The sequence below is a fragment of the Protopterus annectens genome, chromosome 4.part1, assembly GCF_019279795.1.
Source record: "Protopterus annectens isolate FY-2018-M chromosome 4.part1, PAN1.0, whole genome shotgun sequence".
NCBI lineage: Eukaryota > Metazoa > Chordata > Ceratodontiformes > Protopteridae > Protopterus > Protopterus annectens.
In genome coordinates this window covers 270,342,467-270,414,555 of record NC_056734.1, presented here as the reverse complement: position 1 = coordinate 270,414,555, position 72,089 = coordinate 270,342,467, and positions in this window count along the sequence as shown.

Here is a 72,089-nt window from a genome sequence, read left to right as displayed (position 1 = left end):
GCTTGTGATACTGTACCCCACCATCACCTGCTATTGTATATGTTCTGAGATTGCTGGTGTTGTGTGTGTCTGCTTTAGGGAGGAGTCTATTTTTGTGTGTGTGCATGTGTGCATGTGCATATGTGTGCATGTGTGCATGTGCGCATGTGCACATGTGTGTATGTGTGCATGTGCACATTGTGCATGTGCACGTGTGTGCATGTGCACATGTGCACTTGTGCATGTGTGCATGTGCGCATGTGTGCATGTGTGCATGTGTGCATGTGGTCTGACATCATGTTCAGGTCTAAAAGTGTGATTCCTGTTTTCCTCTCACAGGTGCCGAGGTGGTGCTGGTTCAGTACAGCAGGGAACCTGATGTCACTGAGACAGACAGTGATCATGAGGATAGGTGTGTTGATGCACAGGCAGGTTTGTCAGGGTCTGTTGTTGGGCTACCAATTGACAGTACACAAGTCTCTACCCCATCCATGCACACAGTCATACTGCCTGTACATCCATCATCACCATTGCCCTTAGCTGAGGGACAGTGTATGGTTGGCACTGGCCAGGACAGTGTGGTATCTATGGCACATGTCTCAGGACACAGCAGCCATAGCCAGATGTCTGGAATGGTACCACATAGGCAGATGCCCAGGGGTTCCCGTCAGAGTACTGCTGGTCATCATGCCCTGGCAGATGTGACACACTTCTTTCTACCACATGCATGCTCCAGGCTGTCATGGAGGCACAGACACGAATGGAGCGGTACACCAGACAGGGACTAAGGGCACAGAGGGCTCATAACACCTCTGTAAATGATAGTATCCATCACCTAGCAGGTGCCATATGTAATTACACTGAAGTCATTAATAGACATTGGGGTGAGACATTGGATGTCCTCCGCAATGTCATGTCCATGTGTCAGGGCAGTGTGGGATGGTTGAGACGTCGACGTGGACGTATGCCAGCAACATCAGCAGCTGGAGGTTGCCGTGGATGTCCAGCAAGTCACAGCCACTCCCGTAGTGCCAGTACCAGCCCAGCAATGTTGGGGGGCTGTCCATAGACTGTCCTAGAAGACCACGTGCACATGGCTCTGGCCAGTCCCAGCAGGGACCTGGATCCAGTGGACATATGTCAACTTCTTTGGATAGTACCCAGTCTGGATTGATACCTGATACTGTCTGTAGCACCCCTGCCAGGCACAGGTTCTGTATCCATGGCCAGAGACGGTGATCTGTAAAGCCTGCCAGGTACAGTCTGTAGCTGTCTCACAAATCCCCGTATATGGTAGCCACATGGTTGAACTGTGTGGATGCAGACACCACACATAAAGCAGAAACCTAGGACAAACACATACCACACACATTACATCAACATTGGCCCATAACAGTACTCATGGCCCTCACACACACACTCACACACATGTCGATTGTATGGCTCAGTGTAGGCCACTGGCAAACCAACAACACACCCTGTGCATATGATGAAACCTGTGCCACCTCCTGTCATCTGTAATATTGATGCAGGAACAGGCTAACATGGTGCTGATGCACAGGGTGACTTTAATAAAGTATAGCAATGGTTGAATGTGTAGCATGTTGTCAGCAGTAAAGTGTAATGATATCCTTGAAGGTGTAGCTGAGCTGGCATGATGCATTAAAGCTGTAATTAGCAATGTTGTATTGTTTCCACCAGTGTTTATTCCATGTTTGCCCATGTGCCACTTGGCTGATGTGTGTAGTTGTGTCAGCATGTGTTATACAGTGGAGAGTAAGTGTGGAGTGTGTGCAGCACAGGTCTGCAGGTGTACATTTGTGAACATGGTGAAGGTGCGTAGTCTGCATGTACATGCATATTGGACACATGGGCAGGGTGACATGCCCTGTATTAGCCAGTGTTAACACTCCATAGTTTCTATTGGTGGCCAGTATGCATTGTACTACACACATTTTGGAACTTGAGTACACATGTGCATGTATGACACGGGCTGACACTGTGCTGTGAGTGATGCTGTTTTTGCTATCTGTCATTGGTTTGCATTACTAAGGTTAACACTGTCCCAGCTGCATAATCCTTTATTAATGCACACTGTTCACCTACAGGGTTGCATGGACTGTGCTATTAAAAACACATGACATTCTCACTTATACAGTAAAAGTGCATTAGTCTCATGGACCCCTGCCATAAACTAAATATATAATAGAAGGTGTGAAGTTGTACCAAAAGAGTTACATACCAAGAAGGGATAACCTCTCTGGCCAGTATCATTGGGAAAATACAATCCCTCAATAAACATACAAGGCAAGCTTCAAAATACAAAATGGCAAGGATTCCAAAGACAACACTGAAGGTTTCTTCAGTGTTGTTCATAATCTACAGGGGAAATCTCAGATCGGGTCACAGTTAATGTAAATGGTCACAAAGTACACTTATCTGACTGACATTACCAATTTCTTGTCAGGCAGTTTGAATGTGGATTTCACCACCCTGTCATTACACAAGGGCCACATTTCCAGACCTGAAGAATGTAAAACCTGATGATTCACAGACACTCTATTTAAAACATCACTTTAACAAAGTACACACCACAGTGGCAATGGTACTGGACAGTGTCCCTGGCTGTATCTTACACAAGCTAACATATGAAGTCACCACTCACCTAAATGCTCTGTACAGATGTAGAATCTATACAGGTTGCATACTTGTGGAATGACATATGGTAATGGTGTTCACAGTCCACAAGGGTTGAGCTACAACGTCTTCTTCTTCTTCTCCTTTCATATGCTCCCATTAGGGCTCACTGCAGTACATAATTTCTTCCTGTCCTCTGCATCTTGCACTATCTCACCATCCACCTGCATGTCCTCTCTCACCACAGCCATAAACCTCATCTTAGGCATTCCTCTTTTCCTGTTACCTGGTGGCTTCATCCTTAGCATCTATTTCACAATATACTCTGCATCCCTCCTCAGCACATGTACAAACCAACTTAATCCTGCCTATCTGGCATGGTTTACTAATCTTCAAACCTGGCCTGACCCTCTAATAAACTTATTCTTAAACCTGTCCACCCTTGTCACACCCAGTGTACATGTTAACATAAATTGATTAAGGGTAGAACTACAACAGGTCCTGGAAACTCTCTCCCTATAAGCTAGACCAATGTTATCTGGAAGGCTATGGAGCACAGCATTATGGAACTCATTAACAGAGACATTATGAACTTGCAAACACTGCACCATATCCACTTAGGTTCTCTAAAGGCCAAATCATGGCTCCTACACCTAGTAGACTTCAAGCCAGTCAACAAGGCTATAGGTGAGGGAGGGGAGGTCAACACAGCCAAGCTATAGCTCACCAGCAATTCATATCCATCCCACATACTGGTATGATACATAACCTCAACAGACTGTCCATAAATGATTGCTAGATGATGGCTTGACAACTGACGCACAGATGTAGGACACACAGTAACATTTGCAGCCTCCATGTACTATTCTATGCCAGTAACAAGTGGTATTTACCTGCACTCAGTCCTGGAACCACTCCTGTTTGGCATATAGCTTTCTTAGGTCCTAGCAAACACAGTAGGGATATGTCTGCCCACGTTTGATGACAATACATACTGTGGGTTATACTTTATTCTCCAGATGACACACATATCCTCCAAAAGGGTATCATACAGACAGATACCTGGTGTCAAACTCATGTTGTAAAGCTATAAGCCTAAGAAAGCATAGTTATCCACTTTTAGAAAACAAAGTATCCCCAGAGTACCACATAGGTAATAGCCCCCAAAAATGTGAAACAGGTACCAATGTATACATAGTGCCATGTGTTAAGTCATCTCTCCTTTGATAATCACATTACCAAAGGGTTTTGGAAATCCCTCTGTGGAACACATAAACAATAAAGGGTTTGCATGCAGATCCACAGAGGTTGTTGCACACCTATATTGATTAGTCATCTTTGCCAGACTTTGCTTGCTTTGGAACAGGTTTCAAATATACCTCATGCATAAACCCTCACTCACACTCTTCAATAGAAACCGTGATGAGTGGATGTGAAATGGAAGATGTAGCCCAGGGATCACTGCAGTGGCTAAGCTTGTCATAAGCATACAGAAGTGACCTAAGGTCTGGAAAGCGCCAGCACGCTCTGGCAAAGATAACGCATGCATTCATGGAAAAAGCAGAGTACCCAACTATGAAATACTTGAGGTCACATGTATGTATATGGATTTGCCCCACAGCTACCTTACATGTGTAATGCACATACAGTTGTCATTGTGATATGTCATACACTAGAAAAATCAAAACCCACTTCATATTGGCCAATGGTGTCACACACCTGGAGCACAGACACACAGTCAGCAAGTGCAAGATTCAAACTAGTTCCTAACTACATTATGATACTACAACAGTATGCATTTACATGATGGGCTATACACATTACTGGGATTTCATCTTTCCACAGGTATATTTGTAGGTTGGTGACATCATCAGACTTGACAAAGATGAGTATACCACTTTTAAGGGGTGTGAGTAGTCTCCAAAATGGTTGCTCTTCTCCAGGGAGAGACACACACTCACAGTTGGCAAGTGCAGAATTCAAAACCCTACCTAACTACATTATAATATTACAGCAGTACACATTTACATGATGTGCTATACACATTACTGGGATTTCATTTTTCCACAGGTATATTTGTAGGATGGTGACAACATCAGACTTGACAAAGATGAGTATACCACGTTTAAGGTGTGTGAGTAGTCTCCAAAATGTTACTCTTCCTTAGTGGGGCACATACACTCACACACAGTTGGTAAGTGTAGGATTCAAACCCCTACTTAACTACATTATAATACAACTACAGTATGCATTTACATGATGCACTATACACATTAGTGGAGTTTTATGTTTTCACAGGTATATTTGTAGGATGGTGACATCATCAGACTTGACAAAGATGAGTATACCACTTTTAAGGTGTGTGAGTGATCTCCTAAAAGATTGCTCCTCCCCAGGGACTCACACAGGTGGGCAGTGCAGGATTCAAACCCTTATCTAACTACCTCATGATACTACAGCAGTATGCATTTACAAGATGCGTGATAAACCTTACGAGTATGTCAACTTTCCACAGGTATACCACTTTTAAGGTGTATGAGTAGTCTCCAAAAAGGCTGCTCCTCTCTAGGGCAACACACACACAGACAGTTAAATGCAAAATTCAAACCTTTACCTAACTACATTATGATACTGCAGGAGTGTGCATTTACATGATGCACTATATGCATTACTGGGATTTCACTTTTCCACAGGTATATTTGTAGGATGATGACATCATCAGACTTAACAAAGATGAGTATACCACTTTTAAGGTGAGTGAGTAGTCTCCAAAAAGGTTGCTCCTTCCCAGGGAGACACTCACACACAGTTAGCAAGTGCAGGATTCAACCCCCCATCTAACTACATTATGATATTACAGCAGTACGCATTTACATGATGCACTATACATATTACTAGGATTGCACTTTTACACAGGTATATTTGTAGGATGGTGACATCATCAGACTTGACAAAGATGAGTATACCACTTTTAAGGTGTGTGAGTAGTCTCCAAAAAGGTTGTTCTCTTCCCAGGGAGAGACAGACACACACACACACACACACACACACACACACACACACACACACACACACACACACACACACACACACACACACACACACACACAGTTGGCAAGTGTGGTGTTCTTAATCCAAACTAAGTACATCTTTACACTTCAGCAAGCAATATGGAGTTACAGGGTGCAATACAGACATTACTTGCTGACAGTCTGCACAGAGTTTTTTTTCACATTTGCTAACCTCAGTAGGCTTATCATCCTAGGAGTATTGTGAGTGTATTGTATGCATAGGCCATGACCATATCATATATGGGTTGATGCACCACATGCTGGCACACACAGGGTCAAACCTTGAGTAGCATCTTACCTTCACCTGCATGATACTGCAATATAACAGAAAGATGATAAACTTCAACAATTGGTTGAGCTTCTGGTGTCATTCAAAGGGGATCCAGTCTCTGTCTGCCTGTGATGACATGGTAGACAAGCCTTGCTGCTTCACTACAGATGGTTTGCACCTGTCACCCCTATGCTTCTGAATACTGGCCAAGGCTCTTGCTGTCCCCATATTACTTTTTTTAGGCAAGGCTCAAAGGTTCATAGGTTCATAGGTAGGTACTAGGCTATCGGCCCTGAGGCCTATATAAGCCCAGCCAAAAAGGTACCCTGGCGTTTGCCACCCAAGAAATTTATTTTCCTGTGCCACTGTTGAGTAGAGACACAGACGTGATCCCCAGGGTGAATTTCCTATTTCCCATCCAGTCATCAAGATTTTTCTTGAAGAGTGCTAATGAGGAGCTTTGTTTGATATAGATAGGTAGTTTATTCTGGAGTATGTGAAGTCTCTGGGACCGGAATCTATCCCTCCGACATGTTCTGTTTATTGTGGTGACAAGGTTTAGGTCCTTAGAGTGTGTAGGTTCATAGGTTCATAGGTAGGTACTAGGCTATCTGCCCAAGGGCATTTATAAGCCTAGCCAGAATGTGTTGGCTTTCACCTCCCTTTTAAATTATTTTCCTGGGCCTCTGTCTAGCAGGGCCACTGAAGTGATCCCAGGGGTAAATTTACAATTTCCCATCCACTCGTCAAGATTCCTCTTGAAGAGAGTCTGCGAGGGGCTCTGCCTAACATCAACTGGGATTCTATTTCAGAGTAAGGGAAGTCTCTGGGACAGGAATCTGTCCCTCCAGCACATTCTGTTTATTGCTTTGCTGAGGTTTAATTCACTGGAGTGTGTGGCTCTAAGAGATTTGTTTTTCTTGAGGTGGAGCATGTCCATTAATTCTGGGTTGGATATGGCCTTATACATCAGGCATAGATCACCTCTGAGCAGGCAGTAAGCAACCAAGTAGAGCTGGAGTTTCTTTAGTCGAGCTGCATAGGGCATCTCTTTGAGGCCCATGATCCTCTTGGTGAGGTACTTCTGTGGTCTTACCAGCTGTTGCATGTGCCAATTAAGGTACATACCAAATGGAGCATTGTACTCTATTATGGGCCTAATGAGTGATGAGTAGAGGGGCACAATGACCTCTCTTGATCTAGAGGTGAACCCTTTTGTGATTAGGTGGGCTACATAGAAGGAATATCTAACCACTGTGGCAATGTGATTATCAAAGGAGAGGTTACTATCTACCTGGGTCCTCAGGTCCCTAATTACATTTTCAATACCTAGTGGATTACCACCTATGTGGTAATTCGTGGGCACTTTGTTTTTTCCAAAGGGGATGACTATGCATTTTTTGGCATTCAGCTTGAGGCCATGGTTTTGACACCAGGTGTCTGTCTCTGTAAGACCCTTCTGGAAGATGTTTGTGTTAGCAAGAGAGTCAATTATGGCTCCCAGTTTGCAGTCATCTGCGAACTTGGTCAGCCATAGACCTCCTGTGCTTGCCTGTACCTTAGAGAAGTATATACACTGAACAGGAGGGGTAGCAGGATCGAGACCTGTGTGATGCCACTTGTGACTGGTTTAGAGTCGGACATGGCACCCGCAACTCTGACCATGTGTGTTCTATCCGTGAGCCAGTTGGCCACCCATCTCCTGACATAGGGGTTAATGTTCAAGCTGATAAGCTTGTCTATGATGCCAGAGTAGGGAATGGTGTTGAAGGCCTTAGTGAGGTCCAGGTAGGCTGTGTGGACTACCTTCCCTTCATCTATGGCCTTGGTAACTGTTTCAAAGAAGTCAACTAGATTTAGGAGGCAGGATCTGCCTTTAACAAAGCTGAATTGGGTAGGGTCCAGTGTCTGGAGGTTCCCAATGTCTCTGTTTATGAGTTCCATGATAATTTGCTCCATAGCTTTGCAGGCCAGGCTGGTCAGGCTTATAGGGAGATAGTTCCCAGGTTCTGTTGTGCCACCACCTTTGTGGAGTGGGATAACTGTTGCTGTATGCCATTCTTTGGGTACATGGCCTGTGGTAAGGCTGAGTCTGAACAGTGAATTTAGGTGAGGGTTTAGTTCCTTTTGGAGCTCGTGTAAGATTCAGCCTGGGACACCATCCGGTTCCATTGATGCTGTATTCTTAGCTTTGGAGAGGGCTGTTTTTACCTGCATGCCCATGATGGCCGGGGCTCTGCATTCTTCTGGGATGGACACAAGCCTTTTTGGGGGTGAGGGGGGGGGTGAAGTTTGCACTAAACTTGTCCACCAGGATGTTGGCAATGTTAGTTGGTTCAGTGTATTTTTTGCCATTTTTGCAGTAGCTCAAAGCATATCTGAGAGTTGCCACCTAAATGTTTGATATAGATAAAGAAGGCTTTGTAGTTATCTTTACACTCCTTGACAATTTTTCTTTAGAAACTGGCCTTGGATGATTTTATGAGTGATTGTAGTTTCTTGGTAATAATGATCAGTGATGCCTTTCCTTTTTGGGATTTTGTTCTATCATGTAGTAGTTTCCTCCTTCTGTTGTATAGCTTATTTATGGCCAAGGACCACCAGACTGGTTTCCTCTTTTGGGAGGAGTGAGTCTTGGTTTTACTCGGGATGGCTCGATCTATGCATCCCCGTAGATGCTTGTATAATGCACTTGTAAAGGATTCTGCAGATTGGATAGCATTATCCTGTTGCAAGGGGGCTTTGAAACTTTCCACTTCAGTCTTGAGAAGTGTGAAGTTTGCTTTTAAAAAGTTTTTCACAGTGGTTTTCTTGACTGGGGGTGGGATTGAGATGGGGATGTCCAGTGTGATTACTTTATGATCTGATCTTACCAGCGAGGGGTTTACCTCTGGTATGGAACACTGATCCCCCATGTTGGTGATGATCAGGTCCAGTATGTTGTCACCTCTAGTGGGCATGGTGACCAGCTGTTCCAGGGTGTTTGAGTTTATAAACTCTAGGAAGCATTGGGCAAAGGAGTTTGTACTTGAGTAATTCTCCCAGTCAGTGTTTGGGTAGTTGAAATCTCCTAATATCATGGTGTTTGGTAGGACCTTTATATTTTCCAGTGTTCTCAGGAATGCTGAGTGAGGGTCCTGAGACAAGGTAGGTGATCTGTAGCAGGCTATGATCTGATAAGCAGCTTTTCCCACTGTTAGTTGCACTTGGATGGTCTCCGAGGCCTCGTGCTGTGCCACTAACCTGGAGGTGTGGGTATCCTTTATGAAAATGGATACATCCCCTCCTTTTGTATTTCGGTCTGGGTTTTGGGACCGAAGCTCAGAGAGATTGGGATTTCTTTAAGTGGAGCATGTCCAACCGCTCTGTGTTTGACATAGCTTTGTATGTTAGGCAGAGATCACCTCTGAGTAGGCGATATGCGACAGAGTAAAGCTGGAGTGTTTTGAGACAGTCTGTGTAGGGCATGTATTTGAGGCTGCTAATACTCTTTGTGAGGTATTTCTGCGGGCTTTCCAGTTGTTGTAGATGTCTTGTGCGGTACATACCAAAAGGAGCATTGTACTCTATAATGGATCTAATGAGTGATGAGTAGAGGGGAACAATGACCTCTTTTTTTCTGCATAAGAAACCTTTTGTGATGAGGTGTGCCATGTAGAAGGATTTCCTGACTACTGTTGTGATGTGATTATCAAAGGAGAGTCTACTGACCACCTGTGTCCCAAGGTCTCTTATCACACTTTCAGTGTTGAGTATACTACCACCTATGTTGCAGTTCATGGGTACAGAGTTTTTACCAAAGGGGATGACAATGCACTTTTTTGCATTGAGCTTGAGGCCATGGCTTTGACACCAGGCATCTGTCTCAGTGAGGCCCTTTTGTAGGATGTCCACATCGTTAGTAGTTTCAATTATGGCTCCTAGTTTGCAGTCACCTGGGAACTTCATTAGCCAAAAACCTTCTGTGTTAGCCTGTACTTCAGGGAAATAGATACCAAACAGGACAGGACACAGGACTGAACCTCATGGTACTCCACTTGTCACTGGTCTGAAGTCGGACTTGGAGTCTGCTACTTTCACAGTGTGGGTTCTGTCAGTGAGCCAGTTGGCAACCCATCTTGTGACATATGGGATTTATACCTAGTTTAGTGAGTTTATCTATAATTCCAGAGTGGGGGATGGTGTCAAAAGCCTTGGCAAGATCTAGATAGGCTGTGTGAACCACCTTACCCTTGTCTACGGCTTTGGTGGCTACTTTGAAGAAGTTTATCAGGTTTAGGAGACATGATCTGCCTTTTACAAACCCGAAATGGTTATGGTCCAGAGTTTGGAGATTGCCAATGTTTTTGTTTATAAGTTCCATGATGATATGTTCCATGGCCTTGCAGACCAGGCTCATCAGGCTAATGGGGTGCTAGTTCCCGGGGTCCGTGGTGGCTCCCCCCTTGTGTAGTGGGATAACCATCGCTGTGCGCCATTCAGCAGGCACAAAGCAAGAGGTGAGGCTATGACTGAACATATTACTTAGGTGTGGTGCCAGTTCATTCTGTAGTTCATGTAGAATGCAGCCTGGGATGTTATCTGGTCCCATGGATGCTGTGTTCCTGGCTTTGGAGAGTGGTTTTTACCTGTGCAGCTGTGATGACAGCAACTTTGCATTCTTCCGGTATAGAGATGGGATCTTTCATGGGTGAGAGGAGGGTAAAGTTAGCACTGATCCTATCTGCCAGGATGTTGGCAATATCGGTTGGGTCTGTATATTTAGTGCCATTGTGCTGTAACTCAGAGCAGATCTGAGTGTTGCCATTGTGATTCTTGACATAGCTATAGAATGCTTTGTGGTTCTCTTTAGAATCAGTGGTGATTTTCTTTTCATAACTAGCTTTGGAGGATTTTATCAGGGATCGCAGCTTCTTGCTGAGGCTGACCAGGCAGCTCCTCCACTCATGGGTTTTACCCTCTTTTGCAACAGTTTCTTCCTTCTGTTGTGCAGTTTGTTTATGGCAGGGGACCACCAGATTCGCTTCCTTTTCTTGGAGGATAGCGTCTTGGTTCTGTTTGGGATAGCATGATCCATGCACTCATGTAAGTGCTTATAAAGTGCAATTGCATAGGATTCAGTAATTGTAACTGTATTGTCCATCTACATGGGTGTCCTGAAGTTCACCACTTCTGTCTTAAGAATCATGAAGTTGTCTTTGGAGATATTTTTTAACATGGTTTCCTTAATGGGGGGTGGGGGCAAAATGTGGATATGTAGGGTAATTAGCTTATGGTCAGATTGGACCAATGAGGCTTTGACTTCAGGTGTGGAACACCGGTCACTCAGGACAAACCAAACCCCGTAACCAACACATATAACCACAAAGTGAGCTAAATGCTTCTCACTGCCAGAAGAGCCAGCCTCCAGATGCACACACTCGAGGCACTTAGTATGGAGAATAGTAATATCTGTGCAGTAACAGAAATCTAGTTCAAGGCTCCAGAGAGCACACCAGCACTACCAGGATACTACTCATTTCATACCTTGCAGCATCAGAACCTGGATCATAGCACATAGGGATGTATCCATATTCATCAAGGATACCTACACCTCTCTCTACATGCTCTCTACAAGATATGTACCCATAGAATGTTGCACAGCAACGTTCTTCCCACACCACAGGGGTGGGGCCACAAAATACCCTTGGCATTCATGATCTATGAACCTGACGAGTCTGATCTGCAAGGCAATAGAGCCAATCATAATGGAAGTCAACAATAAAGACATTGGGAACCTTCACATAGTTGAGCACACCCAGTATGGCTTCGTCAAATGCAGATCATACCTCCTGAACTAGGTGGATTTCTTTGAGACAGTTACCCAGGCTACAGATGATTGAAATGAGCTCCACACAGCCTACCTATACCTCACTAAGGCCTTTGACACTATTCTCCAGTCAGGTATCATAGATGAACTCTCCAACCTGGGCATGAATCCGTAAATCACAAGATGGATTACAAACTGGCTCACAGATAGATCCCACAAGTTAAGAGTTGCTGGTTACATGTCAGACTCTACACCAGTAACAACTGGTGTCCCCCAGGGTTCAGTCCTGGGGTCCCTCCTGTTTGGTATAGACTTCTCGAAAGTAAATGCCAACACAGGAGGGTTGTGGTTGACTAAGTTTGCTGGGAACTGTTTGCCATAATAGATTCCCCGGATGACACAAATATTCTCCAGAAGGGACTCTATGAGACAGATGTGTGGTGTCAGAATCATGGCCTCAAGCTCAATGTGGAAGAATGCATAGTAATCCCCTTTGGTGAAAACAAAGTACCCACAAACTACCACATAGGTGTTACCACCTTAAAACTGACAAGGTAATAAGGGATCTGGGGACACAAGTAGATAGTCATCTTTCCTTTGACAACCATGTTGCCAAAGTGATTGGGAAATCCTATGTGGCCCATCTAATCAACAAAGGGTTTACATCAGGCTCAAAAGAGGTAGTGGTGGCCCTCTACTCTTAAGTCATCAGACCCATCATTGAGTACAATGCACCATTTTGGATGTACTCAACTAAGCATATCCAGCAGCTGTAGAGACCAGAGAGGTACCTCACCAAGAGGATTACTGGCCTCAAACAGTTGTGTTTTGCAACACAAGTGGTAAAACTAAATCTGTTCTCCATCGCGTACCACCTACTCAGGGGCACACTCTGCCTAACATACAGAGCCATGTCCAACACATAACTGTTGAACTTGCTCCATCTACGGATAACAAAATTGAGTTGCACTACACACTCCAGGGATATGAACCTCATCACAAAAAATGAATACAATATGCTGGTGGGATAGAGTACCATCCCAGACACTTGCCTTACTGTGGAACAGAGTCCCAATGTACATCAGACAGAACCCCTAGCTGACATTCTTCAATAGGAACCTTGATGAGTGGATGGGAAAAAGGCAATTCATGCCAGGCATCACATCAGCAGCCCCACTAGAAAGGGGCTTAGGGTACTAACTATTAGAACTAGGGCTTAGGAGACTACCCAATGGGGTGGTGAAAGCTGCACAACTTGCCTAGGATAATATATGCCTTCGTGAAGATAGTCTACTACATACCTATGAACCTATGTGACAGGTACATGTCTACAGATAGTAGATGTGTACTTCATTGTATAGTCTTGTTGTACAGCAGGAACATGGACCACATACACTGAAATGCTTACAGATACTGGTGGCTGCTATGTACAGTGGGTGAGATGTGCACCTCATGTCTTTTGTGCCATTGGGATGTGTGTTGGGTGGGACAGTCCTGGATGGCTCCCTGTCATGGTCACCCTCTTGCACACATCTCTGCCCATCCATCTTTGGCTTATTATACTGTGTTCCCCCTAGATATATATATATAGGTACATAGGTGGGTAATAGGCTATCTGCCTGAAGGCATCTATTAGTATGGCCAGAGTGTGCAGCTATCACCACACATGGGGTTAGTTCCCTAGACCTCTGTGTAGTAGCGCTGATGAAGTGATCCATGGTGTGACAGTTCAGTTTCACATACACTCATCAAGGCTCCTCTGGAAGAGTGTCAGTTAGGGACTCAGGTTAATGTAGGTTGGGAGCCTGTTCCAAAGCAAGGGAAGTCTGTGAGTTAGTAATATATCCCTCCAACATGTTCTATTTATTGTTGTGATGATGATATCCCTAGAGCATGTGGCACAGTGAGCTTGGGTTTACTTCAGATAGTGCATGTACATCAGTTCTGCATTGGACATGGACCTGTCTGTTGGACAGAGATCGCCTGAGTAGACAGTATGCAACAGAGCAAAGATTGAGTTAAATTCAGTCTTGTTGCATGGGGCAACTGTTTGAGGCCAGTAATCCACTTGTTGAAGTATTTCAGTGGTCTTTCCAGCTGCTGAAGGTGCCTAGTCAGATTTATCACAAGTGTGCCATGATACTCTGATGTGTCTGATGACTGATGAGTAGAGGGGACCTCTTTTGACCTACATGCAAAGACCTTGGCAATTTGTGGGAACACATAGCATGATTTTATAACCACTTTGTGAATGTGTTTCTAGAAGTAGAGATGACTATCCACATGTGTCCATAGATCCCTTATTATTACCTCCATATTTAGGGTGTTAGCACCAATGTGGTATTTGTATGACTGTAGCTTGAGGCCATAATTTTGACAGCACATCTGTCTGACTGAGACCCTTTTTAAGGATGTCTCTGTTGTCCCAAACATCAATTATGACAACCTTTTTGCAGTCATCCACAAACTTTGCTAACCATAGCCCCCGTGTGTTTGACTGTATTTCTTAAAAGTATACACCAGACAGGAGGGGTCCCAGGACTCAGCCATGGGGGACAGCAGTTGTTACCAGCTTGAACAGGAGACCACAATTCTTACCTTGTGGGATCTATCTGTGCCCCAGTTGGCAATCCATCAGATGACATACGTGTTTATGCACAGGTTGTTGATTTTGTGGATACGACATGTGTGTGGGATGTTGGAAAAGGGCTTTTCAAGTCTATGTAGGCCATGTGGAGCTCAATTCATTGATGTATGTCCTGGGTGACTGCCTTGAAAACTGTCTAGCAGGTTTAGGAACCATGATCTGCCCCTGACCAAACCACAAATGGGTAGGGTTGGGTGTTTGTAGGCTCCCAATAGCTCTTTTTATGAGTTCCATAATGATGGACTCCATGACCTTACAGATCAGGCTTATTAGGCTTATAAGACTATAGTTCCCATGGTCTGTTGTGCACCGACACTTGTGGAGTGTGCCAAACATTGCTGTAACCCATTCAACAGTTTCATATCCTGTACAGAGGGTGAGTCTCAACAGACTGTTCAGGTACAGGGTCTGTTTGTTTTGGAGTTCACATATGACACAGCCAGGGAAACCATGTCATCCCACAGACGCCGTGTTTTTAGGTTTGGATAGAGATGTTTAACCATTGTATATGTGATTTCTGGGTTTTCACAATCTCCAGGCATGGTAATAGGCCCTTTTGCCAGTGAGAGGGGGTAAATATGTATGAACCTGTCTGACAAGATGTTGGCAATGTCAGTCATGTACATGTATTCATTTACACTTTGCACTGACTCAGAACATATATGAGTTTACATTGATATTTATGACATAGCAAAAGAAAGCTTCATGGTTCTCTATGGACTCTTTGGCAATATTTTTGCCAGAACATGGCTTGGATAATGTTAGGAGTGCTCAATGTTTCTTGATGATACTGATCAGAGATTTATTGATCTTCTTTGCATTTTCATTTTCATTGAACAATTTAAGTACTCGTAGTACATAGTTTGATTATGACAGGGGTCCAATATATTATATGGGTCTGTTTTCATATCACTGTGTATGCAAGGCAGGATTGGTGAATAGTGACAAGTGTCTGGACTAAGAACTGCAACTGCCAGATATGTGTGGCCCACTGCTGTACTCAGACATGCCCTGTGTGTGAGCATGCCCAGTATGACCTTTCAGTATTTTGTTGACTGATATTTGCTTTGTTTATTTGTATGTGAGCAAGCCCAGTATGACCTTTCAGTATGCTGCTGACTGAAATTTGCTAAATTTGTTTAGGTGTGTGAGCATGTCCACTATGGGCATATATACTATATGTGTGTGAAAAATCAAGTTGGTTTTTACTTTAGGGCTCACCTTTGTGTTGTACATCGACAGGAAGCATGCTGTGCCTGCAGGGCTTCCATGAGTCAATTTTCATAGACTTATCAACATTTCTACATACAGGGGCGACAGCTATTATATGTACATTTCTACCAAGGGGGGCACACTTGATTGTTACTGTGGGAGTACATAGGATGAGGGGTACACCTGACACTTATACACATTTGCTAGGCCTACACTGCTATGTCAAGTACTCCATTTCAGTCTGTACTGTTGCCTATCATACTGGCTTGAGGCATACCACTGTACTACAGACCTTAGCTTCCAATTACACGCATATTAGTTTATGACTTCATAGCCTACCCAACCCACATCATACTGCCTGGCCTGCTGTTATCTGTCTGCATAGGCCTTTGGGGATGTTACTCATATGCTTGTTCAGAGGGCAGGATACAACATTTGTTTGTGTTTGCATTTGTCTACAATTGTCCTGCTGGCTGTGACTGTTAGGTATGTGACCCCCCCCCCCAACTGGTATGTGTGAGTGACTTAAGCTGTGTCTGTGCCAGTGAAATGCTGTCATGGCTTAGTGGTTCAGTACTGTGACTATAGTGCTCAGTAACCTGAGTTCGAGCCCTGTCACTGCTTTTTATTTTCCTGCTGGGCAGACCTGACTGGTTAAGGAACAGTAAAGCAGGTGTGAGCATGTTTACCTGACTTTGCTTGACTTTGCCAGACTCTGCCCAACATTGCCCAACATTGCCCGACGTTGCGCTAGTTAGCACGGTGCGCAGCTACACGCAATTGTATTTAAATATGCTCAATACTTGTAAAATTTGCTTAGCAGTGCTTTACATTGCTTAAAATAGGGACTCATGCCTCAGGTGGTGCTGCAGGGCTGCCTATGTTGGATGCACATATTACACTCTCTATACATGTTTGAAAACAGGTAGTGTCAAGTTTGGCATCCTTTTTAGTGTATGTGCGAGTCAGAGAAAGGTGTCATTTCCAGGGTTCCTACTGAGTCAGTGTATGTGTTATGCGTTGCTTCTTTGCCAAGGTCTGTGTAGGCCTTGGCAATGGTGGGCGGCTGTTTGGCCCTGACCCATGTTGTTCCTGCTGCAGCTGTTTCTGCAGGATCATATTGTGTAGCATGGCACATACCATGACAACTTGGGTACATGTAGTTGGTGAGTACTGCAAGGCTCTACCAGATGTGTCCAGGCACTGGAACCATGACTTGAGCATCTGAAACGTACGCTCAATTATGTTTCTTGTTTGTGCGTGTGCCTCATTATGGAGTTCTTGTTTGGGTGTGTGTGCATTTCTGATGGGTGTCATCAGCCACTGCTCCAGTGTGTATCCAGCATCCCCCACTAGTTGACCATCAGGGATGTCCCCATTGGCAAATCTCTGGTACAGCTGTGTCAGATGCCAGATGTGAGAATCGTGATAACTTCCAGGGCAGCCAGCACACACATTCATTATTATGCCCTGGGCATCACACATGACCTGGCAGTTGATGGAGTGGAAGCCCTTGTGGTTGATGTAGACCCTACCCCGCTAACCGTGTGGTGCTTTGATGTGTATGTGCATGCAGTCTATTGCACCCACTACCTCAGGGTATTCTGCTATTTGGTGGAAAAGACGCATATTGCTGGCCAATACCTCACAGGAATTGGGGAAATATACATGCTCACCGACATGTGCTTACATGGCATCCAGGAACTGGTGCAGTACCCTGGATGCTGATGCCTGTGAAATCCCCATCATATCACCAGTTGGTCTCTGGAAGGTACCTGTAGCTAGTATTCTTAGGCCAACACATACCTTGGTATCCACTGGGATGGGTTCCCCTCTGTTGGTTCTTTGTGTGAGGCGTGGCCGGCACAGCTCAACAATTTGCTGCAGGAGGTCTCTGTCCACCCTATAGTGCTCCACTATCTCAAGCTAATGTAGCCTCTGGTAGGTTACCCTGGGTCTGTACACTCTTCTCTGTCTCCTCACTGTGGGTTGCTCAGCAGCATTCACAACATCACCACCCTCAGCACCTTGCACATGTTGGTTTATGATAGCAAGAGCAGCCCCTAACATTTTGTCTGACTTTAAAGTTTTTAAGCTTTCCTTCTTTGTATATTGCAGTGTTGCAGAATTCTTTGGAAAAACAGAGAAGAATACTGTTTGCAGAGTTTAAAGTGCTGGGCTGGGCTAGTCTTCTATCTGTGTAATTGGCAGATTCTGATATATTTCATCTTGGTTAACTTCCTACTACTTCCTTTCCTTCCTTTTCCCTTTCTGTTTCTGCCCAGGGCAGCACCGCGCAAACGAGTGCACACGAGCACACACGCTTTGTGCACGTTTGCAAGAAACTTCAGATATATTCACGGCGTACACCTTTGGTTTCTGGTTTTCTAAAAGGACAACTGTAGACATGCCTCTTGCAATCCTGAGCAACTCAGGGCAAACACAAGACACTGTGCTCCAATAAGCTTACAGCCTTTCTGACACACCCACTCATGATGTTACCTATATTCTACTCTACTACTCACCTATTCCTACACTTACACTCTTGGGACATGGCTCACATGCTGGGGCAAATTGGGATTCACTATCCTTATCCTCATTTGCATAGGATTGCCTACTAATGCATGGTTACATCTCTCACACTGAGCTTCCCCCCCTTAGCAACCACTACTCAGTGGTCATGTTGTCTTCAGCCTGCCATTCACCTGCATGACAGGATAAGCTTTTTAGTGAAAATGGCTATTTTTAAATTATTGTCTTGTTTTTTAAAGCGCCGCATGTTTGCGCGGTGCTGCGCTACACTTAAACATCAGAGATCGGGGGTAAAAAAGTTAGATTTTAATCATTTTAAACATTTATAAATGCCAATGGCCTTATATTTGGCCATTGGCATGCTTCTTCAACTGTATGCATCCTTCATTTGGAGCTGTCATAGCTTCGTTTAGCTATTTGCAGAACGGTACTCCGTTAGCAACGAAGTACATTTCTGCAGATAACACTAATCTTCCACGGACAGGTTAGTGTTTCCTGGATTGCAAATTTCCCTCATTTGCATAGCTTTCAGCAGCAAATGAGGTAATTTGCATACCATGACGCTGTCCGTGCAAGAGTAGCTTTAGCAGCTGTCGTGCATGCCCCTGCTGGCTGTACCTGGATCGCACGGCAGACATATTGCCTCTGTTAGCTCCTACACTCTTCTTGCACTCCATGCAAGCTTTCGTAAATCCGGCCCTATATCTATAGATGTATGGATTTGTATGTATATATGTTTATATTTATATATATATATATATATATATATATATATATATATATATATATATATATATATATATATATATATTTATATATATCTGCATATATAGATATGTTATATTTGTTTAGATATTATATATATCTGCATATATAGATATGTTATATTTGTTTAGATATTATATATATAAATATATATATATATATATATATATATATATATATATATATATATATATATACACACACACACACACACATACATCTACATTTTGGAATACATTCCCTGTACTGTTAAATGACTAGGCTGGATGATATGTTTGTATAAACATCAGGGTTATGTATATCTGACATGGCTTAGTGGTAAATCCGTTTGGCTATGGTGTGCAGGGTGCTGGCTTCGAGCCTTGCAGCGGTTGTTTATTTTGTTGCTGGGCAGAACAAGGGCAGTTGGATACAAAGTGATTAAGGCACTTTTGAGCAGTTGTAAGCGGGTTTGCGCAGGTTTGTGTGGAGGTAAGCATTGCTAACTTCCGGTTACAGTTTCTTATACTTATTTAGCTTCTAAATTGCTTAACCTGTGTAGGCATTGCTTACCCCTGTGCAAATAGGCTTCAACCTGCTTACTGCTGCTTAAAAGTGCTTAGTCCCGCTTACCCCCGTGCTAATTTCTTTAAAAGAAAAGAAGAAGGGTTGACAGGAAAGTGGTAAAAATGGGGCACAAAGAGGGAAAGACAGTAGGGAAAATAGCTAGGGATGTGCAGGAAGGGTGTGGGGAAGGTCCATAGCTAGCTACCCATTTCTTCTACAGCAACAGCTGTGCATATACACTGAATTTGGAGGTAGATTTGGACACTCAAACCCATGGGAGAGGGCTGAGGACAACGATAATAAGTTGTGATGACAATTAGACCTGATTACATGTGGCCATTGGACACGTGTGCAAAATGGACAGCTATGTATGGAGCGAGTTTTTTTTGTTTGGGAACAGATTGCCCTTTTTTTCTTTTGTTTCTCAGGTGAGAGTGGGATGTTGGGGAGGGATAGTATGTATATTTGGGGAGATAAGTTGGGTAGGTTAACAGACAAGACAAACAAGACGCATACAGTGGCAGTATGTGACACATGTGGGGAGTAAACACCTTGATGGGGAGGGGTGTTGTGAAAGTGGAAGCTCATGAGCCCCTTAGTGAAAACAGTGGGACTGTGATCCCCATCCATGGGCAGGCACCACTGCAACTTCACAGCCCCGAGGGTGGCTGTGCTAAGGGCTGAGTCGCAGAGCCAGCCTGACCCTCTAGTCATGACACATGGCCCTCGAGCTGGTGTAGTAGATCACCAACCTGCTGGTTGAGCTCACTATGCACCACGACCCAGACCTGGCAATGGGTGACAGGTTCCTGTCTGCGCCTGCTCCTGGGGGTGGTGAGCCCCATCCCCTGTGGCAGTTCCACCCGAAGGTGGTGCAGGACCAAGAGACAGGGAGGTCCTGGGTTGGGCCCCAGATATGCTGCTGCCCAGTGCCACGCCAGCTGAGGTGGGACAGGTGGGTCCGCTGGGACCAGTCTTCCCAAATGTGCTATAGTGTTTAGAGTTTATCATCATATCTGGGTTAGTAATAGTCAACACATTCCAGGGTTAAGTATAACAGTATGCATAGATATTCCCATTAACCCAGACACCAGATACGGAACAGTTGCATAGCAAACGGAACATATGCATATATAGGACCACAATGGTATTAAGAAAAGCATGCAGGTACATTGATGGCACCATGCCACCAATGTTGGAATAATTCAATATAGCACATGCATGGGAACAATGAAAATATTTGTTAAACAATAGGGCATTGTCAGAACACTGGAGTCATTACATAAAGGTTGGGGTGGGTATGTTGTTTATTGTTGGAGATATGATGGAGGTAGAGAAAGATGTCATTTAACAACTAGTATATTCCTGTAGTCCACATTACTTTCCTAGTCAGTGCTGTTATCTGTACCTTACATGTCTTACTACACTACCCTATAGCCTTAGTTTGGACAGTGATATGGCTGTCATCATTGTTATACATTAACTGGTTTTACCTACAGTATACACCTCTTACCTGGTATACCTGTGGAGGGAAAGTATGTTACCACTAATTAACTGTTTCTGAGATTCCGGATTGATGTTGTGCATATAGCTATCGAACTCTTTCTGCACAGACTCTGGCTATGTGGTGACCACATGCAGGTGTATCTAGAATATTGCCCTCTTCAACCTTTAGTGACTTGACACACACACATATGCATGCTTTCCTACACAGTTATATTATGTAGCACAGTGTGGGTGACAGTGATTAGTGATACTTTATTATTCAGGGAAAAAGCAACACTCACAATTCCCTACAATACCAGAGTAAACAGTACCAGTACAGGGTATAATGTTGTTTATTTCTCAGCACAGTGTTTGTATCCGACGTACCTGTGGGAACAATGTATGTTAGCACTAGATGGATGTTGCCACACAAAGTTCCAGATTACACATTAGTATTATGCACATACATCTCACTCTGTTACTGTACACACTCTGGTCACAGCTTGACAACATGGGGGTGTAGATAGGACATACTTGGCTTATTGCTCTCCTAACAGTTTCGGGAGTTGCTACAGTGACAGGTCTGTTCACATTAATGTTGGACAATCACTTGTATTCCCTGTTTGCTGGCTAAACATCTGGGATCATTCCACATACTTACCAGGGGGACAGGGGGACATGCAGCAGATATGTACATTCTGGTCTCATCTGCACAGTTGTGGGGAATGATTCTGTATGTAGCCTACTTCCACTCCCAGGATTCAGGCCATGGCTGTGTCTGTTACAACTTAAACACTGTCCATCAGAGTTGTGTGTGCTATATAGATATTGCTGTATTTCTCCTATCTGCTTTCTGTCGTATAATTCTCCTGTGCCTTTGCATTCTGACCTTGTATTACAACACTCTTATATAGATTTCCTAGACAGTTATATTTTGTAGGACAGTGTGGGCAACAGTGATGCGTAATACCTCATTATTCAGAGCAATTGCATCACTCACAATGCCATACACTACCAATGTAAACAGTACCAGTGCAGGGTATCATTCTTGTATTTCTGGGCACAGTGTTGGTATCTGACAGACTTGTGGGAGAAATGTTTGTTAGCACTACCTGATTGTTGCCACACACAGTACCAGATTCCACATTACTATTATGCACATACATCTCACTCTCTTACTGTACGCACTCTGACCACTGCTTGACAATATGGGGGTGTAAATGGGACATACCTGGCTTCTTAGTCTCATAAGGTTTTGGGGAGTTGCTAGTGTGCCAGCTTTGTTCTCATATATGTGTGTCAATCAGTTGTATTTCCTGTTTGCTGCCTATACATCTTTGATTATCCCACTAATTTCCCAGGGGGACAGGTTGACAGGCAATAGATAGGGACCACTTTATTGGACATTCTGGACATATCTGTAAAGTTGTGGGGTATGATTCTGTATGCAGACTACTACCACTGGCAGAATTCGAACCATGGCTGTGTTTGCTCAAAAACAACAGTTCACATCCCAGTTGCATGTGCTATTCGGGTTTTGTTGTCTGCATTTTCCCTGTTTTCTGTCTCTGTGTCTCTCAGTTGTACTAAATGGTCTCTGGGGATTACACCAGTCATATACAGGCATTCCTGCACATTCTATTTATGGTGCACGGTGTGGGTAATGCTTAATACAACAGTACTATTACATGATTTCAAATCTACATTACCATATTATACCAGAGTGTACACATGCAGTCCAGTAGGTAGACTTTTATCGTCAGGCTATTACACTTGTATTTACATACACACTATATGAGACTCTTCCTGCCATATTTTCTGGTGTATGCAGTACTTGCCTTAAACAATACAGGTTTTATACAGGCAATTAATTTACTAATAGTTTTAGATTTATTTCCTATGACAGTAAATGCAAGAGTATTACTGACCTGCCTTGCATTACAACATCTCCAGGCGACTTCCATGGGCCTCCTGGTTAGTGGCCAACTCACTTGCAGCTGTGGAGGACATAAGAGGAATATTTAGTCATACCTATCCATGATATACATGAGCTGGCAATTAATACACACATAGTAGGGTGATACACACAGCTGGTACAGCCCCTGTCATTCTAGCCTCTTGGATCCACTGGTCCAAGAGGTCCCCCTTATGCTGCTTCCGGTCGACATAGTGATGCCTGACCTTCTCACCAGTATGGGGTATGCCAGTGGCACTGGTGAGGTCACGGGTGAGATGGTCCCAGGCTTCCGGCTTATATTGGGAACCCTGGTACTGTCCCTGCAGCAGTCTCTGGTCATGGCCTTTAACAAGGAGTCCTACCATGACTCTGGACTCCTGGATGTACCAGCACTGCACCCGAAAGTGCAATCCCTCTCCCTTCCTGACATAGTGCCTGCAAGGGAAGCTACATCCAATTATGATGCGTATTCCTGCCTCCTTGGTTTAAGTAGGGCTGATTTCCCACACTTTTTCATGACTGGCCAGTTTTGAAAAGTCTAGGCTATGGATAAACCTGCTTACCTATGGTTTGCATTGTTTAAAGGGATATAACACTGGGGATTTTGAGTTAGCTGGCCTACACATTGCCTACACCTCCTAAGCTGGCCTGTGCAATGCTTAGCATTGCTTACATTTGACTTTGCACTATATTTCCTTTTTGGCATTGATTTATTATTCATTACATCTTATATGTATGCCTGGTATCCATGATTTATGTGTACGTACACTGCATGGAGTTCTTGTGTTTTATTGGGGACTTCAACACTCTTTTACAATTACACCTGACTCCTGGGCTTACTGCTGTACTCCAGTTCACATTTTTATGTTATGTAGTGGGCTATGGTACATATCTCTGTATACTGATTCCTTTCACAGGTTCAATTTGAATTTACTATAGTGTAGACATGTTTGCTGATACCTTATTTTTCTGTACTGCTGTGATGGCTTGGTGGTTAACTACTGTGACTACATTGTATAGGCTCCTGGGTTCAAGACCTGCAATGCTGTTTATTTTGTTGATGGGCAGAACAAGGGCAGTTGGATACAGAGTGATTAAGGCACTTCTGAGCATTTGTAAGTGGGTTTGCACAGGTTTGCGTGAGGGTAAGCAATGCTAACCTCCAGTTACATATGCTTACAGAGAGTTAGCTTCAGAATTGCTTAACCTGTGTGCACATTGCTTACCCCCATGCAAACAAGCTTAAACTCACTTGCTAGTGCTTAAATATGCTTACTACTGCTTATTGGTGCGTAAACCTGCTTACTAGTGCTTTATTCATTGTGACACTGACACTTGACATATGCATTTCCTGCATTACTCCACTTCATAAATATATGCTTTTTAGTGGGTTATGCAATGAAAATATTGGTCATAATGTGCTTTGCCATGGAAAATGGTATGTGCTGCATTGGGACTCGAACCAGGAATGCCTGCTCATCAGGCAAATGCTCTGCCAACCACACTATTGCTTTGCTGCTTCATTTGCATAAATATTCCTTGTTATCCTCTTCAGCCATTTAAGATTCATTAACCATAGCTAAGCAATGGGCACACCCACGCACCTACGGTTAGCTTTAATTGGATTAAAAAAAAAAAAAAAAAAAGGTTTGTTCATTTTTTTTGTATTTACTTGGTATTGTACACCAGGGGAAATGTTGGTGGGGATATGGGGACACCTATGAGCAGTCTCGCTCATTTCTTAGCCCTTTCTGCTGTTCTTCATTGTGGGGGCATGAATAATCTGAGAGCTCTGCTCTCAGACATGCCCCCTGCACTCATACATGCTTCATGTAAGATTAGGAGCTCAGGCAGCGTGCCTCATTAATATGCATGGTACGCTGCCATCCTGCTCCTATACGGCCGCCTCCATGCAGGACTAAGCTAGTCCTGCACGGAAGAATAGTAAATCCGGGGGATACATTAGCTATATATATATATATATATATATATATATATATATTAGCAAATGCAACTTTTTTCTGCATGCAATTCTTAGAAGTATACTGATGGCATAGGGATTTTTGTCAGGGTATTTTACTTTTTTAGATACACAGCCTTATTAACTTTCATCACAAGTGTTACTGCTACAATTGTTTCTCCTTACACTCTTCTAGGTTATTTCAGTGAAATATAAATATCCTACATTGTTACTGACACAGGGATGTTAGCCTCCTAGGATGGCCCATAGACACCTCTAGGGGAGTGCTGTGCACAGATAAAGGTGACTGGCATTTGCATAAATATTACTTTTCTGTGGTAAATGTGTGCACATTTTTGTGGCTGTTTGAAAGAAATTATAACAATCAACTGATATTTTATTCCTTGTTTGGTAAAACATTGTCATTTGCTTGTTGTTTTAGGGGTGGGGAAGCCAAATTCTATTTCTGTGTTGCCATAATCAAAAAATGCTTTTACAGAGATTTGCTTTGCTCTTATTAGTCCTTATCTTGGATCAAACCTTGGTTTGTGTGTGACTGTGATATGTTACAACAACATAACCCTTTTTTATATTTTAATAACTGAAGTTTTGTGTTTCTCCAGTGGGTAATATCAAAAACTAACAATAAGTGTTATATCTAAGCAGGACTTTTATTTATCTGATATTTATGTGTAGTATCCTTCTTTTGTGTTTTATGTCATCTAGGACTATGGCACCTAAACCTGCCATTCCCCACAACCCCCCCCTTCAGTGATTCTGAGAATGATGTGATTGTCCAAGAATTTTGTCAACTTAGTGCTTTTCTGCTTGAGATATTTCTGGAAGAATGCAGATTTGGAACCAGATAATGAACAATGTCAATGCCATTGGGGTGTAAAACAGGACATATGATCAGGTGTGTCATAGGGCCACTGATATAATTTCATTGGGCCAAAATTTACCAGCTGCAGTGGCCTCTTTCAGCTGGCTACCAGGGGGCCCTGCTACAAAGCCACCACTGACACCAAACAAAGAGTTCCTGTCCACTATCAGGGATCCAAATAGCTCAGTGTCTGAGACCATATGATCGACTTTCAAAAAGCCAACCATGTAACATAAAAACATAACACACACCAAACGCTTACCTTTCAACTGTCCCAGGAGGAGCTTCCAGGTAAGCTTACATATGTCAATTTTTAACAGTTTCTTGTATAGTAAAATATTGAAAGCAATAGTTAAATTGGCTTAATACATTTTTTTGTTGGGGTTTATTTATAGACTGATACACTTAACAACACATTCTAGTTCATTACACATGAGCTTAGGCTGGATGTGTCATCCAAATTTCAGTTAAATTTATTGTTCATGGACATATAAAACCAATAAATTGCTCCCCCTGTGCTATTGTCATTGTGATGATGGCGTATTTACATTTTGCTTAACTTTTTCCAAGACCATCCTCCATAGCAAGTGTGGAGTCATCTGCACATGGTAAGCCAAACATGTTAATTTCATAACTGATGAGAATTTGACAGAAATATGCATTCCATATGTGTGAGGTGGGTGTCAGGACTGTATGTGTATTGGTGTATTATCTGTGATAGTTGCACCAGCATTAGTTTGTTAGCATATATTCATTTGTAGTAGTTTGCCATTAATTTTTTTCCTGTTTTTGTTGCTTTTTATCACAGGTGATCCTGACAGTGGAAGAGTAGGACTATTGGCATACACTAATGTGGAATGTGGCCAAACACAGGCACAGTCAGGGTGTGGGGAGGTTGAATCTGACACTGAGGTTGACATTCAGCCATCCCCTGTATTTCCATCATACACAGCCAGTAGGCCTACATAAACTGATTCTAGTGATCCCTCTGATATTGGACAGGTTGAGGGTGAGACACTTGATAAGGGTAGTGTGGTTACTGTGGCTTCAGTGCCTGTTGACTGTGACCATAGCAAAGTGTGGATGAGGTGCAATGCAGGACAGTTTTTAGGAATGCTCAGAGGAGGCTTGCTGTTCATCTTCCACAGGATCCTGGTATGTCTTTCCGTACCACTCGAAGTATGTTTAGGGCCATCATGAAGGTGCAGACATGTTCCAATAGGGCCTCTGAGGAAATGCTTAGGGTTGCAGATGTGGCACAGTCTGACATGTGTGATTGCCTCTAGCTGCAGTAACCACAATACCCTGATTCAATGGATCAGATGAATGACACATTGGAATGGGTAGTTTCTGTGATGAAATGTCTGCTGGGAGGGGGGCAACATCCACATGGAAGTAGGTCAGCCACATCAGCTGATGTTAGCTGATGTGGCCATGCCTGATCACTCTTCCCTAGTGACATTACTTCCACTGATCCATCAGTGGTTGTGTTGTCCACACCCAGATATGGCAGGCCATGGAGTCATGATCCTTGGCATACCTGTGAAGAGAGCTCATCCAGCACAGCGTACATCAGTCATTTTCAGGTAGCAGCAGTGCATCTCACCCCATTAGCATGGACGTGCCAGTGTATCTCCTAGCAGAGTCAGTTCTCAGAGTCTGGGAAGATGACAATGAGCTGTCACCTCTACCATGCACAGCTCACACCTGTCCAATATACCAGGGCATGGAGCTAGCACAGAGCTTGGCTGTGTTCTTGCAGACACACTTATTTCACCTGGAGTGCCCATACAGACAGACACCCATAACAGTTACATGGGACAGTCGTGAGGCTTAATGCTCATTCTGACTCACTGGCCATTTGATACTTTATCCAAATGTCTGCCTGCTTCTCTTTCTTATTCACACACACTCACTACCTTTTGTGTCAGCCTAGGCCTCCTGCCCCCCCCCCCCCCAACACAACACCCTGTGCAAATGATGATAACTGTGCCATATCCTTGTTTTCTATCTTTTGGATTCAGAGATACATATGACTTTTGTCTAATGCTCTGGCTTCATAGCTGACTTAGTGCTTAGTATATGTTTGTGATGCTGTTTTGCAAAACTATACTGATTTCTTACAGGTTTTTTTTTTTTAATGTGTACATCCCTCCCAACCTCTTAGACCAATAAAGCTGGACCAAGACATAAATAAAAGTGGGACAAAAGCCCAACAATAGGGACACTTTTTAAAAAATTTAGTCTACAGACTTAGTTGATAGAATAACATGTTTTGCATTACTATTTTTATGATTTTTCTGAGGGATATGAAATCTGAAACTGAAATGTGTGTCATTATTTTCTAACTTCACTATTTAATGATTTGCCAGTACAAACGTATGAGGCCAAACTGTGGACATTCTGTGAACATCTATACATTTGAGAGGTATGAATGTGTAAATCTTTGATACATGAGGCCTGTTAGTTGATAGAGAACACATATATTCACATAAGTCATTGCTGTCACATATTGATGTCATTACTGTCTAAATCACCTGCCTTATACTTACTTACATTAGCAAGTAACAGTATGCCAGGATATGCCATTCATTTGTATTCTTAGACATTTATTTTTCTATTCCAGGTTCAACCCTTACCTTGAAAATCCAGCAGTTGCAAGAGCTTTAGTTCAGGGCTGACTCTGTCTGAAGCTAGAAGTATACAGCCATTACATGGCGAGGTAAAGGTTGTGAGCATTGTCTGTCATCAGTGTTACTGCATATATGTATATGCATAAGATGAAGGTTTTAGTCCCTTAGGTGGTGAGTGAGTATGCTATCCATTGCCTCTTGGCTAGTGCGAGGACATATTGTGCACTTCTACATCTGCCTGCATTCACAGCAGTTGCTGGTTCCCCCTCTGACTCTTCACCTGTGTGCAGCTGTTGTGACCTTGCCAGTGGTGATGGGATGTGTGATCCTTCCCCTTGGTGTTCCTTCTGAAGCTGTTTTCAAAGGATGATGTTGTGAAGCATGGCACAGACAGAGAATATTTCAGCACATGTACGAGGATTGTACTGCAGGGCTCCTCCAGATATATCTAGGCACTGGAAAAGCAACTTCAGCAGCCGAACACATAGTCTATGATATTTCTTGTTTGAGCACGTGTCTCATTATAGCATTCTTCAGTTAGTATGTGTGCATTTCTGATGAGCATTTTCAGCCATGGTTCCAGTGCATAATCTACATCCCCCAGTAAATGATCCTCTGGGGTATCCCCCCCTAGAAAACATCTCATATAGTTGTCAGCTGTCTCATATATGTGAGTTGTGTTAACTGTCTGGGTTGCCAGCATACACATTCATGATGATTCCCTTAGCATGATATGTGACCTGGCAGCTAATGGAGTGAAAACCCTACACCCTTCCCTGTTCCTGGGTCATGTCTTGATTTCTGCTTGTGTACTGTCTATGTCACCCTGAACTTCAGGGTAGTGTGTTACAGGGTAGAACTCTTGCATAGTTGTGGATTTGCCCTCAGATTTATGGGGAAAATATATGCAGTCACTGGCATTCTGTAGCATAGCATTCAGGAACTGATGTAGGATCCTGGATGCTGATACTTTTGACACCCCCAGCATGTCCCTTGTTGGTCTATCTGGAAGGTTTCTATAGCTAATATTCTAAGTGCTACACATACCTTAGTCTCCACAGGTACTGGTTCCCCTCAATTTGCTCTTGCTCTCAGTTGAGGATGACAGAGGTTGCAGAGTTTCTGTAGTCTGTCTGTATCCATCCTGTAGTGCTCTACAATTTCCACCTCATGCAGATTGTGAAAAGGTAAATGGAGTCTGAACACCCATATCCTTCTTGGCTGTGGTCTTTTAGCAGCAGCATAGACTTGGGCATGATACACATATACATGAATAAGGGCAACAGTAGCCTCTAACATTCTTTCCTTGTAGACTAGTTTCTGTGGCTGTATTCCAATAAGTTTTGAAATTTGCAGGGAAAACCAGCACTGATTCTACACAGTTGCTTTATAGCTTTCTGAATAGCTCTACATCTTGGATTGGCTGATTAGCATATAGTTCAACTTCTTATGCTGCAATTAGCATGCCATGATTACTGTGTTTGCACTGCTTTATACATGGTGTAGAGCCACTTACTGAATACAAAATGCTGCACTATGCGCAATGTGCACACAGTTTTAGTGGACTGTGTAGGCTTTATTGAATCTGCACCACCATTTATATCATCAGGGCCTGCAACTGAACTATTTTTAATAATCTTCAATAAATCATTAGAACCTACGAAAATGACAAAGGACATTCACCAACAACTTCAAATTAACTCTCACTCTTAAAAAAAGTTTCTATTCAAACCTACAAAATGATTCAAAAATGCATTAGACAATAAACTTTAATCAGTAATTGACTCACAGGCAACTATAACGGCCTCATCTGAACACATCCTTCTTATATTGATTCAAGTGTCCATAAAAGGCCTTTTTATTCAATGTTACATTACTTGCTAACCTGACCACTCTCTTGAATTTATTCATTACCCTAAATTTATTTAGAGTTCATTACCCTAAATTTATTTAGAGTTTTCTTCCCAGACCTTTTCTTTAGTCTTTTTCATAAATTCTAAACCTTTCTTATTTTTTTTCCAGGGAAGCATTCCGCCATGGAGATTTATATCCCTTAGGTTTCATAGAGATCAGTAGACTAAAATCATCAATTAATTCCTATAGAAAGTTATATAATTTCTCCCAGCTTTCCTTAATATCAACAAAACTAATTAAATTATGCCAATTCTAATCAGATAGCTCATTCCTTATCTTGTCACAGTCTGCTGTATAAAAAGCATGCCTATAACCCTTATCATACATTGACTTATTGGACATGAGAAATTTATGTGTCAAGGAAATACTGAAATTAAATGGACATATACGTTCTTCACATATTTCACAATTTTCTATAAACATTTGATTTTTAATCCCCACAACATCCAGAATATTAAAACCTCTAGCTGGAAATTACACCACCTGAAAATATCCTTTTCGTATAATTATTTCAACCTACTCACCTTACAAGCCTTTGTTTACATTCAAACCAGGCTAGTTTAAACTAGGGGCTTTTAAATCCCCAACAATAAGGTCACATCATTTCTCAAAAAGTGACTTTAATGATAAATGTATTGTGCTCAGTGTCAGTCTTAGTAGCCCTTGTCAGTCTTAGTAGCCCCTGTCTTTGATTAGCTCTATAGTCTGTACGCTATGCCTTTGAAAATGGGTGCTGTGGCATGTTAGGAGGTAAGTGATGAATAACATCCAGTCTGCTACCTTGGCAGGCAATTAAGTAAGGCTAAGATGAAATGCTCTACCATAGAGTGAATGTTTTGTTATTAAATGGACACTAACTTTTCTACACTACTAGTTATTATGATGTAGATTTACTCTGGTAACTGAGCACACCCACCCACAACAGGTATATAAGCAAATTTATGGCATTACCAAGTTATGTAGGTGGGCCTTGGCACTGCAGCCATTTAATTTACAATTAGGTATAGGTCTGGCAATTGAGAAATAAATGTGGATGGACTATACCTGTCTCCTAACCCATATTATTCAGTATAGAACTTGGGTTATGCTGAAAGGGAGTTCATTGTGGCACAGTGACTATTTCAGAGATCAGACACACTGTTTCCTTGTTCTGTATACTCTATATATTGTGATAAAAATAATAGTTGGATATACACTCAGTTTAACACACCAGTAAAAGTATTTAACAGCTTTGTTAATGTGGAACACCTATAAAGTTTCAGTTAAGAGAAGGGCTGAAAGCCCACAGTGTTAGATATGTTTGCATCTAATAGAGAGGGATTTGCAACCAAGAGTGGTGACTCTTGAGGGATCCTTGCCCATAAGAAGCTGTGGAGTACCAGGAAATTTCCCCAAGGATATACTCAAAGGAATACCTGGGGCCTAGTTCTAGATGTTCCTATAATCAGAATGTACCTGATAATTATAAGGCTACTTAATCTCAACTGGAGACCAAGGCTGTGGTTTGTAAGAAATTCTTATGTTCTCATAAAAGACTTTAAACGGACTAGCAGTACAAGTAACCAGACATAGATTAAAGCAGAAGTGTACTTGTTTTTCATTTCATGTGGAACGTAAACTTAATTTTGGATTCTTCACTGATTATGCTACCATTGAACAAAAGGACAGTCTCAAGTGTCCAAGTATATTCCAGTTAATACTATGTGTATATATGTCTTTTAAGATATTAATATAACATACAACACTTTTACTGTTACTTCCATATGACTGCAGAATTCAGACAAGTTTGAAGTACTCAGCTATATTTAAAAATAATAAAAATATTCTGCAGACTTTTTAGGAATTCTGTGAATATGTGGAGGCATTCTAACAAAGAAGGTGAAAAAGTAAGTACAAACACACTCATCTTTTTGAAAAATGTAAAAATATTCCTTTTTTAACAGTGTATCTTCTGGCTTGATTGCATCCTATAGTTAACCTCCAGAGGCTGTCAGCTCTCTTCTCTTCAGGATATTTACTAAAAAATGTTATCTCCATTGAATATTTTGAAAACATGTTATATTTCAATGGCATTAGTTATAACTTTGGTCTTGTGAGCTTCTGCAATTGTAAGGAGGTAGTACAAATGGTTATTTTCATATCACATTGCTTGAAGTATGCTAGACACTAAACAGCATTGGTAGCATGAACTCATGTATTTCACTAAACACAATCGTCTTCACTTATCTCAAAACATATGAGTAATGAAACATATAAATAACTATGTATAATTCACATCTAGAACCAATTACCTTCTTATTGTTCTTCAATTAAATAACTTATTCCAAATACTGCACGGCTCTTCCCTTGGTACTCCTTTTTCTTGTTTTGGTGTTAGGACGATGCTCATCATTTTGTTTTGATATGTCATCTTTTTTGCTAAAGATATTGATATATCATCTTAGCAGGAATATAGTACAGGCTCATATATTCATACCAGTAAATATAGTTTATGTCTTATTGTATTAATTTTCTAATTACTGCTGAAACAATAGATTCATCTTACCAAAACAGAATGAAAAGTAATATGAAAAAATATTTATTTTCATCTACTTGTCTATCTTCATTATTTCCTTTTTCTGGAACACAGACTAGGCTTATGTATGCATACCTGTAAATATACTTTTCTATCATACCGCATTACTTTTCTCATTATTGCAAAGCATTTTACCAAAACAAAATGAAAAAATATATATTTTCATCTTCCCTTATCTTCATTAGTTCCTTAAATTCTGTTGTCAAACTAATCATGCTAAACATACATTTACACATTATTTTAATTATACTATTATTTTTACCAAACAACTAATCAGATATTGATGCTTATGTATATGATATGAAACTGTTTCTATTCCAAATCTTTCAAATTTTGTATAGTGTACATACAGCCATGCTTGACGTATTTCCCCTTAGACAATATAATGTCCCCAACAATCCCGTCTCCATGTTGCTCCCCTTGTATAAACTTTTATTACCTTATCAGAAGGTCCCTTGCAACATGTTTTGCCTAAGTATATGAAGTTTCTGTGTGTCCCCAGTAGTTGTTGCAAATGACTCCTCAAGAGAACATGTATATTGCAGTACTGATTGTATCCAATATTTCATTCATATTTATTTCATATCAGTCCAATAAATTCATATTGACAATAAATTCATCCTGCCAGTACATCATACAACTGCTGTCATCAAAAAGCATAATGTTAATTAGGTCTCGTACGTTTGCTTGTACTCCAAATATTGGAAAGACCAGTATCACCAAATCAAATTCAGTTTCTGTGTTGCCTTTCCTTTTCGATCTTTACAGTTAAAAAAATGTAACACAACTGACATCCCTTTCACCTGTTTATCTCATCCCTCATTTAAATTTCTTTCAGCATCATCACTCATATAGTGCATTCTGTACTCCCTTATCAAGGCCACGAAACACTATTTTTGTAGTACAATTCCAAGTAATTACTATCACTCATCTCAATCTCAAAATATTTTATCATATAAATACCTCCAAACTTCCTTATTTCTCCTCTTTACATTGCTTTTATAAAAAATTGCATCCCTTTCCATGCCACTGCCATCTTTTGTAATATAATCATACGAACATCGATTGATCATATTACCATTGATTGAGCAATTGTCATAGATCATGTTTATTTCACCTGTGCAATCTGTTTAGCTAGGCATGCAGCCTTAAAACTAAATAGCATTGCTTTTTACCATTAGTAGGTACACTAACTAAAACAAGAATGCAATTATAAACGTTTATATTAAAGACTCTTAAATGATTTTTTTTCGATGTCAAGGCTTCCAAAGTTTACACATTAATGTTGCAAAATATGTTCATATCTTTGTTTCATGATATAGGGAGTGTATCTGTTCACATTTGTGCCACATCCAGATCCTGTGAACAAAATCTTGGTTACTTTGAATGTTTTTGGCGGTGGTCATGGCAGCTGCATGGTAACATGACAGGACAACCTTCATCTAATTTAGGCAGAGTGTGTGTGTGTGTGCTGTATGGGAGGCCAGGGATGACATGTAGTGCTTTATTGACACTGTAGTGGACTGTATCCTGATAATAGATATCGTTAACTGAGTTTATGTTTGCTGAAGTACTTAAAGTAATAAATACTATATAATAAGTGATACAGTGTATGCACTATGACATGCATTTTTAAAATATCTCATTACCACCTGGATCCTTGACTCATGATAACATTATAGGGAAGAAAAACAATTTATTTTTACTTTACTTGTTTATTTTAAATTATTTTTTACCATGTCAGCTACTTAACCTTAGCATCGAATGCCACAAATTATATATATGATGATTAAGTTGCATTGAAATAATAGCACTGTGGATGGTCTGCCACAGCTATGTTTGTGGAAGAGGGAGCTGCATTCTGGAAAACGGCATGTAGTTCCAAAAATTCTGGCCATGCCCCTAGTAACAGTGAAAAAGAAAAGCAGTGAATCTTTTTTTAACACCTTTATTGAATCATCACTTGTGACATAGGCAAATTTACATTTATACAAAAGTAATCAAATTGTATTAAATTAACATTAACAAACATTATACTTCACATACATTGCTATATATCATGTAACCTAAGCAACATTACATATATTATTCAGTTCTTACCCCTTTTTTAAACAAGAAGCATCTTTAGAAAAGAAGTAAATTTTATAAGAATTATAGATTTAAATGGAAATAAAAAGAAAGCATATATAACATTCAGGGTCACCTATGTATCATTTATTTATCCATTTAAATATTTATAAGAAAATTATTACAGATACTATTCAATCTTACATATGCATGCATTTATTTATGTAGCTGTCTCCCCAATACCTGGGTAGGTGAGCATGTCTTCAGACTAATGTTTTTGATTGACTGGATGCATTAAGCTGTGATCTAGGCAGTACATGGATTTCAAACACCAACAGAAACTTGCTGTTATATTTCATCTCATAAAGTGCCTGTCAAAAACAAACATAGAAGCAGAATATCAATAGGCAATACAGTGAAATTATGAACAAGTTAAAATTAACAAAAATTCAAATTTCTCAGTCTACACAGTCCTGAAATAAAAGCAGGAAACATGAAAGCATGATAATGTTTGCAAAAACAGATGTAAAATGGGTCGCAAAAATAGGTCTATATCATTTGAGTGAAAAGCCATTTATTCAAACACCTATTTATTGAACCCTAATTGCTGAAAGTTTGCTCCGTCGAATGGCCATTTTAGTGAATTGTTTCCTAGGGGGGAAAAACGCTTGGCCAACCTAACAAACAAATTTAAAACCTGACAAGGTGGGAGGATGCACCCCCACATCCCCTGATGTGGGGGGGGCTGCGCACCCTACACCCCGTGATGTGGGGGGGCTATGCCCCCCCCCAACTAAATATACCAACTCCAAGATCGCACTACTGTGGGGAAAATGGCAAATTCCTGATGATGTTCAAGTGCTTTTTTCCCCTAGGAAAAAAATTGTTAAAATGGTCGTTCGATGGCACAAGCTTTCAGAATTTGGGTTTGACAAATAGGAATATGAAGAAAAGGGTTTTCTCTCAAGTGAATTAGACCCCAGAAAAATCACCCCTAAGCTAAAAAAAATCAAAAACAAACAGCAGTGACATAGGCATGACTTGTTCAACACTGACAAGCTGTTTTATAATAAAAGCGTATTGCATCTCTGACTGACATGTAGACAACTGTAAAGCCAGTGCCAGGCATCACAACTGAATTACCTAGTTAAGAACTAGTAGATACAATAAAGTGACACATAAATGTAAGAGCAAGTTCTATTGTACTGAAGAGACAGATACAACTACTTTTTCTAACGCATCATTGCAAGAGTAGCAATTCTGTTACTATTGTCAGTCATTGTACATTGTTTTGCTGTCTTTGAAATGTAGTTGTAGCCTTATTGATGTTTTGAATTTCCTTTACATATTCATTATGCACCAGATGACTGCTTGGTACATTAATTTATATATATATATATATATATATATATATATATATATATGTATTAGTGCAACTGTATCTGTATTAGGAACTAATCTGTTCCATGAATTTCTCTGTACACCAACCCTGGACAGTGTTTAATGTATACCTGAATTGGTTGTGTTCTACTTAACTCAAGGTTCAGCTGCTCATGGCTCATTTGAATGCAGATGAATGTTCATCTGTGTGTTCAAGTTGGTGAATCTCAAATACACAGACTTTGTCTATAAATATACTGTCTCTGAGTTTGTGCAGTCTTAGAGACAGTATATTTATTAGCTGGGGATGTGTGAACAGGGCTTCAACGTCAGGGAATGAACTGCAAATAACATTTTTAAAACTCTCTACCAGTCACAAGTAATCTTTGGATAAAGCGATTGGCAATGAGTTAGTGGTTCTAGAGTAGTTTGTGTTCAAGCTAATATAGTAGATCCCTTAGAATGTTATCATACATTGTTTTATACTGATGACTTCTTCACAGTAAGAGTATTTCTACAGGAGGATTAAAAACACAAACTTTATTAAAGACACACCCTAATGTGCTTGTAAATCAACATTAAAACATGTTTTTATTGCTTTCTTAGAGATTTTAATACACAGGAGGTTCAGGTTAAAAAGTTTACTAGTGTACACCAGGAGGCAAAAAACGTACGAGTACAGAATTTTGTCTGACATGAAACAGGAAGCACACAATTTTTTATAGGTTTAACATTTAAGCTATGCCCACCTTACTGACGTAATATGTCACAGGGCATCTACATCACTTTAGCTTACAGGCCTCTATTCATAAAGCTGTTGATGCTGTATATTTAAAAAAAGCTTTTCCTCTAGATACAATACGGCCTTGCTATCCAGCTGGTCAGACATAATGTCTTTCTGTAAAGTTACTTCTTCAAGGTTTCATATCAGTTCGAATACAATAGCAGCTTCAGTCTTTTAATACACGTCTTTGTTCTCTGTTACACTTTCTCACACAGCTGCATGCTATCTCAGTAACACATATACAAGGCCAACTCATTCCAACAGGAAAGAGCAGAATATTTCATTATTTCACACATTTAATTTCCTGACCCAGCAGATAATCACTTGTGAAAAGCATAAACATTAAAACTTGTTAAGCTAGCATTCTGCCAGGGTCAAAGATCAGCTTTGCTTCAAGCCACACTGCAGTTTCAAAACTACTTACATTTACACATGAATTAATCTGTACTGTTATATGATTAATAGAATAAAATGCATTATATACTACTTTGCTTTTAAACTAGCATTTCTCATATATTCAAATACACATTTCTCTAACATTTTCCCTATTAATACTTTTTATTCTATTTTGAAGTATGCATAGTGTCATTTCATCTCCTAGCCTTTTCCACTTAGGATTTTCAGCTAGGTGAGTCATTCAATCTATACTTCAGAAAAAATGTCATCTGAGATCAATCTTTCAATCTGAATATCTTGGTACAAAGTTTCAGTAACAGATACATCAATAAAATCTTTGATTAATCTTTTCATGCAGGGAATTCCACAGCAAACACATGCTCCTATTAGGAGTATACCCACACAAATTGCAATCAGAATATTCATTAGGATGGAACCCCACCCCCCAAATAGATTCTGGAAAAAGTCCATCAGTGGGTTTGGGCCTGGTTCAGTCATGGCTGATACTTGCTGAATTACCTCTAGGTGGTTATTGATCTCATGACGATTGTCAGGAATATAAGCACAGCATTCTTCTTTGATAAGCACGCACGTACCACCTCTCGCCGCTAGGGTGAAGTCAAGAGCCATTCGATTTTGTAGCACAACAGTTCTCATTGCATTCAGTTCATCAGTCACCAGTTCTAGGGTGGAAAAAGTTGCATTGCTCATTACTTTGAGAAGTTTCGACAACATCCTCAACTCCCAGATCGATTTGACTGCTCCATAGGATGGGAATATTCCTGCCCAAGATATAACACTGTCACTCAAGTCCATATGAGTCAATTCGCTTTTGTCTTTTACTGAATTGTGGTCTTTCCAGCCAGCTTCGATCTTTCCAACTGGATTGACAGGTTTTTCAACTGGACCTTCGGGTTTTCAGGCTGCTTCTCTCACGTTTTGTATCTTACCCAAAGGTAATTCTGCAGTATGTCTTATTGCCGGAACCAAATAACCCAAAAAACAACAATTCTCAGGTAACCATTTATATGCCTTCTTCCCACAAATAAAATAACAGTTTTCTACTTTAGTACTAATACGCATCAGCCCTGCATGAAACATTTTCTGATCTATAACTGACAATTGTTTAAACAAAACTGGATTTTTGCGAATGTCATTCATAGTTGTTTTCAATGAGCTCAAATACGAGTCATAATTAGTATTGCAAAAAGTATTGCCATTACCATTCTTAATATAACATCGGTTAGATATGGTTATATTACAATTGCTCCAGACCACCTGGAGGGTGTCATTTTTATAAAAACATACAAGTCTTTTTTGTGTGACAGGTAAAAATAAAGCTATTTTGTCCTGTGATCTCACAGTTCCTGTATCGAAAAGTAAATTCTTCCAAGTCTCATTTATCCCCAAAGGGACAGTGGACATTATCAGTCCTCCATATGCTGTTGGTATAGCTGTACAAACCCAGCAATTTGAAATGTTCATAGTCTCTGCATATACACATTTCATGGCTAGGTATGTGTTAAAATTTGGATGCCAGTCTATAGATGTTTCATCACGCCTTCCCACTTTCACTTGTGTGGTTGTGTGTAGGATAAACCACAACAACAGGAAAATTGTCACAATTACAGTCAATAAATGTACACTCAACAAAATGATTATGCAACATCTCTGGGGTTGATCTAAATTTCTATTCGCTTTGTTTTTGGCCATCTCGGTCTGGTTGTGTATTAGTCACAAAGTTTTTATCAAGTTGAAAGTTCTTTATCAGTTTACAATGCATCAAATGAACCCAGGACGTCCTCTCGGCCACTCTAACTGCAGTAGGCATTGCCAACAGAACCTGGTATGGTCCCTCCCACTTTGGACTCACCCAATTCTTCCTTTTCGTCACTTTCAGCCAAACCCACGACCCTGGGGCCGAGACTGCTTCCACTGGTCTGGTCTGTTCCTTATCTAAAAAAGAGTTAAACTGCAAAACAGATTTATTTGTTAACAGTTTCCTCATATAACTAGCTAATGAACTTTCAGCCTCTTGCTCTGCAGGTATGAGAGCTTTCCACTGAGGCACATAATATGCTCTCCCAAAAAACATTTCAAAGGGAATCAAACCCTTTACATTTGGAACCGTTCTCATACTCAGCAGTGCTAAAGGCAGACAGTATATCCAATTCTTTTGGGTCTCCTCTACTAGCTTCCTAAGTTTACTTTTTAGGGTACCATTGTACCTTTCCACCAGTCCTGCTGATTGTGGGTGGTAGGCACAATGGTTCTTTAAGGAGATACCAAAAAATCAACCAAATTGGTGGATTGTCTGGTTTACAAAATGTGTGCCGTTGTCACTATAAATCCTTTCCGGAATGCCAAATCTAGGGATTACTTCTTTTATCAGGGCTTTCGCCACTGTTGGTGCATCCGGGTTTTTGGTTGGAAAAGCTTCTACCCATTTAGAAAACATGTCTACAATAACTAAACAAAACTTTTTCCCTTCACATTTATTCAACTCTATGAAATCCATACAAATAGTATGGAACGGGTATGGTGGTATAGGAAAACTTCCTTGCTTGGTTTTAAATGCTCCTTGTGCATGGTGCTTGTTACAAGTATGACAAGCTGCACAAAATTTTTTTGTGTAGTTTGTGTATCCATATGTTTGGAATATTCGGTTTACTAACTGTACCATCCCCCCTGTTGAGACATGGCACTGCCCATGGCTCAACAAAGCTGCATATCTAAATAAATTAGACGGCAATATCGGTTTTCTTTCTTTGGAAATGTACAGTCCATTCTCAAGAATTGCACCTCGTTTTACCTAGTTTTGTTTCTCTGCTTTTGTAGTAAGCATCTGCATTGTTTTTAACATGTCTAAATCTAAAATCTCAGAGGGTTGTAATTCCTCATTTAAAAGTAAAGTTTCTGAGTCTGAGGCTGCTTGCTTTGCAGCTGCATCAGCTCGTGCATTGCCTTTTGAAATCTTATCCTGCTGTTTTGTATGAGCTACACATTTACAAATAGCTACTTTGGTAGGTAACTGAATAGATTCTAACAACTCCAAAATAAATTGCACATGATTAATAGGCTTTCCACTAGATGTTATCATTCCTCTATTTTTCCATTGTTGTGCAAATACATGTACTGTAGAAAAAGCATACTGACTATCAGTATATATGTTCACACATGTTTTTGCTAAAGTACATGCCCTCATCAAAGCTATCAATTCTGCTGCTTGTGCAGATAAGTTGTGTGGTAAGGATTGAGCTTCTAAAATTTCAGTGTCTGTAACTACTGCATACCCTACCAGATTCTTCCCTGTAGGACCCCTTCTGCATGATCCGTCCACGTGATATGTCACCTCAGCATTATCCAAGGGCATATCTGTGAGATCTTGTCTAGGTAAAGCTAACTGTTCAATTTCCTGCAGGCAGCTGTGTGGTGTGCCATCCGCAGGAGTTGGGAGTAGTGTTGATGGATTTAATGTCGTACATCATTCAATTGTCATATGAGGTTGGCTCAGCAGTATAGTCATACACAAAAGATGTCTAGCAGGGGAAAGGTATGCCACTTTTTCTTGCAGTAAAATTATTGCAACTGCATGAGGCACTCTCAACGTGAGAGGGTGGAATAACACCACTGAGGCCGAAGCCTGTACTACCATTGCAGCTGCAACTACTGCTTGTACACAGTGAGGCAAAAATCATGCCACTGGGTCTAACTGTGATGAATAATAGGCTATGGGGCGTTGCTTATCCCCATGTTGTTGCGTCAATACTGACGTCATATATCCTTGCTTACAATCTACGGTCTGAAAAAAACGTTTGTGATAATTTGGAAGTCCTAAAACTAATGAAGAAGCTATCAAAAACTAATGAAGAAGTTATCAACTGCTTCAACCTGCAGAAAGCCGTTTCTGCTTCGGGTGTCCATTGTAAGATATCTTGTGCTGCCATTGGTGTCTTATATATCAAGTCAGTCAGTGGAGCAGATTCCAAAGCATAATTTGGTATCCAACTCCGACAAAAATTAATTGTACCCAAGAAAGACATCATTTCTTTCTTGGTTGTTGGTTTGGGTGCTTGCAAAATTGCTGTTTTTCTTTCCTCATCTAGTATTCTACCTTCATTGGATATTACATATCCCAAGTATCTAACTTGTTTTCTCCAAAGTTCTAACTTACTTTTGTTTACTTTGTGTCCTTGTGTTGCTAAAAATTTTAATAATGCTACAGTATCCTCCCTGCACTGTTGCTGGGTGGGGGCTGCTAGCAAGATGTCATCTACATAAAGTAGAATTTGACTACCTCCCGGTGGGGTAAACCTTGCCAGGTTGCTAGCCATTTCTTGTGCAAATATTGTTGGACTCTCACAATATCCCTGTGGTAGTCAAGTATATGTATACCTTTTACCCTGAAATGTAAATGCAAACCAATATTGACTATCAGGATGTATAGGTATTGGAAAGAAAGTATTGCTAATATCTACCACAGAGAAATATTTCTGTTGCGGTTCTAAATCGTTTAACAAGGTATGTGGGTCTGGCACAGTAGGTGCTCTAGGTATTACTGCATTATTTACAGCTTGTAAATCTTGTACCATCCGCCATTCCCCATTTGCTTTTTTAACAGGAAATAGGGGTGTATTACATGGTGAATCAGGAGATTCTACCAGTACTCCTTCTTTGAGTAATGCTGCTATTATAGGCTTAATTCCTATTTCTGCATCCTTTCTCAAAGAGTATTGTCTTTTCTGTGGTCTAAAAGCTGACTTTGGGGTTATTGTAACTGGTTCTCCTGTTCAAATAGGTCCTACATCTGACTTGCCTGTTGACCAAAGAGTTGTTGGAATTTCACATAAGGCCTTTTCTTCTTCTTCTAATAAGAACACTAATCAGCTGTCCTCGCTAGATTGCAAGTGTACAGCTGGATGTGTCTGTGTCAACCAATTCAGTTTTTGCTTTTGTATCCCTTGTTCTGATAGTTCTAAATCAGTCTGTTTCTCCCATCTTGTTACTTTTTCTCCTAAGTCTGCCCATTTGGCACTTTTGTTCTTTGTCAAGCTGACATGTGGTAACCGATTTGATCTATACAATGCAAGGAATTATTGAGGTAACGAGCAGCTAACTACACTGTTCCCCTCAGTATCCCAGTACAAAGTATGCAAAACCAATCTAGTTGCACGATTTCTAAACAATTCTTGCTCATACTCTCTATCAGGTCCTGGTGTAGTACAGTAGTATAGAGTACATTGTAACAAATGCTGTCGATCAGTGTCAAGGGAGGGGGCTTTACTGATGGCTACGTTCATCAGTTCCTCAGTTACTGCCCCTGGACCAGTCGTGACTAGGTCCTGGCTGTACCAGTAAAAAGTTTCACCCTCCAATCGCACTACAAAAGTATCCATTTGTCTCTGTGCCTCCATACCTTGTACAGTTGGAACTACTGCTATGCCAAATATCTGCATAAGGTCCCTGCCCAATAGGTCAAGTTCAAATTTCTCCCTTTTTAAAGGGGCATATACACGCTTCATGGCTAGGTATGTGTTAAAATTGGATGCCAGTCTATAGACGTTTCATCACGCCTTCCCACTTTCACTTGTGTGGTTGTGTGTAGGATAAACCACAACAACAGGAAAATTGTCACAATTACAGTCAATAAATGTACACTCAACAAAATGATTATGCAACATCTCTGGGGTTGATCTAAATTTCTATTCGCTTTGTTTTTGTCCATCTCGGTCTGGTTGTGTATTAGTCACAAAGTTTTTATCAAGTTGAAAGTTCTTTATCAGTTTACAATGCATCAAATGAACCCAGGACGTCCTCTCGGCTACTCTAACTGCAGTAGGCATTGCCAACAGAACCTGGCATGGTCCCTCCCACTTTGGACTCACCCAATTCTTCCTTTTCGTCACTTTCAGCCAAACCCACGACCCTGGGGCCGAGACTGCTTCCACCGGTCTGGTCTGTTCCTTATCTAAAAAAGAGTTAAACTGCAAAACAGATTTGTTTGTTAACAGTTTCCTCATATAACTAGCTAATGAACTTTCAGCCTCTTGCTCTGCAGGTATGAAAGCTTTCCACTGAGGCACATAATATGCTCTCCCAAAAACCATTTCAAAGGGAATCAAACCCTTTACATTTGGAACCATTCTCATACTCAGCAGTGCTAAAGGCAGACAGTATATCCAATTCTTTTGGGTCTCCTCTACTAGCTTCCTAAGTTTACTTTTTAGGGTACCATTGTACCTTTCCACCAGTCCTGCTGACTGTGGGTGGTAGGCACAATGGTTCTTTAAGGAGATACCAAAAAATCTACCAAATTGGTGGATTGTCTGGTTTACAAAATGTGTGCCGTTGTCACTATAAATCCTTTCCGGAATGCCAAATTTAGGGATTACTTCTTTTATCAGGGCTTTCGCCACTGTTGGTGCATCCAGGTTTTTGGTTGGAAAAGCTTCTACCCATTTAGAAAACATGTCTACAATAACTAAACAAAACTTTTTCCCTTCACATTTATTCAACTCTATGAAATCCATACAAATAGTATGGAACGGGTATGGTGGTATAGGAAAACTTCCTTGCTTGGTTTTAAATGCTCCTTGTGCATGGTGCTTGTTACAAGTATGACAAGCTGCACAAAATTTTTTTGTGTAGTTTGTGTATCTATATGTTTGGAATATTCGGTTTACTAACTGTACCATCCCCCCTGTTGAGACATGGCACTGCCCATGGCTCAACAAAGCTGCATATCTAAATAAATTAGACGGCAATATCGGTTTTCTTTCTTTGGAAATGTACAGTCCATTCTCAAGAATTGCACCTCGTTTTACCCAGTTTTGTTTCTCTCTGCTTTTGTAGTAAGCATCTGCATTGTTTTTAACATGTCTAAATCTAAAATCTCAGAGGGTTGTAATTCCTCATTTAAAAGTAAAGTTTCTGAGTCTGAGGCTGCTTGCTTTGCAGCTGCATCAGCTCGTGCATTGCCTTTTGAAATCTTATCCTGCTGTTTTGTATGAGCTACACATTTACAAATAGCTACTTTGGTAGGTAACTGAATAGATTCTAACAACTTCAAAATAAATTGCACATGATTAATAGGCTTTCCACTAGATGTTATCATTCCTCTATTTTTCCATTGTTGTGCAAATACATGTACTGTAGAAAAAGCATACTGACTATCAGTATATATGTTCACACACATGTTTTTTGCTAAAGTACATGCCCTCATCAAAGCTATCAATTCTGCTGCTTGTGCAGATAAGTTGTGTGGTAAGGATTGAGCTTCTAAAATTTCAGTGTCTGTAACTACTGCATACCCTCCCAGATTCTTCCCTGTAGGACCCCTTCTGCATGATCCGTCCACGTGATATGTCACCTCAGCATTATCCAAGGGCATATCTGTGAGATCTTGTCTAGGTAAAGCTAACTGTTCAGTTTTCTGCAGGCAGCTGTGTGGTGTGCCATCCGCAGGAGTTGGGAGTAGTGTTGATGGATTTAATGTCGTACATCATTCAATTGTCATATGAGGTTGGCTCAGCAGTATAGTCATACATGAAAGATGTCTAGCAGGGGAAAGGTATGCCACTTTTTCTTGCAGTAAAATTATTGCAACTGCATGAGGCACTCTCAACGTGAGAGGGTGGAATAACACCACTGAGGCCGAAGCCTGTACTGCCATTGCAGCTGCAACTACTGCTTGTACACAGTGAGGCAAAAATCACGCCACTGTGTCTAACTGTGATGAATAATAGGCTATGGGGCGTTGCTTATCCCCATGTTGTTGCGTCAGTACTGACGTCATATATCCTTGCTTACAATCTACGGTCTGAAAAAAACGTTTGTGATAATTTGGAAGTCCTAAAACTAATGAAGAAGCTATCAAAAACTAATGAAGAAGCTATCAACTGCTTCAACCTGCAGAAAGCCGTTTCTGCTTCGGGTGTCCATTGTAAGATATCTTGTGCTGCCATTGGTGTCTTATATATCAAGTCAGTCAGTGGAGCAGATTCCAAAGCATAATTTGGTATCCAACTCTGACAAAAATTAGTTGTACCCAAGAAAGACATAATTTCTTTCTTGGTTGTTGGTTTGGGTGCTTGCAAAATTGCTGTTTTTCTTTCCTCATCTAGTATTCTACCTTCATTGGATATTACATATCCCAAGTATCTAACTTGTTTTCTCCAAAGTTCTAACTTACTTTTGTTTACTTTGTGTCCTTGTGTTGCTAAAAATTTTAATAATGCTACAGTATCCTCCCTGCACTGTTGCTGGGTGGGGGCTGCTAGCAAGATGTCATCTACATAAAGTAGAATTTGACTACCTCCTGGTGGGGTAAACCTTGCCAGGTTGCTAGCCATTTCTTGTGCAAATATTGTTGGACTCTCACAATATCCCTGTGGTAGTCAAGTATATGTATACCTTTTACCCTGAAATGTAAATGCAAACCAATATTGACAATCAGGATGTATAGGTATTGGAAAGAAAGCATTGCTAATATCTACCACAGAGAAATATTTCTGTTGCGGTTCTAAATCATTTAACAAGGTATGTGGGTCTGGCACAGTAGGTGCTCTATGTATTACTGCATTATTTACAGCTTGTAAATCTTGTACCATCCGCCATTCCCCATTTGCTTTTTTAACAGGAAATAGGGGTGTATTACATGGTGAATCAGGAGATTCTACCAGTACTCCTTCTTTGAGTAATGCTGCTATTATAGGCTTAATTCCTATTTCTGCATCCTTTCTCAAAGAGTATTGTCTTTTCTGTGGCCTAAAAGCTGATTTTGGGGTTATTGTAACTGGTTCTCCTGTTTGAATAAGTCCTACATCTGACTTGCCTGTTGACCAAAGAGTTGTTGGAATTTCACATAAGGCCTTTTCTTCTTCTTCTAATAAGAACACTAATCAGCTGTCCTCGCTAGATTGCAAGTGTACAGCTGGATGTGTCTGTGTCAACCAATTCAGTTTTTGCTTTTGTATCCCTTGTTCTGATAGTTCTAAATCAGTCTGTTTCTCCCTTCTTGTTACTTTTTCTCTTAAGTCTGCCCATTTGGCACTTTTGTTCTTTGTCAAGCTGACATGTGGTAACCGATTTGATCTATACAATGCAAGGAATTCTTGAGGTAACGAGCAGCTAACTGCACTGTTCCCCTCAGTATCCCAGTACAAAGTACGCAAAACCAATCTAGTTGCAAGATTTCTAAACAATTCTTGCTCATACTCTCTATCAGGTCCTGGTGTAGTACAGTAGTATAGAGTACATTGTGACAAATGCTGTCGATCAGTGTCAAGGGAGGGGGCTTTACTGATGGCTACGTTCATCAGTTCCTCAGTTACTGCCCCTGGACCAGTCGTGACTAGGTCCTGGCTGTACCAGTAAAAAGTTTCACCCTCCAATCGCACTACAAAAGTATCCATTTGTCTCTGTGCCTCCATACCTTGTACAGTTGGAACTACTGCAATGCCAAATATCTGCATAAGGTCCCTGCCCAATAGGTTCACTGGACACTTTGCAGAAACAACAATTTTACTTCCCTGGGTCATACCTGAAACAGGGTCAGTTATTGCTATATCATGGGAAAGTGGTTCCCTGTATAGCTGTCCATTTGCGGCTTTTACTAGTATATAATCAGGTGATTCTGAATGTTCTGGTAACTTGGAAGGGTGTCTCAAAGTCCGTGATGCTCCTGAGTCACACAGGAATTTGACTTCCCTTCCCTCCACCAGACGTGTAACTTCCGGTTTCGTATCTGCTAAGTAGAGCTCTAAACTCAATAATGCTAAGTCCAAAATTTCACTTTCTTCATTCTCCATATTTACTTGCACTTCCTCTACTCCTTCTATCACATTTACATTTGTTTTTTGTTTATTAACTTTTCCTGATGATTTCTGACTTTTACATGATGTATCTTCACTATCATATAGTCAGTCCTCATCTCCCTTATCTTCTGTAATTACCTTTTTGTTTTGCCTACAATCCCTTGCTAGATGTCCCTTTTTCCCGCAATTGAAGCATTCACCTCTCTTTTTTTTTTCTTCAAAATCTTCTGATCGTTTGTCAGACTGTTTGTTCCCCTGGGCATTCTTCTTGCCCTTTTTACCTGACTGTAATGCAAATACTTCAGCTCCGTCTTCAGCAGTGAAGACTTGCGCCTTCTTTTTCTTTTTACTATTAAAATGTCTTTCAGCATGTCTAGCGTATTCGAGTAAGGCTTGTAGCCTCCCTGTTTGATGGTCTATCATATGCTTCATAATGAAGCTACTAATAGGTACAATGCAATCTTTCAAAAATGCATTTTTTAATTGTTGTTCATACGGGGAATCATTCGTTTGGTTCTCAGGAACCGACATACCGCTATGATTATTAAAACATTCTAATAATCTAGCATAATACCCATCTATTGTCTCATTTTCCTGTTGTATGCATTGATTAATGCAAGTTCAGTCTGCTCTAGGTTTCCATTTCTCAGAGATTCGGTCTGTCAGACCTTTCACTCTGTTGTCTAACTCTGCGTCACTATGTGGGAGTGGTCTAAGCTCTGCATTACGAGGATTCCAGTTGCCACAAATCATGTGCCAATCTGGACCTATAATTTGTCTTACTACTTTTTCTACTTCTTCCCCATTAAAGTGGTAACTCAATCTCATGCCTTGTAAATCTTCTACAAATTTCATAAAATTAACTTTTGGATGGGGGATTCCCTCAGTAGCCTTCCGGATATCTTCCGGTGTCCACGGTCTATATACTAAGAGTGTTGGGTCCTGCCCTTCCTGTCCTGCCTGAGGATTTGGAACTTCTATAAGTGGGCATATTTCTTCCTCACTCTCATCCTGTAGATTTCTCTCTATTTGGTATGATTCTGTGTCCCTATGTGTTTTACGTGTTCGGGACCTAGTTTCAATAGGATCTCTAACAAATGGTTGTGGTCTTGCTGAAACTTCAGGATAACGCGGAGGCGGACCAGCCTGTCCACTCGCTTCATATCCTGAATAGGGTAAGGGAGGGGGAAAGGGAAGAGGAGGAGGAGCTGTCGCTATTACCAAGTTATTATCCTCTTTGTCTAGAAATAATGTTTTTGAATTTTTCAGCTTCTGCTCTCTACGATTTGCTTCCTCAATCCAGCTGTGTGCCTGAGGAATGCCTAATTGGCGTTGCTTTTTTGCCTGACCTTCCACATCAGATTTAAGCTGTTTAAGGAGTTTAACTAGTGAAGTTTTATCTAGTTTACCATCAAATTCATATTTATTAACCCATTTCGTATAATACCTAACGTTATCAGAACGTTGTAATTGCATGTATTTTGCATCTTCGGTTAGGGGTGGATCTCGCGATGTTTTAGTGCACTGATTACCCATGTCAAAGAAAATGTTACGTAACCCTTTTTTATCACGTGATATCAAGTTCTCAGTTCCTGTTCACAGTTTATCTAGAATAACTGCCTACCTTATTCTGTTACCCTGATCTCTGACCAAATATACAGTACTTCCTTTTGTCCCTGATCTGCAAAACAAATCTTGACAACAATATACTGTAACCTAGTCCCTGATCTAAAACAGAAAAAAGACAAATTCTTCCTACCTGAGCCTCCAGTATTGTGAAAGTCCAAGTTCCGGTTTTCAGCCACAGATCAGAAAGTGGCCAGCCTCTTTACACGACAATTCAGTCGGAGGTCTTTTCACTCAAGAAGAACCATTTTGGTAACTTCTCCTGCGCAGTATTTGACCACCGATATGCTCTGATCTGCGGCTTACCAAGGGAATTACATCTGCGAAGGACCAAACTGTTAAATAAAATAAGATTTCAATACACAGGAGGTTCAGGTTAAAAAGTTTACTAGTGTACACCAGGAGGCAAAAAACGTACAAGTACAGAATTTTGTCTGACATGAAACAGGAAGCACACAATTTTATATAGGTTTAACATTTAATCTATGCCCACCTTACTGACGTGATATGTCACAGGGCATCTACATCACTTTAGCTTACAGGCCTCTATTCATAAAGCTGTTGATGCTGTATATTTAAAAAAAACTTTTCCTCTAGATACAATACGGCCTTGCTATCCAGCTGGTCATACATAATGTCTTTCTGTAAAGTTACTTCTTCAAGGTTTCATATCAGTTCGAATACAATAGCAGCTTCAGTCTTTTAATACACGTCTTTGTTCTCTGTTACACTTTCTCACACAGCTGCATGCTATCTCAGTAACACATATACAAGGCCAAATCATTCCAACAGGAAAGAGCAGACAATTTCATTATTTCACACATTTAATTTCCTGACCCAGCAGATAATCACTTGTGAAAAGCATAAACATTAAAACTTGCTAAGCTAGCATTCTGCCAGGGTCAAAGATCAGCTTTGCTTCAAGCCACACTGCAGTTTCAAAACTACTTACATTTACACATGAATTAATCTGTACTGTTATATGATTAATAGAATAAAATGCATTATATACTACTTTGCTTTTAAACTAGCATTTCTCATATATTCAAATACACATTTCTCTAACAGAATGCTGATTTTATTAGTATTGAAATTCAACTTAGAAGGACATTTTTAATGGCAAGTGAGGGATGTTGATACCCTTGTTACAGACTACAGTTTATCTGGAACCATAACAGCCTGAAGATAGTTATTTTTTTATGTAGGCAAGAATGTCTAACATCATGTGACTACTGAGAGAATTTTCTTAATTAAAACAAATAACTTTGTTTCCCATCATATGTGTGGGATGTAGTGTTGAAGGTCTTACAACAGTGAAAAGTAAACTTTAATTTCAACTTATAAACACTGATGTAATAAAAAGTGCTGTTAAAAATAGAGAGGAAAGTCTCCTTGCACTCATTAACATGGGAACCTTTGCCACTAACATGGTGGCCTGTGCAAACTATATTTTCCTAGCAGAATTCCCAAGTTAGTGTACCACAGGAATAGTCTTATAATTCTTAACATTGAAATTAAAAAAAAATCATGGTTCTTGAAATTACAAAAATACAACAGTGTGTGTGTGTGTGTGTGGGGGGGGGGGTGCAGTAGCCTATGAGGTAATTCATCAAGGGTCACTGTTCACTTTAGGAAACATTCATCCAAGGAAGATTTTGTTTACAGAAAATTAAATTTGGGGAGAAATCCTTGCAAAACGCAGGTGGTATTTCTTAACTAAAGGATGAGTTACTCAGAACCTTTTCAATCATGCCCAACACATTAAACATGCTTTTAGAAAATGCTTTATAATCATCCCCCCAGGATTAGTGATCTTGGAGCTAGAATGTTGGTGTGCCTGCCTCATGGAAAATTGTTTTATTCAAAGTCCATTGGATCTGCATGGCACCATCATATGGGTTTTGACTAACTCATCATCAAATTCGATGGATCAAATTGCTCGGTTGGAACCTACCTGATCAACAGTCTGACCTATGGAGCTAATGTCTTGAAACCTCATGTATTCAGTATATTCCTGCTACCTTTAACTTACGACTGCTAAATCCAGCCTATTACTGCTACCATAGCTTGTTTTCTGCTTGCACATCATTGTGCCACTCTTCTTTATTTTTACCTATCTCTGCCACCCCATCCCTGCTCCTTCTCACTCACTACCCTCTCATACTACCAATAGCTCCCTTCCTGCTGCCTGCCCCCCAGTCCACATCTGCACTCTTCTTCCCAGCCTAATCCACTTTCTTCCTTACTTTACTCCCCTTTACTAGCTAAGCTATTTTGGTTTTTACTGTCCTACCTTTTTTTTCCTACTGTTTCTTACCTGCTTTGTAGATTGTTTTCTATTTGTGTTTACCAGTTTTTCTTGTGTAGACCCACTCTGTTTGCCCTCACTATGCTCCCCTACCCTACCCCCATTCCCACTCCCCCTATTTCCTTACATTTGTAACACATAGACCCTCCCCTTCCCATTCCACACTCCAGTCACAATCCACTTTCCCCCTACTGCCATTCCCACACACACATATCCACACCTTTTACTACACACCCAATCACAATCCACTCCCTCCTTTCTGACAGTCGCTCACACAATACCCAATCTACATATGAATAACTCCACTTGGCAGTATTTTTTCACCCCCTATCCCTTTCTTAACTCTATACCCTTTAAACATCACAATGTGCCACCTCTACATAACCATCCCACTTCTGACCCTTCACACATTCTCAACCTCATATCACACTAACCTCTCTCATTCACTTATTTACCCTACTGCCACTTGCACCCCTCCAACAAATGATACCATCCATTCATTTACAATCTCCCCATCTCTCTATAACATCTCCAATATATGCTTCCTTTAAATATATCATTCATCAGTACACCTCTCTCACCAACAAAGAAAAACTTAAACTTTACACTCTCTATACTCTAAAAAAAATCACACTATACAGACACTACCACCTTACTGCTATCCAGAGACATTCATCCCAACCCCAGCCTCCATACCCCATCTCAAAGCACCACTCTTAATGACTCTTCCCTCATTTCCCCATCCTGTCACCCACCTCAACCTCACCATCCTACCACCCCTGCCAACTCCTTTCCCAAATACTTGGCTATCTACTCACTAAACATTCAAAGCCTTGTTACTAAAATCAGAGATCTTCATGCCTGGATTGCTCATACCTCCCCAGATATTTTAACCTTATCAGAGACCTGGCTAAAACCCCATATCTCTAACAATGAAATACTACCTCCTGGTTATAACATCTATTGTAATGACAGACTCTCAAATAAAGGTGGCGGCGTTGCCATTCTCTACTCCAATAATCTTATCCTCTCACCTATAAGCATCCCTCTTCCCAGTTTCCACCCAGCTGAACTACTTATTCTCAACTGCCACCTTAACTACCATAACAAAATCACCATTGCCTCTATTTATATTTCTCCAGGGAACAATATTCTCACCCTAGAGCATATTCTGTCCTGGCCATCTCACAACATATACTATTAAACAGTTATTCTTGGGGATGTCAATATTGATTGGTCAAAACTATCATCAGATTCCCCACAACTCTATATAACTTACACGCCTTCCTCCAACTTATCACATCTCCCACACACATGCACAAAATCTCACCTACAAATCCTATCATAGATTGGATCCTTATAAACACCCCACACCTCTACCACAACCCCTGTACCTTACCTGACAATCTAACTGATCATCTTCCCACCTATATCCAAAGATATTCTCCCCAAGCACCCAAATCACAGTCCTACCAAGAATGTCGTAAACTCACCAATTTTAATGGTAACATATTAGTTCCACGCTGGCTAGCATAAACTGTTCCTTCCCCCGGCAACTTCCCTCTCAATGACGCTGTTCTTACATTTAATAGAATTTTCCTAGATACTCTTAACTCCTTAGTCCCTACCAGGAAAATCAGAATCAAAGCCAATTATGCCCCGTGGCTCTCCAAAGAAACCCAATCTCTTATGCACAAAAGAGATAGTGCTTGGAAAGCTTAGACTAAAACCAAAACTTCTTCCCTCCTTCAAAACTACAGAGAACTATGGAACCTCACAAAAAAAAAAAAAACTTGTCAATAAAGGCAAAAAAATCTGTTTTACAACTTACCCCGATTTCACCGAATATCTAACCCAAAAAAAAATCTGGGCTACCCTAAACAAGATCCTCCACCCTGGCAGCCCATCTACACTCTCCCCTTTCCCAAACAATACCCCACTGGAAACTGCTACCCTTCTCATCAAGTACTTCACTGATACCATCCAAAAGTTTACCCACACAGATCTCAACTCTAACCTATTTCCAACCTCCCCTACCTTAACAACAACCCCTTCATCCTGAGACTTGTCTCCACAGCCTACATTAAATCACTCCTGCTTAAGCTTAAACCTTGCTCTCCCTCTCAGATAACCTACCACCTGTCTTCCTTAAACTTGCCGCTGAATCTATTGCCTACCCTGTATCCCTGCTAATTAATAGATCCATTCAAGAAGCAACCATCCCAGACATTTGGAAAGCCTTGTACACAATCCCACTACATAAAGGCATAAAGGCAGAAATTCCACTGATCCATCTAATTACAGACCTATAGCCATACTTCCCCTCGCTTAAAAATACTTGAAAAGTGCATTCATACTCAGCTATTTTCTTTTCTCCTTCAGAAAAACTTACTAACTCACACTCAACATGGCTTCAGGCCAAACCACAGTATCTCTACTGCACTGTGTAGCTTTTACTCACACAGTTGCTGAGGCCAGAGACAATAACAAACTTGTATCCTGTCTTTCCCTTGACCTCTCCAAAGCCTTTGATACTATTTAACACTCCTTACTCCTCTCTAAACTCAAGGAACTAAATCTCTCTTCTACTTCCCTTAATTGGTTTACCAGCTGCCTTTCCAATAGGCAGCAATCGGTCAGATGGCTCACTTCCTGCTCCTCCTTCCTACCCATAAAATCCTGTGTCCCACAAGAATCCATTCCAGGCTCCCTTCTGTTCAATATCTTCATTAATGACCTCCACACCTCTTGCAAATAATCCTCACTCATTCAATATGTTGATGTTTCTACACTCATCTCCATCTCCAACAACATCTCTGACCTCTGTACACACACCCAAGACTATTTCTTGTCCGTAGAAACATGACTCACAAAAAAATCAGCTCGTCTTAAACCCCAGGAAAGCTAAACTCTTACTATTTCTTCCTCAACCTCTCTCTCACCTAAATCTACATTTGGCATCACATCCATTGAGAAGACCACCATCCAAGCCAAACCTCACAATAAGCTTCTAGGTACAATTATCGATGATGAACTTAAATTTAACTTGCATATTAAGCAAAATATAAAAAAAAAAACCCACCAAAAACTAGGTCTTCTATACCAAAATAAGAAATTTCTTAACTCAGATGTTAGAGTCTCCCTAGCTCAGCCTCTCCTCCTTCCCTCCCTTCTATATGCAGCTCCTATCCTCACTTCCATTTGCTCCACATATCTATCCAAAGTCCAACTAACGTACCACAAAGTAGCTAGTTTTGCACTTCCTCACCACACAACTCAAACCACTCCCTTGCACTCAACTCACTTAAATGGCTAGAATTTCCCCAACTCTTAATGTCTCAATTTCAAATCTTACATTCTGTTCTATACAAACCTTCCTGCTGTCTCTCTCTCTCTCTCCTCCCTTGTATCCTATTACACCCAAACCAGCACTCTCCGTACATCTACTCAACAACTCCTTGAAATATATAAACCTAACAAACATTTTGGAAAGTTGCTTTACAAATGCAGCATAGTCCAAGCCTGGAATAAACTCCCTTCACATATAAGAACCATTTCCCACCCCAAGCACTTCAAAAAGAGCTAAGACTACATCTACTTAACATAATGTCTTGCCGCTGTCAAGACCCTACCAAATCCTCTACACCCCCCAATCCTAAACACCTAGAATTCACACTTCTCAAATCAATAACCTATCCAGCTAGGATATTAAACCACATAGCAGTATACCTAACTTGTTGTTTATGAATCTTCATCTTTTTAACTGCTTGCTAAAAAAAAAAAAACCTTGCTGATATTACAGCAATTCTATTCTATTTTTTTTCTGTGCATATAAATATCCGATAACTGAGTTAGTAACTCTTTTTAAACTGTGTTGAAACTGTTACCTTTGTTATTACTTTATTGTATCTATAAAATCTGTGGATCTTTTTTTCTTTGAGTCTCCACTGAAAATGGGCCATTGGCTCAGTTGGATCAACATGGTTAACAAATGTCAAAAAAAATTACTCTACTATACCCAGGCTATTAGAGTTCCAGAATCAGATGTTCAAAGCTAGCTGGCATAAATGGAAATTCTACACTTCCATATCATTGAATAATTTTTCTGTGAATAGGTTTATGCTCTGTCTAAAATTCATTCTAGTATAAAAAAATCTTCAACTAAAATAACTCACTGGCTGTTCAGTATCATGCTTTGAAGGGCTTAAATGATATTATAAAAGCAGACACCATGTTTCTTAGTTGCGAAAATATTGCAGTTTGTTTTCTAGTGGTCATGTTGCTTTTCTTACTTCAAATGAGGTCCATTTGAATAAGTTGCAGAGAACTGCCTTGCTAATTGAGAGGCATAGTGCAATGTTTCCAGGTCCAAATGTTTACGAGGATGAGGGTTTTGACACATTTACATACCTGAGTAGAATATGTAATGCACAGAGTTGTAGAGTAGAGTAAGACATCAAACAGGCAATATGTCTGACGTGCGATCCAGGAACAGCCGGCAGGGGCGCGCATGAGAGCTGCTAAAGTTACTCTTGCACGGACAGCATCATGGTATGCAAATTACCTCATTTGCTGCTGAAAGCTATGCAAATGAGGTAAATTTGCAATCCAGGAAACACTAACCTGTCTGTGGAAGATTAGTGTTATCTGCAGAAATGTACTCCGTTGGTAACGGAGTACCGTTCTGAAAATAGCTAAACGGAGCTATGACAGCTCCGAATAAAGGATGCATACAGTTGAGCAAGCATGCCAATGACAAAATATAAGGCCATTGGCATTTATAAATGTTTAAAATTATTAAAATTTACTTTTTTCCCCCGATCTCCGATGTTTAAACATAGCGCAGCACCGCGCAAACGTGCGCCGCTTTACAAACAAGAAAATTATTTAAAAATAGCCAAAAATAGCCATTTTCACTAAAACGCTTATCCTGCCATGCAGGTGAATGGCAGGCTGAAGACAACATGGCCACTGGGTAGTGGTTGCTAAGGGGGGGAAGCTCAGTGTGAGAGATGTAACCATGCATTAGTAAGCAATTCTATGCAAATGAGGATAAGGATAGTGAATCCCAATTTTCCCCAGCATGTGAGCCATGTCCCAAGAGTGTAAGTGTAGGAGTAGGTGAGTAGTAGAGTAGAATACAGGTAACATCGTGAGGGGGTGTGTCAGAAAGGCTGTAAGCTAATTGGAGCACAGTGTCTTGTGTTAGCCCTGAGTTGCTCAGGATTGCAAGAGGCATGTCTACAGTTGTACTTTTTGAAAACCAGAAATCAAAGATGCACACTGTGAAAATATCTAAAATTTCTTGCAAACGTGCACACAGCATGTGCGGGTGTGTGCACATGTTTGTGCGGCGCTGCCCGGGACGGAAACAGAAAGGGAAAAGGAAGGAAAAGAAGTAGTAGGAAGTTAACCAAGGAGAACTAGCAGAGCTGCCAGGTGAAATATATCAGAATCAGCCAATTACACAGGCAGCAGACTAGCCCAGGCCAGCCCAGCACTTTAAATTCTGCAAACAGCATTCTTCCCTGTTGTTTCCCCAAGAACTCTGCAACACTGCAGTATACAAAGAGGGAAAGCTTAAAAATTTTAAAGTCAGACAAAATGTTAGGGGCTGCTCTTGCTCTCATAAACCAATATGTGCAAGGTGCTGAGGGTGGTGATGTTGTGAATGCTGCTGAGCAACCCACACTGAGGAGACGGAGAAGAGTGTACAGACCCAGGGTAACCTTACCAGGGGCTACATGAGCTGGAGATAGTGGAGCGCTATAGGGTGGACAGAGACCTCCTGCAGCAAATTGTTGAGCTGTGCCGGCCAGGCCTCACACACAGAGCCAACAGAGGGGAACCCATCCCAGTGAGTACCAAGGTATGTGTTGGCCTAAGAATACTAGCTACAGGTACCTTCCAGAGACCAACTGGTGATATGATGGGGATTTCACAGGCATCAGCATCCAGGGTACTGCACCAGTTCCTGGATGCCATGTCAGCACATGTCGGTGAGCATGTATATTTTCCCAATTCCCGTGAGACATTGGCCACCAAATAGCAGAATACCCTGCGGTAGTGGGTGCAATAGACTGCACGCACATACACATGAAAGCACCACCTTGTGAGCGTGGTAGTGTCTACATCAACCGCAAGGGCTTCCCCTCCATCAACTGCCAGGTCATGTGCAATCTCCAGGACATAATAATGAATGTGTGTGCTGGCTGCCCTGGAAGCTATCACGATTCCCACATCTGGGATCTGATGCAGCTGTACCAGAGATTTGCCATTGAGGATATCCCTGATGGTCACCTAGTGGGGGATGCTGGAACAAAAACTCCATAATGAGGCACACGCACAAACAAGAAATATAATTGAGCATGTGTTTGGGATGCTCAAGTCATGGTTCTGGTGCCTGGACACATCTGGTGGAACCTTGCAGTACTCACCAACTACATGTACCCAAATTGTCATGGTGTGTGCCATGCTACACAATATAATCCTGCGGAAACAGCTGCAGAAGAAACAACATGGGGCAGGGCCAAACAGCCCCCCCACCATTGCCAAGGCCTGCACAGGCAAAGCATGACTCAGAGGAGGAACAACCTGAGCCTGCCCCAGTAGGAGAAGGAGGTGTGCCCAGTATGCCCTGGCTTTGGCACATACACTGACTCAGTAGGAACCCTGGAAATGACACCTCTCTCTGACTTGCACATACAGTAAAAGGGATGCCGAACTTGACACTACCTGTTTTCAAACATGCATAGGGAGTGTAATATGTGCATCCGACATAGGTAGCCCTGCAGCACCACCTGAGGCATGAGTCCCTATTTTAAGCAATATAGAGCACCGCTAAGCAAATTTTACCAGTATTGAGCATATTTAAATACAATTGTGCATAGCTGCACACCGCGCTAACCAGCGCAATGTTGGGCAACGTTGGGCAATGTTGGACAATGTTTGGCAAAGTCGAGCAAAGTCGGGTAAACATGCTCACACCTGCTTTGCTGTTCATTAACCAGTCAGGTCTGCCCAGAAGGAAAAGAAAAAGCAGTGACAGGGCTCGATCTCAGGATTCAGTACACTATAGTCACAGTACTGAACCACTAAGCCATGACAGCATTTCACTGGCACAGACACAGCTTAAGTCACTCACACATACCAGTTGGGGGGGGGTCACATACCTAACAGTCACAGCCAGCAGGACAATTGTAGACAAACGCAAACACAAACAAATGCTGTATCATGCCCTCTGAAGAGGCATATGAGTAACCTCCCCCCAGGCCTATGCAGGCAGATAACAGCAGACCAGGCAGTGTGATGTGGGTTGGGTAGACTATGAAGTCACAAACTAATATGCATGTAATTGGAAGCTAAGGTCTGTAGTACAGTGGTATGCCTCAAGCCAGTACAATAGGCAACAGTACAGACTGAAATGGAGTACCTGACATAGCAGTGCAGGCCTAGCAAATGTATATAAGTGTCAAGTGTACCCCTTATCTTATGTACACCCACAGCAACAATCAAGTGTGCCCCCCCAGGTAGAAATGTACAAATGATAGTTGTCCCCCCTGTATGTAGAAATGTTGATAAGTCTATGTAAATTGACTCATGGAAGCCCTGCAGGCACAGCATGCTTCCTGTCGATGTACAACACAAAGGTGAGCCCTGAAGTAAAAACCAACTGGATTTTTCACACACATATAGTATATATGCCCATAGTGGGCATGTTCACACACTTAAACAAATTTAGCAAATTTCAGTCAGCAACATACTGAAAGGTCATGCCGGGCATGCTCACACATTTAAACAAACGAAGCAAATGTCAGTCAACAACATACTGAAAGGTCATACTGGGCATGCTCACACACTTAGGCCATGTCTGAGTACAGCAGTGGGCCACACATATCTGGCAGTTGCAGTTGTTACTCCAGACACTTGTCACTATTCACCAATCCTGCCTTGCGAACACAGTGATATGAAAACAGACCCATATAATATATTGGACCCCTGTCATAATCAAACTATGTACTACAAGTACTTAAGTTGTTCAAAGAAAGTAAAAATCCAAAGAAGATCAATAAATCTCCGATCAGTATCATCAAGAAACAATGAGCACTCCTAACATTATCCAAGCCATATTCTGGCAAAAATATTGCCAAAGAGTCCATAGAGAACCATGAAGCTTTCTTTTGCTGTGTCATAAATATCAATGTAAACTCATATATGTTCTGAGTCAGTGCAAAGTGTAAATGAATATATGTACATGACTGACATTGCCAGCATCTTGTCAGACAGGTTCATACATATTTACCCCCTCTCACTGACAAAAGGGCCCATTATTATACCCGGAGATTGTGAAAACCCAGAAATCACATATACGATGGTTAAACAGCTCTATCCAAACCTAAAAACATGGCGTCTATGGGATGACATGGTTTCCCTGGCTGTGTCATATGTGAACTCCAAAACAAACAGACCCTGCACCTGAACAGTCTGTTGAGACTCACTCTCTGTACAGGATATGAAACTGTTGAATGGGTTACAGCAATGTTTGGCACACTCCACAAGTGTTGGCGCACAACAGACCATGGGAATTATAGTCTTATAAGCCTAATGAGCCTGATCTGCAAGGCCAAGGAGTCCATCATTATGGAACTCATAAACAGAGCTATTGGGAGCCTGCAAACACCAAACCCTACCCGTTGTGGTTTGGTCAGGGGCAGATCATGGTTCCTAAACCTGCTAGACAGTTTTCAAGGCAGTTACCCAGGACATACATCAATGAAATGAGCTACACATGGCCTACATAGACCTTCAAAAGCCCTTTTCCAACATCCCGTACAAATGTCGTATCCACAAAATCAACAACCTGTGCATAAACACGTATGTCATCTGATGGATTGCAAACTGGGGCACAGATAGATCCCACAAGGTAAGAATTGTGGTCTTCCTGTTGGATTGTAAGCTGGTAACAACTGCTGTCCCCCATGGCTTAGTCCTGGGACCCCTCCTGTTTGGTGTATACTTTTCAGAAATACAGTCAAACACACAAGGGCTATGGTTAACAAAGTTTGTGGATGACTGCAAAAAGGTTGTCATAATCGATGTTTGGGACAACAGAGACATCCTTAAAAAGGGTCTCAGTCAGACAGATGTGGTGACAAAATTATGGCCTCAAGCTACAGTCATACAAATACCACATAGGTGCCAACACCCTAAATATGGAGGTAATAATAAGGGATCTATGGACACATTGTGGATAGTCATCTCTACTTCCAGAAACACATTCACAAAGTGGTTAGAAAATCATGCTATGTGTTCCCACAAATTGCCAAGGTCTTTGCATGTAGGTCAAAGGAGGTTCCCTCTACTCATCAGTCATCAGACCCATCAGAGAATATCACGGCACACTTGCGATGAATCTGACTAGGCACCTTCAGCAGCTGGAAAGACCACTGAAGTACCTCAGCAAGAGGATTACTGGCCTCAAACAGTTGCCCCATGCAACAAGACTGAAGTTAAGTCAATCTGTACTCTGTTGCATACTGTCTACTCAGGTGATCTCTGCCCAACAGACAGGTCCATGTCCAATGCAGAACTGATGTACATGCTCTATCTGAAGTAAACCCAAGCTCACTGTGCCACATGCTCTAGGGATATCATCATCACAACAATAAATAGAACATGTTTGATGGATACATTACTAACTCACAGACTTCCCTTGCTTTGGAACAGGCTCCCAATCTACATTAAGCTGAGTCCCTCACTGTCACTCTTCCAGAGGTGCTTTGATGAGTGTTTGTGAAACTGAACTCTCACACCATGGATCACTTCATCAGCTCTACTACACAGAAGCCTAGGGAACTAACCCCATGTGTGGTGATAGCTGCACACTCTAGCCATACTAATAGATGCCTTCAGGCAGATAGCCTATTACCCACCTATGTACCTATATATATGTAGGGGGAACACAGTATAATAAGCCAAAGATGGATGGGCAGAGATGTGTGTAAGAGCATGACCATGACAGTGAGCCATCCAGGACTGTCCCATCTAGCACACATCCCAATGGCACAAAAGACATGAGGTGCACATCTCACCCACTGTTCATAACAGCCACCAGTATCTGTAAGCATTACAGTGTATGTGGTCCATGTGCCTACTGTACAACATGACTGTACAATGAAATACACATCTACTGTCTGTAGACATGTACCTGTCACATAGGTTCATAGGTATGTAGTAGACTATCTTCATGAAGGCATATATTAGCCTAGGCAAGTTGTGCAGCTTTCACCACCCCACTGGGTGGACTCTTAAGCCCCAGTTCTAATAGTTAGTACCCTAAGCCCATTTCTAGTGGGACTGCTGATGTGATTCCTGGAGTGAATTGTCTGTTTCCCATCCACTCATCAAGGTTCCTATTGAAGAGTGTCAGCGAGGGGATCTGTCTGATGTACATTGGGACTGTTCCACAGTAAGGCAAGTGTCTGGCATGGTACTCTATCCCACCAGCATGTTGTATTCATTGTTGTGATGAGGTTCATATCCCTGGAGTCTGTAGTGTGACTCAATTTTGTTATCCGTAGATGGAGCATGTTCAACAGTTATGTGTTGGACATGGCTCTGTATGTTAGGCAGAGTTTGCCTCTGAGTAGGCGGTACGCAATGGAGAAGAGATTTAGTTTTACCAGTTGTGTTGCATAACACAACTGTATGAGGCCAGTAATCCTCTTGGTGAGGTACCTCTGTGGTCTCTACAGCTGCTGGATATGCTTAGTCGAGTACATCCAAAATGGTGCATTGTACTCATTGATGGGTCTGATTACTTAAGAGTAGAGGGCCACCACTACCTATTTTGATCCTGATGCAAACCATTTATTGAGTAGGTGGTCCACATAGGATTTCCTAATCACTTTGGCAACATGGTTGTCAAACGAAAGATGACTATCTACTTGTGTCCCTAGATCCCTTATTACCTTGTCAGTTTTTAGGGGGTAACACCTATGTGGTAGTTTGTGGGTACTTTGTTTTCACCAAAGGGGATTACTATGCATTCTTTTACATTGAGCTTGAGGCCATGATTCTGACACCACACATCTGTCTCATAGTGTCCCTTCTGAAGAATATTTGTGTCATCTGGGGAATCTATTATGGCAAACACTTTACAGTTCCCAGCAAACTTAGTCAACCACAACCCTCCTGTGTTGGTATGTACTTTTGAGATGTCTATACCAAACAGGGGGGTCCCCAGGACTGAACCCTGGGGGACACCAGTTGTTACTGGTGTAGAGTCTGACATGTATCCAGCAACTCTTAATTGTGGGATCTATCTGTGAGCCAGTTTGCAATCCATCTTGTGATGTATGGATTCATGCCCAGGCTGGTGAGTTCATCTATGATACCTGACTGGGTAATGGTGTCAAATGCCTTAACGAGGTATAGGTAGGATGTGTGGAGCTCATTTCAATCATCTGTAGCCTGGGTAACTGTCTCAAAGAAATCCACCCAGTTCAGGAGGCGTGATCTGCATTTGACAAAGCCAAACTGGGTGTGCTCAACCAATGTCTTTATTGTTGACTTCTATTATGATTGGCTCCATTGCCTTGCAGATCAGACTCATCAGGCTCATAGAGCGTGAATGCCAAGGGTCTTTTGTGGCCCCACCCATGTGGAGTGGGAAGAACATTGCTGTGCAACATTCTATGGGTACATATTCTGTAGAGAGGCTGTAGAGAGAGGTGTAGGCATCCTTGATGAATATGGATACATCCCCACCCTATGTGCTATGATCCAGGTTCTGATGCTGGAAGGTATGGAATGAGTAGTATCCTGGTAGTGCAGGTGTGCTCTCTGGAGCCTTGAACTAGGGTTCTGTTACTGCACAGATATCAACATTCTCCATACTGAGAAGTGTCTGCTCATATGTCCGGTTATGCAGGCCAACCTCATTTACCCTGTGGACAACATCTTGCCACATTGCAGTATGCTCCTGCTGGTCCTGGCTGGTTCGTGAGAACATGAGACTGTAGTGCTGAATCATACTGCTAGTAATTATATCATCTTCAGCACTACTGTAACTGGAATTCCTGTGATCCGCCATGATCTCTGGAAGACATAAATACGAAAATGTGTCTGAGCAAGTCATATGGCACATTTAACATTATACAGTACAGATATCATTGAACTGCCATATATAGCAACCTATTAGCTAACCGAGAGTGAAACACTTTAACTGCCACTTATCACTGCTCACCCCACAACTGCTTGGAAGAGTCTGGCTCACTCTCTATCTAATGAACCATGTTCTGCACAGCAACAAAATAAAATCCCTATATAAGACTATACAAGAGTACCTGGCAAACTGTATGCACCACGATGCACCACCTAGCCACAGCAGATATACATCAAGCTGATGTGTAAATAAATATATCATCCATCACAATGAGTGTAAGGTACAGTAAATGTATATGTATTACTATTATACCACACAACTTGTTAATGGCAAACCCGTGGCCAAAATATGTGAACAATTGGGAATATAGGTCGCATACTGCTGTAGTACACTATGAATGTTGCTAGATACGCAGTTATATGTTTTACCACACATATGTCAAAGGACATGTTACAGACATACCCACACACACATCAGACATAATTACAGGACACAAAGGTATGACAACCCAGATAAGCTTTCAGTGTTTACTATACAGTACTGTGTGTCAGTACTTACACAACCTTAATCATGAGAAATGTAATCTGTGATGAATACAGGGACCACAGAAAACAGTGGATGCAAGCAATGTAGACATACACCATACTTTGCTGTACAGGCCCAGCACTTCAAGTAGTACTACAGTACACACAGGATGTGGATTCAACATCAGAACCAATCAATAATCATAGATGTAGTGCTTTAGCCTCCAATGATACACCCTAGTAAAAACCAAGGGGAATTAATCACACTGTATGCAATAGCACTTTTTCTGCCTAGCAACAGAATACACAGCTTTTGCTAGGATCAAAGCAAGGACCCACAACACCATGACATCAACAGTTTCCCACTAAGCTATCCCACAGATACATATCTTTGACATACTCACAAACACATTGACCATCACAGTCAGTCAACAGTACAGAGAATCTATTGCAACAAGTAGATGTAGGTATGTATGAGTATATATCTATATATCTATATCTATCTATCTATCTATCTATATATATATATATATATATATATATATATATATATATATATATATATATATATATACATATACATATCCATTGGTGTACATATACATATATATATATGTAGGCACATATACATTTCACCTTTCATAGTGAGAATATCAATTATACAAAGGATGTGAGGTGTACAGTAATGTAATAAAATTGCAGTCTTGGGATAAATGCATTGAAGGTGTTCACAGTCCAGGTAGCTTTAGCAGGCCTCACTGGCTTCAACATTGCAAACTGAACAAACCACACACAGTGTTTAACCACCACATGTCATATACCAGCACTGTATGCTGTCTTCTTTGTCACACACTAAAACCTACATACAAATATGTGCATACTAACCTTCACCAACATATATATCTCCACCCTTCACAAACAGTTGCAATATGTCCCCTGCTCTATGCACATATACAGATGTGAATATACATGACACATATATATTTCTTAGTATGTGTGTGGCATACACACACAAGGTCCACACTGTTGTAAGTCCCTGGACCTCACAGCTGAACTGTTGGGCCTTGCTGCAACACAAACAGCTGTCACATATGAACACACACTAACATTAGGGGGGGTATATATGGCTACAAATGCTAGATAAGCATACTAGACTGCTACAGCAGCTGCCAATGCTAAGCTACACTTTAATATGACTATTGTGCATGTGTTGTTCTGTCACATCCATGTTTATATTATGTCAGTGATAATCCTCCCAACAGCCATTGGGCACACTATTGTACAGAACACAGATAAAATGGATCAGATCTTTGACATTTAATGCTGAGCTACACATTTCACAGGTATGTCCCACTGCCCACAGGTAGCATTAGTTAAGCAGAACATTTATGCATAAATAAGTACTGCTGCCACATATGAATGGTTCACATTATGTAGACTATTCTTCAATAACATGTACTACATGCCAGTAAATACATATGGGTCACATACCTTTCCTTTGTATGATTTGGTAATATGTCTTTTTCTTTTTCCTTTTCTCTGTCTCTCACTCTCTCTCTCTGTCTCTCTCTCTGTGAGTCTCTGCAATATAGTGATTGAGTTTGTTGGCAGAGATTGCATCCTGCTTTTGTAGGTATTTGCACATGAGCATGTGATGGCCTCTGCACCAATTAGTGGCCACCATTTGCTAATTGCATGCAGCCTGCAGTGTAGTAATTGCAGTAATCACTGTTATAGCAACGCAGTACTATAAATTGCTAACTCAGGTAGGCATGGCCCTTTCAGCTTTCCATGATGGAGATCATCCTTGTTTGCTGTGTGCATCATTGTTTAAGACAGAAGGTTGGTATAGTTCTTATATCAGAAGCCAGGGGTGTGTAGCCAGAGATTTACATTTTGTACTCGGATCTAATGTTGCTGCTTCCAGTACCCACTTGTCAGTGTAGAAATGTACTCACCCCTCAAAATGCTACCCCTTGATACATGGAAAGATGTACTTTCTTTTCAACTTTTACAATTAACTGCCATACGAAGCTAGTTATTGAGATGTATTCCTTTGGCATAAGCATTGCTTGTGAACTGCTATACTGTGAATATTCATTTACACAGTTCTAAACAGTTTGCTTTTTTAGTGTTGACATTAGCACAAGCTGTTCAGAAAAACTGGACACATTTCAGTACTGTGAGTATGCTTACCTACATCCTTGGTAGTCCCTGCACACACAGGTATATTCTACATTTGGGTAGGGGTGCAGAAGTACAGAGAGCGTAAGTATTATTGTGTGGATTTTATCTTGCTGGACTTACAGGGTTGCTGTGTACATGTTCGTTTATCAAGGCATGTAGTCTGTCTGCATAACTTCCAACTGTGAACCTATCCACATGGTAGCCAGAGAACAGCCTGATATTTTTGGTCTGTGCACCACATAGGTCGTTTTAGCAATAGAGCAATGCCATTGTTACAGTTGGTTGCTACCAGTACATGGCTAAATCCATTTGTATTTCAGTGTTGTATTCCTACATAAGGGTATGCTTCCAAAACTCCTTCCAAAGCTATTTGCACAGTGTGTAACAGCAGAAAGGCTGATATGCCTCTGTGTTTCTGCCTCTACCAGACCTCTCAAACACTCAGGTACATATTTGAAAAGACTCAGGAAAAAGTAAAGAAAAAGTCAGGGACACCTTTAAAATATTAGTGCCATTAAGTTGAGACATTGAGAGAATCAGAGCAAATGAATTAATACACCTTTTCTGAAGTAAAAGAAGTGTCTAACTCTTAATATTGTCATTATTCATTAAGTGTAATTCACTGCCTTTCTGCCCAAAGTCAGTAGTTTTAGGAGGGCTTCAGAGGGACAGAGCTAAAATTTGTGTCAAAATCAGGGACATCCCTGAAAATTAGGGACAGTTGGGAGGTATGGCCTATGCCCTAAACAGATATGCCAGTGTTTGTCCTGCTGTGATACTGTGTGAGGTTGTAAAGTGATAGTGTAACATTATGTCCTGCTAGAATGGCTACTTCTCTTATCACAGTCATGTAATGCAATCCCACAACAACTGTTGGTAAAGATCCACAGAAGAAGTTGTGTGGTATGGCATTCCTATTTTTCCTTTACATTCACTCATTCTGATGCATGGTATATTTATTTCAGCACCAACTTGTATATCTACCATGGCTTAGTGGTACTTCATGTTGTGTAGTGTGTACAAGGTCTGGGGTTCAAGACTGACAGAGGTGTTTTATTTTGCTCCTGAGCAGAACATGGGCCCTCACATACAGAGTGACTAAGGCACTTTTAAGCAGTTGTAAGCAGGTTTGCACAATGCTTAGCTAAGCATAAACAAGCACAAACTTGTGCAAACCCACTAACTACTGCTTAATAGTGCTTACTCCCGCTAACCCCCGTGCTCATTTCTTTGAAAGAAAAGAAAAATGGGGAGATAGGAAAGTGGTGAAAAAGGGGCACAAAAAGGGAAATACCGTTTGGAAAGTAGCTTGGGATGAGCAGGATGGGTGTAGGGAAGGTCCATAGCTTCCCATTTCCTTAACAGCAGCAGCTGTGCATATGGAATCAATTTGGAGGTAGATATGAAACCTTCAACCCCTGAGAGAGAGGTGAGGACAACAAAGTATGTTGTAATGCCAATTAAATTACATTTTATGTGTCCAGTGGACATGTGTGCAAAATAGGCAGCTATGTATGGGGTGTAATTTTTTTTTTGGGAGCAGATTGCCCTTTTTTTTTTCAGGTGAGAGTGGAATGTGGGGTAGGGGAAGTAGGTATATTTGGGGAGGTAGGTTGGGGAGGTAAACAGACAAGACAAACAAGATGCATACAGGGGTGGTATATGACACATGTGGTGGGTGAACACCTTTGACAGGGAAGGATGTTTGGAAATCGCAAGCCCATGAGCCCACAGATGGAAACAGTGGGACGGAGGTCCCCACCCATAGGCAGTCACCACTGCACCTTCACAGCCCAGAGGGTGGCTGTGCTGGGAGCTGTGTAGGAGAGGCAGGCTGACCCGGGAGTTGCACCACTCGTGCCTCAAGTTGGCGTAGAGGTTCTGCAACAGAACGTTCAATCTCTCTATGCACCCGCAGCCCGGACTGCTCGAAGGGTGATAGGTGGACCTCTTCCACCCACACTTGCACAGGGTAGCCAAGCCCCACCCCCTGCAGTGCATTCACCTGAAGATGGTACAGGGCAAATGGAGGAGGAGGTCCCAGGCTGGGCACCGGACCTGCTGGTGCCAGGTGCCATGGCCAGCTGAGGTGGGACAGGTGGGTCCGCTGGGACCGGCTTTCCCATACGAACTATGTTTTGGTGGGTTTAATAAAGATATGGGTTAGTAACAGTCAACAGCATTCCCAATTAATTATAACAGTATGCAGAAGTATTCCCATTAACCCAACACACCAGATTTTCAACAGTTGAAAAGCAAGCATAACACATGCATATATAAAACAATAGTGGACATTACAACAGCATGCAGGTTGAGTTGATGGCAACAGGCCACCAATATTGTGGTATTTTAACAGGGCACATGCATAGAAATAAATGCAAATATTTATAAACCAATAGGACATATGTCCCAACAAATGTTTTGAGATTAGACATACCGATTGAGGTGTGGAATTGCATTTTTTGTGCACATACAGTAGGATGGAAAAGGATAGCTCAATTAACAACTTATATATCCTTCTAATTTTCACTACATTCCTATTAACTGCAGTTATATGTCCCTTACATGTATTATTACACTACCCAATGTCCTTATATTGTGCAATTGGATTTTGCTAGATCATTATATACATGAGCTGTATCTTACATACAAACTGCCCAAGATGCAGATGTTACTGCTACATATTTTGAGAGTTGCTCACACGCACTACTGCTATGGTGGTACACTGACAGCTCTACTTTCATATAATTATCTAGATATGTTCAGGTGAAAGTATCAGTTATATGTTAACAGCTCCCTACATTTCTGGCAGCACACTGACATTTCTGGGGAACACAACACCAAGCTACTCATGTGCCAGATTAACCTGTACATGCTGGGCATGAACCAACAGTTGAGGGCTGTAAATATGCATAAAAGCTACTGGCACTCCCTTCATCCACGTTATATGGGCCTACCCAAGTGTGGGTTAACACTGCTTAATACAACAGTACTATTTGTAAAATGCAACAGTACAACAACATATCAAAGAAAATGACACAGACACACTCCAGGAATTATACATTTATTAAAGGATTATTACACCTTTATTTATTGGGTTAAAACACTTTTTGAAGGCTCTCTCATTTATTTTATATAACAGTGCATGCAGAATAATTACTAACCTGCCTGATGATGCAGCCTTTGCAACCTATCTTCATGGGCTTGCTGATTCATAGTCCAGACACCTGCAGCTGTGAAGTAAATGCAGTGATATTGAGACATACCTATCCATAGTATAGACAAGCATAGCAATTCTTAACTCCTTAATACAATGGCTACTTATGCAGTACTGGGGCATTAGGCATCGCACGGGATTCCTAGATCCACTGGTCTAGTTGATCCTCCTTACATCGCTTCAGGTCAGAATAATGGTGCCTGACCTGCTCACTAGTCCGAGGAATGCCAGTCGCACTGGTGAGATCACGAGCAAGACTGTTTCAGGCCTCCGTTTTATATTGGGTGCCCTGGTACTGGCCCCACAGGAGTCTTTCCTCATGATTCTGAACAAGAAGCCAAACCATTACTTTGGACTCCTCAATGCCCCAGCGTTGCACTTGAAATTGGGTGCCTTCTCCAACACCGGCCATGTTGACTGCAGAAGGGAGCTATAACCAGTTATGGCAAGTATTCCCGCCTGTGGAGCTTAAATATGCCTCATTTCCCGCACTTATTTGTGATTGGCCAGTTTTGAAAAAACTCAGCTGTAGGCACACCTTCTTAGCTGATGTTGGCAATGTTTAATATTCTTTTGATAGATATGTATCTGTTGAAAGTGCATGGTTATGAAATGCTGTCATGGCTTTGTGGTTATGTACTGTGACTATAGTGCACAGTATCCTGAGTTCGAGCCCTGTCACTGCTTTTTATTTTCCTACTGGCCAGACCTGAATGGTTAAGGTACAGTAAAGGAGGTGTGGCCATGTTTAGCCGACTTTGCTCAACTTTGCCCGAATTTGCCCAACGTTGCTCGACATTGCCCGACGTTGCGCTGGTTAGCACGGTGCACAGCTACATGCAAATAAGTTGTAGTTGCGCTGGTTGGTGCGGTGCACAGCTGCGCAAAGACATTGCGCTTGTTAATGTGGTGCTCAGCTATAAGCAATTGGATTTAAATATGCTCAATACTGGTAAAATGTGCTTAGCAGTGCTTTATATTGCTTAAAATAAGTTACTCATGCCTCAGAATGCATAACCATTTCACCTTCATATATATATAATTCATTCACTACTACATATAACATTTGAATGCTTTTTACAAAACTTATACATGATAAATGTCAGGAAATATTTTTGTATACAGATTTCCAACAGAAAATGGAACGTGTAGTAGTGGGACTCGAACCAGGAATGCCTCTTCTTTGTGCGAAGGCTCTAACCACTACGCTATCGCTATTTTGCTTAATTTGCATATATTTTTCTTATTATCCTCTTCAGTGTCTAAGCTGATAACTGTAGCTAAGCAATGGGCAAACCCACGCAAACACTCGCAAATACAGGCAGCTATATCGGAAATAAAACAAAAAAAAATGTATTTTAATTTTTAAATTTGTACGAGGTTTAACATATGGGGGAGTATAGTGTTACAATGTACACATGTGAGCAGACTCGCTCATGTAACTCAACATTTCTTGAGTTTCGTCATTGTAGGGGCATGTATTTTTGGACTGCTCGGCAGTCTGACACGCCCCATACACTCGTCCACGCTCCATGTAAGCTTTAGAGTTGAGGCAGCGCTCCCTCATTAATATGCATGACGCGTTGCCATCATACTCTTAGACTGGTGCTTCCGTGTAAGACTAATCTAGTCTTACACGGAAGATTAGTAAATCCTGGGGCATTACTTGCAATGAGTAGTGTGACTATGTAGTCTTCATATACATATTTAAAAACATGTAGATGAGCCCTTAAATTATTGTTGTGGTGGTGTCTGATAGGCTATGAATGGCCTGAATGATAAAGTTGTCTGCAAGTAGCTTTAAATATTTGTAGGCTTACAAAATCAGTAGAAACTGATGTCTGAAAAGCTACACTTCTTTCTTATACAACTTGCATATTAATTGTTTAGCCAAGTATAACACATGCACTGATTACAAGTTTATATTTTTCCATTAACCTTTGGTAAACCTTTATACTATTAATTTAGATCACATCTCCTTAGTTCTCCTAGAAGAGAACCACTTAATGCTCTCAGTGATATAGCATATTATAAATAAGTGGAAATTAAACAGGTAACTCACCTTTTTTTTGTAATAAAAGTTCCGTTTTTGATTATTTTCACTCTGTGATGACTTCGTTTCCTGGTTCTATGTATCCTGGCGTGGTCTCATCGCATATGCACGTCATAGAAGTTCAAAGTTCAAGAAGCTGCACTCCACTGTTTCTACACTTCTACAAAGTGAATTGAAGGCGTTATCGGCTCGCGAACCTGCTGCTTGAGACCACTGGGACCAAAAATTGTCTCTCAGAACCATTTCAGTGGGAAAAGTAGTAAGAAAGCTACTTTTACAGCTTTTTTTTTTATAGGTGCCTTTCATTACAATTGATAGCACAAGCCTTATTACAGGCATTGCAGAGCAGCTTCTGACCCATGTTAACATATTTATTTCCATGGTTCATTATATATCGCCACAAATATTAAAATTTTAATAATAAATTATATCTGAATACAATAACCACATAACCATAATATTGGGACATAAATAGAAACAACTCCCTTATTCTTTTTTTAATTTTTTAAAACATTTATGTTTGCCCCCTACTTTTCTCTTTTTCTTTCTAAACTGCAATAATATTAGTGTTAGTCTAATAAATGCTAAATATTAAAGTGTACTGTGTAACACAATGTATACAAACAGAGACAGCAGTGAATAAATTTGCCCCCTACTTTTCTCTTTTTTCTTTCTAAACTGCAATAATAT